General features: G+C 42.2%; 3 protein-coding genes and 1 pseudogene across 3 annotated transcripts in view; 2 read left to right on the forward strand and 2 right to left on the reverse strand.

Annotated features, from left to right (window-relative positions):
• Positions 1 to 1,065: 1,065 nt before the first annotated feature.
• On the forward strand, positions 1,066 to 28,399 carry LOC137258499 (RING finger protein 151-like). The gene is made up of 2 exons (XM_067796193.1): positions 1,066 to 1,277; positions 24,637 to 28,399. Exon 2 carries the CDS (start codon positions 24,688 to 24,690, stop codon positions 25,534 to 25,536), a length of 849 nt encoding a protein of 282 aa, XP_067652294.1. The 5' UTR covers positions 1,066 to 1,277; positions 24,637 to 24,687; the 3' UTR covers positions 25,537 to 28,399.
• Positions 28,400 to 31,374: 2,975 nt separating this feature from the next.
• On the reverse strand, positions 31,375 to 33,310 carry LOC137257574 (E3 ubiquitin-protein ligase TRIM33-like; annotated as a pseudogene).
• Positions 33,311 to 50,017: 16,707 nt separating this feature from the next.
• On the reverse strand, positions 50,018 to 54,916 carry LOC137258491 (protein wech-like). Its single transcript, XM_067796182.1, has 3 exons — positions 54,828 to 54,916; positions 52,665 to 52,956; positions 50,018 to 52,421 (listed from the first exon to the last, which is right to left on the reverse strand). The coding sequence occupies exons 2-3, from the start codon at positions 52,954 to 52,956 to the stop codon at positions 50,773 to 50,775; spliced, it is 1,941 nt and encodes a 646-aa protein (XP_067652283.1). The 5' UTR covers positions 54,828 to 54,916; the 3' UTR covers positions 50,018 to 50,772.
• A 12,773-nt stretch (positions 54,917 to 67,689) lies between these two features.
• Positions 67,690 to 72,089, forward strand: part of LOC137258490 (E3 ubiquitin-protein ligase TRIM56-like) — a 5,083-nt gene continuing 683 nt past the window's right edge. The window contains exons 1-3 of the mRNA XM_067796181.1: positions 67,690 to 67,783; positions 69,501 to 69,792; positions 70,040 to 72,089. The exon at positions 70,040 to 72,089 is cut by the window's right edge and continues 683 nt beyond it. Coding sequence (XP_067652282.1) covers positions 69,501 to 69,792; positions 70,040 to 71,688 — 1,941 coding nt within the window. The 5' untranslated portion in view covers positions 67,690 to 67,783 and the 3' untranslated portion in view covers positions 71,689 to 72,089. The remainder of the gene's footprint in view (positions 67,784 to 69,500; positions 69,793 to 70,039) is intronic.

The raw sequence follows: 72,089 nt of genomic DNA on the forward strand, positions 1-72,089 counted from the left end.
TTTACAGAAAGCAGTGCTTATGCACAAAAAATACAAATGAACAGAAATGCACATTTCGTCTAGAACGTTTTAATCCATTCAAAGAGATCTAATGAGAAAAATATAATTTAATGTAAAGATATTCCACTATTGGTAATTTTGTTTGTAGATTTGCAGTTGTAGAACTGAGTTACTGAGAGCTGAGAACTTAGGATGGAGTCGGTACTTTGTGGGTCAAGCATTCACATGTATTCAGGCAATATTGCCATGGCATATGTGTAAACGGGGCAAGGTGTTTAAACTCGTGACAGATAAAGGTAACATTTACACCTAATACATGCTAAAAGGGGGTCCTTGTTATCATGTAAGGTCAAATGAGAGTGCAAGGAATTACATGTATTTGTAATGAGTTATTGTACATAAAATTTGTAAAAATCACCTGGAAACTTGATTTTCTTTGTCTCGTGTCAATACTGGAGTCGCGTCGTGTTAATAATGAAACATTGTAATATATTTATGTGTATTAGGCTTTTTACGTGTGAGTAGATAACTACTGTTTTGGTTGTAAGATTATCATGTTCATCTGTACCGACAGATCCGCGATTTATACCAGAGTATTTTTCGACGTAAGTGTATTAATGAAATTCACAAACATGATTTAGATTATTTATGTGTCAGAATTCCTTAATCTCACTGCGCACGACAGATTGAATTATGCATGTACAGTATTATCGGCAATGTACAAGCTATTAATATGTCACCAGCTGTTCAGCGTTTGATATCGACAACCCTTGCCACTGCCAGGAGAGATAGCACGTTTTAAACACGTCCCTCTCATACACGCGGGTTAGAATATTGCATTTTGAACAGATCTTTAATAAAATAACTTCGATAACTTCACCCCACTTTATTGGATTTTTATCTGGCGTGTCATGGCTTTTAACACTGCAAGAAATAATCAAAAGAAGAGAGTTAAAATTGTCTTTCTCATGATGAGCTGGCTAACGCGGTGAAAAGTTACTTATCGATGTCAGTTACCTCCCTTAGTTCATCCCACTCCGGGCAGGCGCAATCCCGGTAGTATCGGTTTTATCGCGTGTGTGAGTCAGGCTACGTTCGCAACGAAGTCATTTCAACAATTACCCATTGATTTTCCCATGAGTCACTCGGTTTGAGAGGAGAAGCCTAAATCCGCTAGAGCAGTCGTGTTGCGTGTGTGTAGCGTTGACAGGGTTGACGTGGGACTACCTTACACCAGCCACAGACAATAACACAGAGCACTATGACGGGTAGAAAAGGTAGGCACTTTGACATTCACGCTCGTATACTGTGTACAGCGATATCGCGATGTGGGGTCTGGTATTGGGCTGTTTGTATTGATGCTAGCTAGTCTCGATGTATGAATCTGTAGAGAGATAACGGGTAACTACAAAGGAATGACAGTAGCGTTATTGGAACCTTTTGTCCTTTAGTTAAACGCTGCCGAGCTTTCCGTCATGGCAGTGTGCGTTGTATCAGCCTGTCAATGTTTATCTACATGAAATGCACTTGCTATATGCGTCTGGTTTCTGTTACGAATGTTGTGCTCCCACTCAGTTCTGCATTGCAATGTACAAGTATCTAACTGTCAAGAAATGTAAACAAACATATTAGACCAGCAATTATGTGAATGAGATTTGGGTGTATTCACATCTAACGATGTTAGTATTTCGGTATCATACGGAAACTCGAAACAATGTTTCAACAAAGATAACGGCTTTAATTTAATTTTTAATGAAAAATATTGACGACTATTAGAGTTAAATTTCTAAATTGGTTTCCGACATTCCGTTGGTATATTCAGAGGTTATATCATCCATGCATGAATGTAGTTAGAGTTTTGGCCTACATGGAAGGTTTGTCACGTTAGATTGTTGAGGTTATATATATACGGGCGGGCCCACAACGTCGCTTCCGCCGTTAGGCTCATCTTGTTGGTATCAAACAACAACGTTTACTCACTTCCGCGATGATCTGTATTGACAAGAGAGCCAATCAGATTACAGGCTGTGGGTGTAGGTGTCCTGTAGCAGGTTACGGCCGAGAATACAACACGACTTGGAAGAACTATGTACGCGCCGGCGTCACTCGCTCACTGAAACTGACAATGTCAATATAAAAGTGTCATGCTGCTTGCAGGCCAAGTGGTGACGTGTACAAAAACTAGTGCGAGTTTTAAGACTAATAGTAGGATTAGAATAAGAAATTCTTCTATACATCAGCAGTAAATAGGTTTGTGAGTGAATATGGTTTTATGCCGCCTTTAGTGTGCGTGAATATGGTTTTAAGTCGCCTTCAGCACTATTCCAGCATTACAGTATGGAAATCGAACCCGCGTCTTCGGCGAGACGAGCGAGCATTTTAACCACAATGCTACCACCCCACTCCGCCATGTTGTGAAGGGGAGACTCTAATGTGACAGTGTGAATGACTCGGTGCGTATCCACGTGTGTATTTGTTTTAAGAGCGTAACGTCAAAAGTAGTGCGATAACGCCCATTTGAACAGCATGCTACTTCTATGAAGGGTCTTACAATAAGTGAGTATGTTTTTACATCGCTTTTAGCAACATGTAAGATATATAACGACCGGGAACACCTAAAGTGGGGTTCAGACTTGAACCCCTGGAGATATACGGGACATGGACTTGACAAGCGAACGCTTTAACCACTTGTCTAGCAAACCACCCTTTTAACATATGCTGACCGTGAAAAGTAACGCATGAAATATGTGCGCGCGACGTGTGATTGGTGTCTATACGCTTAAACCCAAGCGAGTGGTCATTCCGATTTTGTTCTGTATTATTTCTGATTTTCCTTGCATTTCAAAACAGTACTAATACAATTTACTATTACTTAATAAAACATCATTTCGTTACATCAGCTGAAAGTTTCATATTACAATGACACATTCAGTTTTATAAAGACAACCTTAAAATGAACATTCGGTGAAGTGGACTTTTGTCAAAGTGGGCGTCACGTCGATGTTTGGAGTCTTAACCCAACAATTGTGTCTATGACATGTGTTGATAATACGCCAACGCACAGCCTTGGAGTTTATCAAATACATTCCATGAGACAGTATATCGCAGCATACGCCCATATTGCACCACTGCGTACCGCCTGCATTTAACGCGTCGGTCGAGTTACTCAACTGGGGCAATATCATGACGTCTTTGATACAACGGTGTGTTGACGTGGGTGTTGGTATCGTCTGACTATGGTTCCTTTACCGCATGAGAACAAGCCAAGACTGTGACGAAGATGTTTGGTAGCCGTTATAGATCGTATCGATGCGAAATTGCTGAACAGGACATACAAAACAATAACCGGCAGTATCCTAAGATGGAGATATAGATATGGTTTTCCTTGCCTATTATGATACTCAGCGGAGCATTTGGTGTACGCATGGTTGGAAGGATCAGGCCCTTATGACGAGCGGTATTTCATAGATATATTAGATATATTTGATATATTAGATATATTTGATCATATACGAATATATGATTATTGTCGACCATGGTTTTACATGAATATGTTGTCACGAGACACGGTTTTGTCATTATAAAGTTTCTGTCGTTACACTACAAGAAGTGCGTCACTGTTATCAGTTAACACTCCTCGCTTTCCGAAACTTGCAAGATGGCTCGTCTCGGACTGCGCTGAATTTTTCCACGACTTGAAAGTACTGTATTTTCTCTAAATACGGTCACAATAACACAATGTTGTGTATATTGTATATATATCGTGGCACATCTAGTATTAGTCAGACAAGAAGGCTTCCGGGTTTCCCAGAATGTCATACGAGGTTACTTGTTGATCGGAAGATACGTACTTGAGAGTATCCCAGGGTTTTCCAAGCGTCCACCCACCTCGACCATCTGACTGTATTGTCCGACTCTATGTACAGCTGTAACCCTGGGACGTTCACGTGATCAATACCAAAATACCCAATGGCGTGGGCCAGCGTTCAAAATTGAATTTTTGCTTCTGTTTCTGGTTTTCGTTTAGTTTTAATGTGATTGTAACCTCCTTGGCCATATGTGTGGGCGACTGTTTGTAGGGTATTGAGTATCGGAGACTAGGGAGAGTTCCGTCAGTGTAATGGTGGCTATATACGACTGGTATATGTCTGGATCAATAGACGTGTGTGTCCATCTGTCTGAAAAATACAAACCCAGTATATATCACTGTCTCCTGATTAATATTTATATTGTCGAGTGAGTGAGCGAGTGAGCGGATTTGCTTTGGAGTCAAGTTGGTTGAGGAAAGACATGTAGTTCTATGACGTCACCCACGTGTTAATCTATGAGCACAGACATAGGATCATGATCAGGGCGAATGTGGGATCCGAACCCAGAGACATTGAACATCGGCTTGCCTAGTGGACATGAAATATAGAATACGCTAAAACGTATACATCATCTTCTCTATGTCATAGGACCAATTGAATGAGGTTGTTACCGTTTGTATGTGACGATAGTGATGTAAGTATGTATCTGTTATCGCCTGTCTTATGAGAATAAAGAAGACATGCATTTCTGTTGTCTGCATGTGATATATACATGGGCGACAGATTAATGTCATTGCCTGTCTGTCGCCAGACATGTCTACATGCGTTAGCTGTTTGTGGTGTAGCTGAGTTCTGGCTATAGGCCACCTCTTGTTATCGCCAGTCTGTGATAAATCAAACGTCATTATACCTGTTTACGTGCGCTGTATCGCTAGCGTGAATGACTCATAGCTGCATGTGATAAGGGGGCATGTGTTTGTTATGATGTTTAAATGGTCAGATATGTCTGTAAGCAGGGACTGGTATCATGCAGGGACTCCTTGGTATTGACCTACCTCTGTGTGTGTTACATATGTGCTTTACGTCAGTCCAATTGGAGGTCCATATACTGCTGGTATTGACCTCTGTGTGTTACATATGTGCTTTACGTCAGCCCAACTGGAGGTCCATATACCACTGGTATTGACCTCTGTGTGTGTTACATTTGTGCTTTACGTCAGCCCAACTGGAGGTCCATATACCGCTGGTGTTGACCTCTGTGTGTGCCACATATTTTTCTCTACGTCATGATCAGTCCAACTGGAGGTCCATATACCGCTGGTGTTGACCTCTTTGTGCGCTACATATGTACTCTACGTCAGTCCAACTGGAGGTCCATATACCGCTGGTGTTGACCTCTGTGTGCGCTACATATGTACTCTACGTCAGTCCAACTGGGAGACGAGTCAGTATTTCGACTGATATCATCCATCTAGGATAGAACTCCCAAGGCACACGATACCTTCGGCATATTTATTTTCATGTCTGTCGTAATATTGACATATATATGTGCATGTTTTACATACACATCACGTCTGAGTGGAAACTGAATGTACTTTTCTCATGCCATGTGGACAACTGACGCATGCATAATGATTAATATCCTGGCTTTCAGAATGTAGCCGAAATAGAGCAATCCTTCAGAATATCAACATTCTGCATGATCAATATAATTACTGAGTGTTTGATTGATGGGAATGTTCACAATAACCAGTTGGAAGTCATAATGTTCGTCGTTGTTGTCCATTGAGCATGGCTTTGTCCTTTGCACATGGAACTAAACGTTCAGTTCATGCCACATTTAGAAATACTGACAATTCTCATAACACCGCTCGCCTATTTATAATCATTATTGGAAAATATCAATAGTTCCGATAATACCAGCAGGCCTAAATTGACAGATTTATTATGTAATAAATACATTATTACCCATAACACAGTGCCGCGATGGTCCCCGAGTCAGGCAAAGAAAATCTGTCTGTGCTGAACCTACACATAGCCCTGACAATAATAATGTCTTCAAGTCGCCTGTATCAGCGGATGTTCTCCTACTGGTCAGTGGAAGGATGTGAGTGAGCTCAGGCCGGACAATAGACAGACGTGGTCACGTTCGAACAGTGCTACATTCGAGTCGTGTACGATATGGTCACCTACAAACAATGTTACATTCTAGTCGTGTACGATATGATGACCTACAAACAATGTTACATTCTAGTGTAAGATATGATCACCTACAAACAATGTTACATTCTAGTAGTGTACAATATGGTCACCTACAAACAATGTTACATTCGAGTCGTGTACGATATGGTCACCTACAAACAATGTTACATTCTAGTCGTGTACGATATGGTCACCTACAAACAATGTTACATTGTGGTCGTGTACGATATGATGACCTACAAACAATGTTACATTCTAGTCGTGTACGATATGATGACCTACAAACAATGTTACATTCTAGTGTAAGATATGATCACCTACAAACAATGTTACATTCTAGTAGTTTACGATATGGTCACCTACAAACAATGTTACATTCTAGTCGTGTACGATATGATGACCTACAAACAATGTTACATTCTAGTGTAAGATATGATCACCTACAAACAATGTTACATTCTAGTCGTGTACGATATGGTCACCTACAAACTATGCTATATTCGCGTCGTCAGCGATGTGGTCACGTACAAACCATGCTACATAATTTAGCGCATAGTAGCATTTGTGTTTTTTACATCCAGTAAATAAAACTGACCATATTATTTAGAATGTAATGCTGCATCTTTTTTGACATGATGACAGAGTGTGACCACGAGTATTTTCGAAGGGGTGACATTTGTGCGGAATTGGGATTGGTGTGTCCAGCTTCCTGTAAACAGTTTAAAATGTCTGTAATGATGCGACAAACACAGGGATTAAGGGTTAGTATTCCCCAGCAGTCTACATGTCACTGTAGCGATCGCTTGTCATGGCGCGGGTCGCTGATATGGTTTGGCTGGTACAGACTCGATTATTTGTTGCCGACTGCATCTGGAGGGACTTTGGCACTACTAGTGATACTTTTCTCCTGGATGGCTGTAGTTCGGTGGTAGAAGTGCTCAGACCGAATTCCCATGTTCGATCACACATGGGTAGAATCTCTAAAACTAATACCTGCTGTGCCATGGCGGAACAAATGTCATGCTATGCCAAACCAAGGTTCTTTTCTATATCCTTTACTTTGTACGTATCCGCTAGTAATACAGTATGTTTTTTTTTACACAAATCTTAGTGTTCTGAAAAAGATACTTTGAAATATATTTCACAGCATCTCTTATCTTAAACCAAGATTGTTTGTTGGTGCTGGAAACACGAAGAATGCTTGCTCTTTGTGGTTGTGTTGTGTTATTTGCATGTCAAACCTTGGTCAAACGGCCTGCGTTTCGTCATATTGACACTACAAACAGTAGCACACTCGGGCTGTCAATATCATAATGGATTATAACAGCCTGTCAACTGGTCGGGGACACGTCAGCGAACAACAGGACTAGACTCAGTATTGAACACGATATGCCTACTTACAAATGTCAGTAATCTGTCAAACTCCCTCGCGTTAGGTCGTAAATACCAGACTGTGAACACTTCACACCTGATAGTTTCACTCTGAGTAGGATGTGGATTGTTGGCGGTCGACATTTAGACGGGCTTGCGTCCTAGTGCAAGCTATTATTATCGTTGGCATCTGCACAAATCAATTTATCTTTCTCGATTGAAAGAGCTCACATGTCGACTAAAATATCAATAACGTTGTTTCATTTTTCTGGAGTGTGGTAGTTAATACGAATGTGATTACCCATCTGTTATCAGTTTTGTAGCGACCATTTTCAGCTGCCAGACGACTGCTTGAAATATCTTTCTGTCAAGTAGCACAGAGTGGAATAAACAACTGTCTTGACTCAATCAAATTAGACAAAAAAGCCATGAAGTCGTTGAACGGCTCCTAAAGTCTTATTAGCATTTTAATGTTGTAAATTACTGTTGTTGTTGTCTGTGCTGTTTTTTCGTCGAGTGGCATTTAGAAGTTGATGTGAACAACGGGAGAAATTCTATGGATATGCAACGTCTTTAGTGTTGTTGTTTCCGATGTTGCTGCTGTTGTAGTTGTTATTGCAGTTGTTGTTGTTGTTGTTGTTGTTGTTGTTGAAGGGTAATTCGAGTTACTGCACCAGAAATAACGAAAGGAGGCAACTGCATCTGGTCCAACATCACGTTCAGAGCACTTACTGAACATTTTGGCAGAATTGTCAGTTGGTTGGGAATTACCTCTCGACTTTCACTCCTATTGTTTGGTGTTGGTGAATAAAGATCAATCCACACTTGCCAATGGGTTGTATACAGATGGTTGTATACAGATGGTTGTATACAGATGGTTGTATACAGATGGTTGTATACAGATGGTTGTATAAAATGAGTTGCATGCAATTTCGTGTTTACTATCCGAGAGGACCCAGGTAAGAACCGATCTTCAACAGCCCATGAGACATTCCTGGACATAGTTTACTTGGCTGAAGTGACCAGTCAGGACACGTGTATGTCGATTTCGCTAATCCGGCGTATGACTGGAACACTGCCCAGATCGGCATTAAAACCATCTCACTCACTCACTCAGCCACTCACTCACTCACTCACTCACCCAGTCACTCACTCACCCAGTCACCCACTCACTCACCCAGTCAGTCACTCACTCACTCACTCGCGCACAACTTCAAGTAATTGTTATTACACTCATGAAGATCCGGGTTAGTATTGATCTTCAGTAACCCATGCTTGTCATAATAGGTGACAAACGGGATCGGGTAGTCAGGTGGACACATGTCATCGAGTCCCACCTGCGTTGATCGATGCTCATGATGTTGATCACTGGATCCTCTGGTCCAGACAAGGTTATTTACAGATCGCCGTCATATATCTTGAATATTGCTGACTGCCGCGTTAAACAACAAACCAACCAACCGCTCACATCGTCATTAAACCTCACTCATTCAATCATCTGTTGAAAACGTAAGGATGAAGACAGGGAGAGACTGAAACATACCAGTTACATATAAAACCAGCATATGTGGTCGTGCGTCAGTGCGTTCGTGAGTGGGTGCGTGCCTACTTATACATTCCTGTGTCCTAGAAGTAGTTAAAACAGCTAAAGCCAATAATCTCTCAGTGACACTACAGATATCGAGCAGGTTGCCCTTTTTGATGACGACTGTCGACACTGCATGCATAACGATTTCTAAACAATACCCCTGTTCAGAACTGCACAACTCCCTTTCTCTGCCCGGACAATGTATTTCTACTGTACGAAAATGCGTCCTTTTGCAGTGGACAATGCGATTATTTAGCTTTCAATATTCAATCGCTGCCAGTTGCACAGTTCTCCTATCAGTCACGTGATATTCCAGCCATGTTGACGTCTCATGGCAGGAGCGGACGCGAGTCATTAATTCGTGTCAAATATGGGTTTGTTCTTTTAACGCTGAATATTCTGGCGTTTTAATTACCAAATGAATCACGCCTGTCCCTGAAAAGCCTTCACTGAAGTATTAATTCTCGACGTTTCCATTGTTACATTAGATATTTCAGACAAAAGCTTCTGGAGAACATGGCAGTGCTGTCTTATGTTCCGAGTGATTCTGGCAACCAACGTTAGTTGTATTATCCCTGTGCTGCTCTGTGCCCAATAAGAGCATCTGCCAGAGAAGACTATTTTACATCTGTACCGTGGCTACCTGTCCTTCCCCGCAACTCAAAACGGTGGTCAGTAGCACGAGCATGCAATCAGCAGTGAAGCATGATGGTATTAACACACAATGAAGTCAAATAAGTCGCCTTGTTGGTTCCTTATTTACTCGTTTTGACTCGTCACACCGGTGTTCAGGTTCTCTGAAAGGATACAATGTATTAAGCCCATTTCCCCAACTTCCGGCGAACCCATAGTCACCTATGAGTAACCATATGTCTTTACTGTTATAGCGTGTTGTTGGGCTCAAAACCATACGGTTGTCTAGTAGATTCTCAATTTGTTAACATAATAGTTCACAGGCGAATATTGATCTTAACGTTTGTAAGTTTTAGACGTGTCCCTTTGCAGAGTCAACAGGCACATCCGTATGTTGTTACAATTTGTTGTCCTGCGGACTTTGTATAATATTTGTTGAGTTGTAGAATCTTGATATGTGTTAAACCAGTTAGAGTATGTCACGACTGCTAATCTGGGTGGCCACCTGGTTTTACTCTCTCGGGTCTGCGCGGCCTTTTCCGACCTCATGGGTGATGTATGAGCCGATTGCCGACTTGGCGATGGTGAATAAGGAGCATTACGCTATCGCGGAGAACTTGTCTGCTACATTAGGTCCGATTAACGCTGACGTATGGTCCGTGATTCCAACACGCACGTATTTGTATCTGTTCTTGTCAATCTGTGTTTACATGCTCGTATAGATCAATACAACCCGACATGCCACACAGTAGCAAGCTCCGTTCACCCGGACACCACGGTCCCATTGGCACTCATCCAGATAAACGACTACTACCATCCCTTCTTAATGTACTTGAAGGGTATGAATGAAGTGAAAGATTTACAGTTCGACAGCAGGACAACACGTTATTTGGTGATTATTGTTTAACGCCCAACACATCGGTGGTTGGTGATCGCCTTAACGGTGGTCAGTGTTGTCTGGAACAGACAATACAGTGGTTGACATCATGAGCTTTGCTCCATGCAAGCAGGACACGGTGTGCTACTTGTGTGTCGCGACGGGAAGCCTGGCCACCCGACCCTTCCAGTAACATCTAACGATCTGCACGCGTTGCAGAGAGCATTGTTGTGCGACCGGCCTCCACCAATGTATGAGCTGACTGCTCGAGGTCTCCGCTTGATACTTCATACGCACATTCCTAACGTTGGTGATCCGGTGGCGGTCTGTCCTCATTAGCCTGGTCCGGACACGGTGGGCGTTGATAGTCGCCGTATATTCCCCAAACACACGTGTAACACAGCTCAGAGGTGTATGCATTAGTCATCACAAAAAGCGCATGTTCAGAACTGTGCATGCATTACAATGTGAGGAAGATTCACAAAGGGCTCTACTCAGATGGTAGATTAGTACTTGTACTACACAGATGGTAGATTAGTACTTGTACTACACAGATGGTAGATTAGTACTTGTACTACACAGATGGTAGATTTATACTTGTACTACACAGATGGTGGATTTGTACTACACAGATGGTAGATTTGTACTACACAGATGGTAGACTAGTACTTGTACTACACAGATGGTAGATTAGTACTTGTACTACACAGATGGTAGATTAGTACTTGTACTACACAGATGGTAGATTAGTACTTGTACTACACAGATGGTAGATTAGTACTTGTACTACATAGATGGTAGATGTACTACACAGATGGTAGATTTATACTTGTACTACACAGATGGTGGATTTGTACTTGTACTACACAGATGGTAGATTTGTACTACACAGATGGTAGACTAGTACTTGTACTACACAGATGGTAGATTAGTACTTGTACTACACAGATGGTAGACTAGTACTTGTACTACACAGATGGTAGATTAGTACTTGTTCTACACAGATGGTAGATTTGTACTTGTACTAAGCAGATGGTAGATTTGTACTTATAGTACACATATGGTAGATTAGTACTTGTAGACAGATTGTAGTGTTCAGATAACAGATTACTACTGGTTGGAGATAGATGATAGGTAGCACTGGTTGGAGACAGAATGTAGTGCTTGATGGTACAGTGCAGATGGTAGATTAATACTTGCTGTGTGTAGGTGGTAGATGAATACTGTTTGTATACAGATGGTAGGTTAGAACTTCTGCTGGTAGGCTGGTAGTTGTTGAAGACAGATGGTATATTAATATTTATTGTGCGCAGATGGTAGAATAGTACTGGCTGTACAATGAAGGTAGATAACTGCTGGTTGTGTACGGGTGGTAGATAGATAAAGGTTGAATACAGATGGTAGACTGGTAATAGTTGTGTTCAGATGGTAGGCTAGTTGCATACAAATGTTAGGCTTGTACTTGTACACAGATGGAAAACTGGTAATAGGTGTACACATATTATAGACTAGTTGCATACAGATGGTAGACTTGTACTTGTACACAGATAGTAGGCTTGTAATAGTTGTACACAGATGGTAGGCTGGTAATAGCTGCACACAGATGATAGATCAATACTGGTTGTACACAGATGGTTAACAGGGGCTTGGTGTATATTCACCAGGCTTGCTGTCTTCTCTGCGCTATCAGACCGATGCTTCATGCCCACCTCCTGCATGCTGAAGTCGATAGTAATCTCCACGGAGTCAACCAGTCTGAAGGGTTATCAAAAATAACAAAAATGTCATTGCGTGTGCTTCGGTAGTCGAAAGTCAATACCATTTCTATTAGGCTAGATGAATGGATGAAATAGCAGGGCTCCATCAACAGTTGACACATAAAAAACGTCGGTAGTGTTTACAAAGTACATATACACGTTTAGAGCAACCCATGCAGGGCAATCACAGTTGTGATGGTTACATTAGAACATCCGACATTACTGGGCATTACGTTTGTCGTCCTCCGTTTAAAACTAATTTTGTTTGGGAATTTTATCTGACACCTATTACAGTATGTAAATTGAGGTCAGGGCTAGCTGTAGGTAGGATGTACAGTATGTGATTGGTCTCTGACAACGGAAACTGTCACGACAGAAGGTCAACGATGTGTTGTTTGGAAATAACGCGAGGCAGCTTTCTCAATTTTGTGTTCGATACATTTTTATTTCTTCTGTTACAAAGTGCGAATATTTCGCTGAGAAGATTGTATATAAAGTCCGTCGATGATTTTGCTGGGGGGTATTTTCATTGTAAAGTGTTAATTTGATCCCTCAACAGATGAACTGTAAACAGATGCTAACAGTAAACTGTAAACCGTCGAATCTCGGGTGAGACTCAAACCAACAAAAGTACTAGAATCTGTACTCCACTGAGAAAGTGTGATCCCAAATATATTACATTTTTTATTTGACTGTGTATTCACAGTTACAATCTGTCACATTGTCACCTACACCCAGGTGTGTAACAATATAAACTGTAATTTGTTCTATATATAGATAGGTTATACCACGCTGTGGTCAAGCACTGGCAAGTTCTGTAAATGCATTACTATATTTCATTGTGTGTGATAACTTCAAATCCTATATTTGGGAGGAGTATTAACATGATCAGTAAACAACTAACAATTAATGTTTCAGCCCTGATTCTCGGCGATGTCTTTGTGTTGGGTGTTGGTGTAGTTGTGTAACTACACACGTGTATTTGATGTTGCTGTGTTTGGTCCTCCGTGAGGTCGTGATGACATACTTGTGATGGTAACACCCACGTCATGTTCTCCGACAGGTCCCCCTGACCTGCTACTGAGTCACAGCATTACTGGGTTAAGCTGAGCTCACCTGATTCGTGTTTAGCCGTTGTGTTACCTATCTACCAAGTATAATACTCACATTACCCTTGTCGGTGAATAACCTCGAGAGTTCCTGAATTAGCCCACCTTGTTACCGAAAAAGTGAATTAGTTGAGTGTTGACGGTGTGGTGATTCAACTGGTTGTTACTGACAACATCTTGTCACATGTTTAATTCAGCTGGTTACCCCTCACCCCGTTAGATGGATTTTCTTTAGCTCGCCTGGTACCAGCAGCATGGTTCTGTGAGGAGACGTGAGCTGTCGCACCTGGTTAGCACTGACTGAATGTGTAGCTCCTCAGCTGCGTTGCTTGTCATGAAAATGTTTTGAAGAGACCTCACCTGCTACGAAAACCTGTTTCACTTACTGTTCACAAAATGTTGATTAGTATATTGTCTAGGATGGAGACAATGAAAGAAGATGTATGTTACATTTTTTAACGAAACACGGCAGAATTTCTGCAATTTGTCGTTCAATATGGCGCAAACGAAATGTACATATAATATATGTTATCCACGTGGCGCCCTCATGTAGACGAAATGCCAACCACTTATACTGGCAGGCAGTCAATCATGGAACTATGTGATTAATACATAGTTACACAAATAGGTCAGACTACCAATACACACCAGCTGTGTATGTGATATCAAGGCTGCAGTAAGTGGTATTCCCCACAGGCGAGATACATTTCGTACATTACACTCTAATAACGACAATAATTATCATAATCGCATATGTAAAGTGTTATTTATCAGATGGTTCAGCTAATTCTGTGTGTTTGTAGATTAATACCCCAGTATCCCAGTATAACAATGATAAGTCCGTGCTGACGGTAACGATATGTGCTGGTGACGCTGATATGAAACAGACTGACCTTGTAAATCCATAATGCATTTATCTAATCAGAAAACCATTCTCCCGTACATAAAACAAAACTAATCATATGTATCCTCCCATGATACTGTAAGTGTCTGTATTTCCCGCCGGGGACATGTATTGTATTGGTTGTTTGAGTGAGGATCTGAATGAGATACTCGCATATACGAAGCTGCCCTTCGGGGACATATGTAGACGCTGTGTAATGTCTGTGGTAGCTTGTTGAGCCAGCCGGATAATTCGGATAAACACATCTCACATAGCGTTGGCGCAGCTGTGCATATGCGCTTGTAGAAGGTGGTGTAAACCGTGGCCTTGTGGAGCCTCTCACACCGGTCATCTACTCGAGAGGGAGACGTTGATTTATTGGTATGCATTGAAACCGGATTTTATTAATGTGGTGATGTTTTCATATCAGTAACGCATGTGTAGATTTGTGGTAGACACTGCTTTGGATCAGGGGTGCTGAAAAATATTACAATCGTGTTGCAACTGCGATTCGAACATCTAACTGCGGATCCTCTCAGGGCTTAGGACGGGGAAGGGGTGGAAGAGGGGGAGGGGGGAGGGGTTCAGGGGGGGGGGTAGGTGATTTGTTATGTTTCTTCAACAATGTCATTGCGGGACAGTGTCCAGTGCTATGGAGTATGACATATTCTTTTGAAAATCATGATTTGAAGTTCCTTGACAAATGTCTAGTCGTGGTGTTCCTGGAATTGGCTATCACTGCGGTCTGCCTTTCTGCATACAGCTACCGTTCCATGCAATATTATCCAAACCGACGTGAACCACAATTACTCACTCAGCATTTAGACAGCAATAACTTAACCCAACCGAAACGATGCGATTGCTTTGTTTCGGAGTATCAGCAGGGCAAGGTCGAAGAAGTACGTCTACTTTTATTCGTATTAAGTAGTGCCATTAATCTGAATGCGTGGTTACTAGAGCAACGGTTTGGGAACTTTTTTCAGACATAGCTGCCAATCTGTACCGTCCCTCAAGCATAGTGTTCTCCACTTCAAAGGTCCATCGCTGTCTTGGAGTCTCAAAGAACTTCCTCTTACGTTGAGCAGCGTCCCTGGCGGGCATGTAATCAAATACAAGCATGGGGAGACAACCGCGCCCGGGCACACAATCTTCAATGCAACATCACTCACATGCTCCGTTCAATAAAAACGTCCAGACCCCCATTCACTTTCTTTGATGCTCCCCCCTAGGCGTTACGGTAGTCCGGTCAGTCAGGGCAAGGCACTACACAAAGGTGAAGTCTACAAGTATGGGTTACAACACCGACGGTTGATGCGTTTACGCTTGCTGTGAATGTGGAGAGGCGGGTTGTAACAAATATATTAACAACAATTACCATTTCAACGTCAAGATACAGGAAGTATTTCTTATTGAAGTAATCCGTCAATGCTAGGGGAGGTCACTGAATATAAAGGAATATTGCATACCTCCACGGTCATTAGTATTCCAGGGCACCTCACTGCGGTATTCCTCCCAGCTGCCTTAGGTGTATGCAAGTACGTAGATTTGTACGTCAGGGCTTGTTCCACAAAACAGTCTAAATGCTGTGACTTCGTAAGTCTGTGTTAAAGTGTGCAGTGCCCCTATGATCGCTCTGTCAACCCTGTTTGGCCAGGGCTTGTAACCGAGTTTAGACCAGGCCGCCCAATGACTTCATCTTTCAGTTTAGAGTCAGTCGACATCATCCACTCAGGGCACCTTCTGACCATGAGATCTTTATCGAGTGTTTGGAGAGAGGGTATCCAGTTAACAGTCGTCTTAAAACTGTTGATTGTCATCATTGGCGGTAGGGCAACCTAGTGCTTAAAACTTTATCTCGTCACGTCACAGATCGATGTTCGACTCCCCACATGGGCACAATCAGTGTGTGAAGCGCATTTATGGTGTCCCCCCGCCGTGATGTCGCTGTAATATTGCTAAAAGCGGCTTAAAACTAAATTCACGCACGATTATCACCAACAATAAAGTTATAGGATAAACCCGAGAAGTGATTGTAACAGTTTAGCGATACATATCGCTGACCCAGTAATTGCACGCCTCAGGTGATAACAACAGGTTAGTCGGACATAACTAGACAAATTTGTAAAAATTTGGAATTACCAGTCTGTTCGTCACAAGCAGATAAAGAGCGGCAATAATTCTAAATAAATAAGCACTGTGTCCGCTTGTTTCCGGGTAATCAATAGCAACGCGGCTGGTCGCTTTCTTCTCATTTTCTTTCTTTGTCCCAGGAAATTACAAATGAATTATTCAGGGGTTAATGTTGTAGACGGGATTTTCATTATTTTCAGTGTCACTTACAGTGAGGAAAGTCTCACTATCCACGTAAGTTTCCATGGTCGCATAACTACAGTGAACATTTCACTGGTACGTGAAAGATGGCTGTGCTCTCACTATCCCATAACTATCCATGGTCATATAACTACAGTGAACATTTCACTGGTACGTGATAGATGGTTGTGCCCTCACTATCCCCATAACTATCCATGGTCATATACCTACATTGAACATTTCACTGGTGCGTGATAGATGGCAGTGCTCTCACTATCCCCATAACTATCCATGGTCATATACCTACATTGAACATTTCACTGGTAGTGATAGATGACTGTGCCATCACTGTCCATGTAACTATCCATGGCAATATACCTACAGTGAACATTTCACTGGTAGTGATAGATGACTGTGCCATCACTAGCCCCATAGCTATCCATGAGTGCATTTCTGTTGTGAATGTGGTAGTTGATAACTGACTTGGTGGAACTACCCATGACACGATCTTTAACACTATCTGTGACTGCCGATCAAAACAAGCAACACGCTGACAGTGCTGATAGTGCTGATAGTGGCTAATCGGGAAACAAACAGGAAGCTATTATTCAATGTGATCTACGATACGAGTATAATAGTTGCAGCGTTTCAAGCTTGTAACGTCCCGACATGTTTGGTCGTATCCAAGTCTCAAGTCCATACATGTACTTTGTTTTGTCCGCCTGTTTGTCCTGGTGTCAGAAGGGTTATCGTTACGTGTGCAGAGTTACGTCCCCTGTGGGCACCCCAATCTACGGGGCACGCCATGGTCTAAATGTAATATTGATCCAAGAGTTAATGTCGAAAAAGTCACTCACTCACTCCATCATCTGTGTGGCCTGATCACCACCTTCTTTAATCGTCCGTAATTAGAAGCCGCACGTGCACGATATACCCCATCCCTAATCGCTGTCGTGATCTTTGTTTGATACCTGCTCACGCCCAGATTTCACCAACACAGACTGACTAAACCTATCAACAAGGTCAAAGCCCTTCGCCTTTCGACTTAAATACGTTCCCAGACAGCAAACGACAGCAACTCGGGTGAAATATACTGAAACTAGATGTTTGGACGCATTAGAGAACATATTCACCACATCACGAGAGTGCAGATTGATGGCATCAAAGCGTCTCCATGGTGATATCTTCTGATGATACATATAAGAAGGCAGCTCTGTCAGTATTTTTCTAGTGACAAACGTGAATGGAATTGTGTAAATATAGTTTAATATTATCGTGTATAACTTTCAGTAAAGGGGGAAGGTGTGGAGGATAGGGAGGTTAGGGTTCTTGACGAATAAGACAGCTGTTATCCATCACCTGATTCAATGTATCCCAGTCTGGATTTTGAACATAACCAGGAGCCGCAGTACCAGATTAATTGTTTCATTCCGTGCTCCCTGTAATAATCTCGTTGGAAGAACCACAGAACCTAGAAATGCATTTAGTGATCGCGTGTTACTTCCGGTCACGTGATCTGTTCCTTGGCGTCAGCCAGCAATACCAGGGATGAACGTAATGGTTTAAATTGCTGTCGGTGTCACATGTCTCGTATAATGATTTTGTTGTCTGATATCTCACACATTCCTATAATTGATTATTTTACTGATATCCCGAAACGTTAAACGATTTCTCATAAAATCCTCATCTAGAAAATTGGCTTTAGGGAAGAGTTCCGAGACATCTTTTCCACCTTAACTGATGGTGTAGCAAGTTGAAGTGATTGACGTAGAATCCCTGCCGCGATGACTGTTATGGGAATTAATGTATATATCTCCTTTTGCGTGAAATCTTTTTTCCCATTTTATTCTCTGGTTCCATCCTTAAGATTTCCCTCGTGTGCTGTCATCGCGTCATATACATCCTCCATGTCGATGCAGTGGCTAAAGTCTCGCCGTCTCGACCACGTCTCGCGTTATCTCGCGTCAGCTGAGTACTTCATGTGCCGCCTTCTGCACCGCGTCCTTAGAGGAGATAACACCCGTTTTCTCTGTGCTGCAAGCCACTAGCCATTAACCATGCCATTTAGACGTCATGTCAAATGCATCCCACCCGTGAAGATCCGGGTTAGAATTGCTCTTCAGAAATCCATGCTTGCCATGAGAGACGACTAACGGGATCAGGTGGTCAGGCTCACTGACTTGGTCATCGTATCCCAGTTTCCGTGGCTCGATGCTCATGCTGTTAATCACTGGATTGTATGGTCCTAACTCCATCAGTTACAGACCGTCCTCACATAGACAGAATATGGGAATATACATACATAAGAAAAGAGGAGCGTCGCGTTTGTGTCGGGTTCCACTCCCCCAATGATCAGACCGCCGTATGCCGTTGCAGAGTTGGTATGCTCGTTCCGGTTTAGTGTGTGTGTGGTTCCACCACATTGTGTGTGTGTGTTTGCGCGCGCGCGTGTGTGTGTGTAAAAGAGAAAGAAAGAGAAAGAGACAGGGACTGTTATGACACATACTACCTAACAGAAGTTAAGAACTTATCCGACATTGCTGTATTTAATCTTTCATGGGTTTATTTAAGTTTAACATGCAGCTTACCTCAATCAACTATGTTTAACTGATGAACCGTAAGCATCGAAATGAAAGGTATTCTGACACGTTCCACGCTGTCTGTTGTTTCATACAGCGCTGTTCGACTGCCCATCCCTACCCAGCTCTGAGAACCCATTAATCTGTATGCATGTCTACTGCATTATACCTCCTTTGCAAGTTCGCCTACAAAGGCTGTTCTCGATCGCAGTCCGTTCGACCTGCCCTGAGTGGTGATCAACGTATTGTGTACCGTTTATGAAGCGTGAAGTTAACGAGGGTGGACAAAAGAACAGCGACGTTATCAAACTTCCAACGCTATACTGGTCTTACAACGTCCGATACGAGTTGATTGATGTGTCATGCTTATTATCCTAAGGTCTTTAACCCGAGGCCTTCTGTTTAAATTGTTGGATCAAACGAGTGGACTTGCCCGATCGGTCAAAGGGCTTTCATGTCGCTGGACAGATGTAACTGGGTTTCTGAGATATATGGAGGCACACATGCCCGCTCTGTTGACATTAGTGACCATTGACTCTGGTGTATTCCACGAATGCGACAGGTAAGAGTTCATCCTTTGTACCAGCTCACAGCTGCAGGCTTCGTTCGTGTACCCCAATATTTGGACTCCTCAGTGCCTATTCCAGGATAGGGCATAAGAAGCGTCTACTAACCACTTGTGTCAATGTTTGGTTGACGTAAATGTACGCTCGGCTGTTCGCGGCCTATTGCGTTTGTTGAAGTGTTTGTACTCCTGCCAAAGTTATGTACAAACTTGCAGCAGTCATCTTCATAGCCGCGGTAACGTATCCTAGTGGTGTACACACCCGGTATATGTCTCGGTTCGATTTCCTACATGATAATGGGATGTAAATGCCATTCCTGGTGTCTGTCGCTGTGACGTTGCTAGCGTATGGCTAAGGGTGGTCAAAACTCACTTTCCTACAAACTCTCTCATATGATTTGTAACAACACCGAACGTAAGTGTATATCATGCACAGAACTGACGTCACTTCCTGTTACGTTTTTCCTACTTCATACAATATGACCATGAGTGGAATAGAACTCGGTCCTGTGATCCGGACAAGTGAACGCGTTCACCTTCAAGCAGACTCGTCGCTATTATTCGCTATTAGTATGGCTCGTTGTGATAAATATCTTGAACCCATGAAGCTTGTGTCGTAAACAGGCCCAGGATAGTTATAATGATTACACCTAGATTTTAGTACCCTTGCCTGTACAGGTTGGACTTGTCGCATCCATCGTGTGGGTTTTGCATACAGCTGAAACGTATGTCTGCAGGTAGCGGGATTACGTAGCATTGACCTCTAATTACAAACAGTGTACGTGGGTCTCATTCGATGATCTGAATTAGATTGGACTTATGGAATATTGTGTATGTAGTCATCTGGATAAAAGCCATTGTGCAGCGCGTGTTTGACCGCCAACACTAATTGAAATAGGCTTTAAATGCAAAGTAAACAATCACCATCGGGAAAACACTCCTACCCTAATTGCTGTTCCGCAAAGAGGCATTGTAAATTAAGAACCTTATCTAAACAAAGCGACGACTGACAGGTGTACATAGCATGTTAATTACAGGTAGGTAACAGGTGGTACATTGAAACAATGGAACATCTGTGTTTGTGGATGAAGTAAAGACTCGTTACTGAAGTACTGACACTTATCCATTGTCAATCTCATCTGTAAACGCGTGATGACTACTTGTAACTAAGCGCTTTTGTCACCGTAATAGACATCATGATCTTGTCAGTGCAGCACTGTGTCATTAACACCCTGACTGATCAGTGCTGACTGTAGGCGGATTACTGTGCCCTGGCGTTGAGTTGTGGGATTTGTGCACGGCTTGAGCCAGTTACCGATAAGGTAGGGACGATTTCATGACAAGATAAATAGTTTTAGCATGACATGGAGCTATATTGTAAAAAAGTAACAAACAAACAATCAGGGATGTAACAATCGCCAGGCGGATTGTTTAATATATTTCTTACGAATCAATGTATCTTGTATTGAGATCTGAATGTGTGTCCAACGGTTTGAATAGACAAACACTGAGATGCCATTTTATAGAACGTCTCTGAAATCGTAATTGTATATGCTCTGTGTGGTATATACACCATTATACTGAACGTCTTGTAGATAACCCATTTGGAGACAGGGGTAGGTGTTTGCCTCCACAGTACGTTCATAGCACTACATTAAAACGGTCTTCCTACTGACGAGTCCTGCCGTATATACCAATGCACGGATGCATGTCTGATGTTTTGTGTTTGACCAGCTAGTACAACACATACACAATCACGAAAAATATGTGGATTACGGCATACAGTTTAAGACATGTATTCAGTAGCAGACTGTTTATATAGACGGAACGAGAAGAGCTTTGTCTTACACGGAAGCAATGTACATAGGGTAAACATCGATTTGCTATTGTTATGTGGTTTTGGTATTTAAAGATTGTGCGTTGGAAAGAGCAGGGATTGTACCTGGGATTGAGCACCACAACAGGGAAAATTATGTTTTCGACCAATTGCGGCGCCCTGTAATTGTATTGTCGTTCCTGTATTTCGATACCTGCTTGCCTGGGTGCGGTATTGTGTGACCCGTCGGTATTGTTAGTGTCACACGTGACGTTAGTTGACAGGTAGTCAGATACGTTTAGCTAGCATGCAGGTGCTTGGCGCTGATAACATCTCGTCTTGTCATTAGGACTCTTCCGACAGTAAAGGGGGTAGCTGTCTTGTAGACAGGGGTTTCGCTTATACCATATCAGTATATTGTTCCTCGGCGCTTTGCGTGATTCGGGACGCCGTTTCTCTTTCCCTTGTGCAGTAAGTACTATAATCCCTCTCACCATTCTTGGTACATTGTTTACATGAACATTTCAAGATGCTGTCGTGTTACTAGTTTAATGTATTTAGATTCAGTGGAATGAAGCACTGACTGTGTAACTGTTTAGTTTAACGGGACGTCCATATTTTGACCATGTAAGTGACAATTTGGTTGCATTGATCAATAATCAACTCTTGAATATGTAAATCTGTATTGAGCCCATCACTTTTGCTTGAGGTACCTTCAGTGGCTTCCTTGCAAGCATATGCAACATACATGGTTAATACCTATCGCGCCAAACACACGGGCTCTAATCCCCACGTGGGTACATAGTGTGAAGACAGTTTCTGATGTCCCTCGCCCTGGTGTTGCTGGAACATTGTTAAAACTCACCGACGAAGCAACATCCTATATATGTCCACCCTCGATTATCCATTGTATCACGTCCATATGTAAATGGATAATCAGTTGCCAAGGCGTCTAAGCGCCACAGTTGCTTGGCACGGCAGTAACTTTTTATTGTATGTTCGAATCCTGGTTCGGTTATGTTTCTCAGTTGTCAGAACCATATCCGTCGTCACTCACTCACTCACTCACTCACTCACTCACTCACTCACTCACTCACTCACTCACTCACTCACTCACTCACTCACTCACTCACTCACTCACTCACTTGAGGATCGTTTTTCCCATTGCCCGAAACACAATTAAAAACTCACCCATTGTAGCAGACAAATAACATGTTTTAATGAAACCACGTTTTGACTGAAAGTAGAACGGATAACACGAGCAAGTCAATGAAATACTGACAATATAGAAACAATTTCATCACAATTTTCATTGACGGGGGGACAATAATAATTGTTTACTTGAAACAGGACCCACTATTGTTCAAACAAAATGAGTATTTCTGCTGACGGAAATCAATATGAAAGACACCGTCTCGTCTGTGAATAAGCGTGGACTTATATGGAGTTAATTAAGGACTGTGTACTGTCGGCTTTCATCTGCGATCAAAGCAAGCCAGAGCAGGGGATGGACTTATGTACAGTAAGGCGAGGCCAGGTTTAATGTGTACGGCACATGTGAACAAAATTTATAAGCTACACGTAATTCCCGCTAGTGCCCCGGGGGTCACACTGCAACCTCACCCCAGGCGAAACGTCATACAGGTAGCGTTTGTTCGTTGATACAGCTTAGACAGGGATCAGTGTGATTCAGGTAGGTGGTGACGGTTTAGCAGAGTAACTAATACTGTCTTCAACGAATGACCTTGTGTATTAAAGTTTATATGTATATGACTACAAGACACTTGAATATTGGGTCGGTCTCCACAGACTGATTCTCTATGCTACTATTTATACTGGGTGAGTTTCTCTAGACTGAAATGTATTGTTAACATATTGCCGTTTAGAATATATAGTTATGACTGTGGTATATCGTACTGCTAGCTAGATATATGCCTAGTCAGTGTGCAGGTGCTCGCTGCTGAGGCCATCAACTGTACAACGGGAATGTTACATGATACACCAAGAGTCTGGCAGCCTTGGGGGGAGCGGAGCGATCGTGGTTGTAAAGTGTCCAGTGTGGGGAGATTGACCATTTGACCACAATGTTGCATACGATGATGTTTTAGAACCCAGCAGGCAACTGACAAGAAGAAGGGGCCATATATGGTAGTGTCAGTCTCGTTCTGATTTAGACTGCCTGTATATCTGACCCCTGTCACATGCTTCCTGCAGCTGACTACATCCCAAGTGCGTTTCGTATTCTAGGTAGAACAGAATAGATCAGAAACAAGTATGGACATGAGTGAACATCTGTAGTAAAATGGTTGCATGCGTCACGTGTAATACCTATGCTATCACTGACCGCGTATAACGTGCTCCTGCAGAACCTACACACTGCCTTTTCGCAATCAAATGCTACGTAAACACACCCCAGTCGTTGGTGTTTAAAATAGAAAACGACGTTTCTCATTCATTCTCTTATGTTGGTATGGCGGTGACAGGAACAGTTGGTCAAACTCCAAACAGCACTCCTGGTCGAGTGACCCACCGTGCGTAATTAGGTAACAAATAGCTCGTAATCTGCCATCGTTGTAATGCGGAGGCCTCGTGTACTAAGTATCGATTGATATGACAAGAATACCTAGGCCAGGTTAGATAACACTTCCATACGTCTGGATTCAGCACACTGCTCCAACTGAGTGCATGAGATATAAGCCGCTTTAGCGAGGGCAAGGGGGTTGTAGATCAGACCACGCAATGGCCTACTGGAGTGACGTTAAGCCTCGTCAGATAGATCACCGACCGATAGCAAGTCGCATGTTTTGTTTTTTTTCTGACATCGGGGGTTAATGTACAAGTTGTTGCAAAGAATGGTGTGTTTTTGTTGTCCATTTGCATGTGAGCACCATCTTGTTAATTATAAATAACTACAAATAGCCAACTGAGTTAGACGTAAGCCACAAATGCACCAAATGGGATTGTTATTGGCGAATCGCTTATTTAGCAGCACTATCTGAACAAATTGCATCCTGACTTTGTCTCAAGTTACCAAGCTCGCATTCGCGCATTCAAAAATAACTGCTGATTCATTTTGCTTTTAGACTGTAATGAATTTAATGGCCAATACATTTGATTATGAAACATCTTTTTTCCAGACTTCGCAGTAGGAGTCGCCGCTTCAGCCGCGGTGTGTGGAGCTGCGGACAATGGGCTATGATGTGGACCGCTTCATAGGTAAAGTGAACGAAGGCCTGCTTTGCTCTGTGTGTCGTGACGTTCTAGAAGACCCTCAGCAAGCACCTTGTGAACACGCTTTTTGTCGCAAGTGCATTCTGGGCTGGCTCGAGAACGAAGCTTCCTGCCCAGAAGACCGCCATCCATTACGTCCGTCAAACCTACGCCCCTTGTTCCGGTACATGAAAAACGACCTTGTTAGGTTGCGCATCCGTTGTAAAAATTTCCGTAAAGGGTGTGAACACATCAGCAATCTGGAGACTGTAAGCAAGCACGAGGAGGTATGTCCTCAAAAGCCAGTGCCATGCCCAAACAAAGGGTGCACGTGCACCGCCACCCCTGCCGAGCTGGAGCACCACGTGCCGAAGTGCGAGTTCGGCATCAGAGAGTGCACAAAGGGCTGTGGTCTTACCGTGAGCTCGCTGGATGAGCGTGAACACAACTGTATTGCCGAACTCCGATCAAATATCCAGCTGTTGCGGTCGGAGATGATCTGTCGCCTTGACGACCAGAAGAAAGAAATGGAACTACGACTGGACATGCAAAGATGTCACATGGTGGCGAGGGAGGCGGCACTGCAGGCCAACATAGACGAGCTGAAGGAAGACATCAACAAGATCAACCAGAAGGTTAAAATTCTCTTGGAGCTTGAGCTGAAACGGAGACACGATCTGGAAAAGATGCACACGGAACGACGCGAGCTGCTTGAGGTGTTGCGGGACATTCAGGCACAACATGACGAGTCTCAGCAGACGACAACACCAACAACCTGCCGGCATTGTAGTAACAGTAACAAGGGTGGCAAGGTCACGACCTTGTAGGCTTGCAAACAGGGGAGATAACTCCAGCGACCAGAGAATGTTTCTCTTGCTGCTTGGCCAATCAAGGCAGCATATGGAAGCTTTCCGATGTAGTGCTTGAACAAAAGATACCTCAATGCCTATTGGACGCGACTGATTTGAACGAGTGTTATTGATACTGGCGTGCACAGAGCCAGCTGTAATGCTTTCATCGATACTTGAATTTGCACCCGTGAATTCCACAAGGATTAAGTCCGGAAGATCTAATGGGATATATTTTCCTACTGCGCTTGTGTTTGCTGAAGATATCAGCTGACCCTGTAACAACATTCACTTCACAATATCGATAACATGCTGGCACAGTGAACGCAATGCCCACGTCTTCAAGTGATGCAACAGCGTCGACTCTGGTGCCTCCAGCATTACCAACGTCCAGTTCATGTGAGTGTTCCACATCACGTCATGAAATGTGACGTCTTAAGTGCTATGATATACCACTGAAGTGTGGACAGAGCCTGGTGTCAAACATCATAGGAGATACCCACAAAGTCAGCTAAGCACGGCCTTACGACCCTTATATGCTGATTTGGTACTCCGGACTGATACCAGTGTGGAATAAGAGTGAAATTTCTGATTATCATGGTATTGCTTTATGCATCCGAAGGTCCTAACACTGGTCGTTCGTGAAGGCGGGCCTAGATTGAGACGCAACATCGACGACGCTTTTGAAAAACGTTAAGATGGTTACTGATATATCTGAAAGGATGTCACTGTAAGGATTGTTGTGTGAATCATTACATGGACCTCGTGTTAAGACTCGGAAACATTCCACAAACGAAGGCCGCTACAAAATATTTAGTGACCAGTCATGGTGTTTAGTTGACGCTGTGTAAATGATTTAGCTGACAATGTCCTTGCTACACAATGTGCATTTTTGTAGTCTTCCTGGACACCAGTTTATGTCTTTTTGTAAGATGGTTTGGCATCATAAATTCATCATCAGTTAATGCAACCTTTGGATTTCCGACACGTTTACTTGACCACATGAAGACGACAGCAAAACCAAACTAATCCATGGGAGCAGGGATATCCTTGCCCTGGTTCGACTCCCCACGTGGGTAGTAGACGTGAAACCCCTTTCTGGTGTAGCCGCCATGATGCTGCTAAACGCGACATAAAACTACACATGCACATTCTTGGTTTCTTTGACTGTACACTCTAGGGAATTACAGAACCCAAACTGGCTTACAGATCGTAACAGTTTGTTCATGCACATATTACTGCTTAAATGCACAGAATGTCATCACGGAACCACGTTATATTATGTTAACACAACGCATGCGTCACCGGAAGCCAGATCCTACGATTTTAGATACAAAAAGCATACAGTGTTGTATCCTTATATCGAATAATGGACATAAGTTAATACGTTTTATAGCGTGTGATTTGTCTACGTAATTTGTCCGATGGCTTTTCTAGTCTTGTTTTCAGTCATGTATTTGGTATTGATCGCCTGTCTTCTGAACCACATGTCGACTTGGGTGCTGGTTATCTCCGCCATTGTGACACGTGATGCCCCCGTAAAACGGCTTGCATAATATTTAGGACCACCAATTCTTCCCATTAACTCTCTCCAATGAATTGTGGTTGAAGTAACATAATACTATGGCTGTGAAGGTATTATGACAATCATGTTGGTGTTCAGACTTCCCCGACAACTAGAGGGAGACAACTCCTGACAGAACACGTCCCGATGTACTCGTGACGATGAGGGAGGTTGTCTCCTAACCAGTGGTTCAACCCGATGGTGTTATCGTGTACCAAAGACAGGACTGTCAACAACTGAGCTTCAGAAAGGGAATATTTTGAACTGACGGGACTCCCCTGGTTGTCTGAACGCCACAATTTCATTCTCCCTGTCCACGAGTACCTCAGGAATATGGTGAAAATTTTATGTGGAATATATGTGCAAATACCTCCCCAAAAGTTCTTCTCTGCAAGAAATTGCCTTGACTTTTGATGCGAATTATCATTTCTTCAGGACCCGCAGAGGTCATTACTGTCAGTAACATCCTGCCTACACTGTGTCAATGTCTTAACAGTGGAACCTCGTGGAGATGGAATTATGTAACATTGTTAACAATCTGTATAGGACATGAACCAGGGACAACGATTTATAAATCCGGACATTTATTATTCCGAACGATTTGAATGGGGATGTTATTGTCCTGATTAGCGAGGTTTCACTGTTAGTAAGGATCATAGTCTCGAAGCGTCATTAATGGTGTGAACCATTTGCCAGTTTATTTATACATCAACGTCAACGCACTTTGAAGGAAACGTCCCGTTTGGGGGCGTAATGATCTATTACTACGTCTAGAGGGAAATTATTCACCTAAAACCTCTTCGAGTCCACGACCCAGAGTGACAACTATGAGTCAAGCATCCTCGACACTCAAGGATATTATATTGGACATACATCTAGTAAATATATCTTATCGTTGGAGCATTATAGCCCTGATTGTCGAGGATGGTGCGCAGTGTTTTACTACCCTATACTAAATCGTTGGTGAAACAGCCTTACTAATTTAAACATTCGCTGTATATTTCGCTCATATTCATGTTTCTGTTCATGACCAGAACGTTTTGACATATATCGTACAATAATGGGGAACTGTTTCGTGAATACATAACCAATTACGGGCATGGGTGCCATATGAATTGTAGATGTTTAACATGCGGCGAAATCTATATTTTAGCAGCAGACACTATCAGAAAGAGTTTATGCAAGACAGCAGCATTTTGTATCATACGATGGATGCATCTTGTACATACGACTGTCTCAGTCTTGGAATTATAGTATTCAATACAACAGTTGATATGATATGCACCGTTGTTTGTTGTTTTTCTCCAACACTTGACCCAGCAACTATGTCAGTTGTCGGATGTGGGTTTTAGACAGTGTGCCACTCACTCTCTGCTGTCACTGCCGTTGACCACATGATAAACAACGGGGACAACAAAGCGGACGTTGGGAAGTATATAAGAACACGGACTGCAATATACCCATGAACATCAACAACAGTGTCAACGACATGTGCAGCATTACGTGGTGTAATGAGATGTCCTGTCAAATACGGTTGTTGTAGAGAGAGCCCATTCAGATACAATCTCCCCACTCATTCACACCACACTGAGGGAGGTGGGGTAGCCTAGTGGTTAAAGCGTACGCTCGTCACGCCGAAGGTCTGGGTTCGATTCTCCTAATGGGTAATATGTGTGTGGCCCATTTCTGGTGTCCCGCATCGTGTTATATGACTGGAATATTTCTAAAGACGCCGTCAAAGCAAACTCACCCACTCAAATCACACCGACTGAATCGAACGGTCTTTATCAGTGCCGAGTGCCCAACGACGGTACCAACTAGAAGCATCTTTTAACCCGGAAAGACGCGACCTTGGAACCTTCCACCCTATCTGGGCAGACACTGTCCAGTCGACCACGGAAGGCCCCGGATGTTCGGGGTACCTAGCGAACGATTTTACAACAAGGCTACTTCACCGCCCAGGTCCCCAAAAGAACTCTGTGAAACACCAACAAACAAGAATGCAATACGATAAAATTAACAATTGTATTCTAAAATTAACTGACTTTTCAAACTGACACAAATCACGACACTGTTATTGCAGTGGTCAAGGGTCAAGGGTCAAGTGTCTAAACATCTAGATTGAATATCCAAAGTAAGAATGATTTCCACACAGTTGCCGGTCATCTTGCAACTAGAGAGCCCAGAGGTTAAAGTGTCCGCAGCTGGTTTATGCTGAAGAAACGGGTTCGACTCTCCACAAGGTTACAATGCGTGAAATCCATTTCTATTGTCCCCGACGTGATATTCCCTGAATATTGTTAAAACAACAACCATAGTCAATCACTTTGGTAAATTGTTGGTTTTTGAGTTTCTTTATTTTTAATCTGGAGCCATTAAATGAGCAGATTACTCGGCGTAATTGTATGAAATATTTAAGGGTTACAGTTAAAAATTTGCTGTGACAAAAGGTGTAAGAAAACCCCTCAGAACCAGCAAAATATAACACAGACAACAAAATATTCAATATTTTATAATGGGCAGCAAACAAAAAAAGTAATGGGTCACAAATATAATGTGAACTCACCAAAGTCTTGGTTTGAGGGTGAAAAAAGAATGATCCATGAATGTACCTCACAAATCATAAATGGAATCATTTGGCAAAGAAGTTTTAGAAGATATGCCTTTCAACATAAAGGAGTTACTGCAGAAAAATACCAGGAAATTCATCCTCCCACCTTTCTGTATACCTGAACTCTCTGTCAAAACAGTGACAATTGGATCAGCACCATCTTTGGCCCCCATAAGATCATTACCGATCAATAAATCGACACCCAAAAGTGGGAAAGAGTCAAGAACTTTCGCCTCACCTGAAATCAGATCTGAAGTCAAATTCACAAAATGGAGAGGAGCAGAAGAATTGCCACCTATACCCTGAAGCAAAACATCTGAGTTAGCTGAAGTCTCCTCAGAAAAAGGCAACATATCCTTCCAAATCAGAGACTAAAGAGCTCCAGTATCCCACAAGATAATAACGGGCTATTGTGTAGAAGTATCTCCCATTAGTGACACAGAAACCTTAGAAGCAAAGAGCAAAAACTCCTTCTGATCTACAGAATCTGGGGACTTACCCTCACAAACTAAACTCTCCTCAAAACCACTTGGAAATAATATATAATGTCAACTAACCAAGGTCTTGGTTTGAGAGTGAGAAACAGTTATACTGAATGTAACACGGTGAGCGGTCAGGTAGAGGTTATATAGGGCAAGCGCTGACGGAGAGACAGTTTGATGTTAGCCGAATGATGTACTCCAGTTAGTCCGCGTGTGACCGTGTCGTCAACACGACAACCAGCCTTTAACTACAAAGTCACCAATTCTTGAATATTCGAGCACATGTGCCGCCATGGCCATTAACGTAGAATTTTCTCGTAGTCTCCTGGAAGTATGCACAACTAATCAAAACACATACTCAAAGGGAGGTAACTCTAAAGTGCTGCCAAAGTACGAAAAACACTGAACATTTATGATACGAAATATGACCAATAATAATTAGCACTCAAAAGGTTAAACACTGTGACCCAAATAACAACTATCACTTAATCAATATTACAATTTACAGAAAATACACTATCGTAAGACAAGGTCACATGAAGGCAGTCTTAACATTCCGACTGTGGATGTTCGATCAACTGTAACCTATCGTTGTTGAGAAGGTGTGTGGCCTATGTGTTTATTGATATACTGGTGTTGTGTTGTGCTGTGTCGAGTTCTGTTGTCTGTGTTGATTTGTGCTGATTGGTCCTTGATTTCCCTAGAGCTACCTCTACTTTCTCTATGGCACAGTGCATGGGAGTAGTGACCATTATTACTTCCACCCCCTACCCCATACCCCATACCCCATACCCCATAACCCATACCGCCTACCCCCTAGCCCCTAGCCCCAAGCCCCAAGCCCCAAGCCCCACGTCCCAAGCCCCAACCCAAACACAGTTTCAAAAATGCTTTCTTTTTAAGCATTTTACATCTGGAAACAGCAGCCGTCGCTTTCAGTTTCAACAAAATAAGTAAATGAAAGTGTGTCAGGTCGATCATTTCATTTTCTGGTCTGAATACCTGAGTTACTTTGGATTCTTTTATGACAATATGGACAAGTAGAAACACCTTGCTGTAGACAGACAAGAGGTCACACCGACAACAGTATCATCTTCTGGCTGTATGTCTCTACCAGATGTCCTGACATTTAGCAGCAGTTCATCAATGTTTCTCTATTTTCACGAGAACGTCTTTATAACACCCTTTGCAAGACAAACACGTAGCCACCCTCTCTCATCGATACACATTCCATATGGATTCTGAATACCGTCCTTGGATGTCAGCAGATATTGTACAAACTGTCCTGACTCAGTCAGCTGGATGACTCTGAGTAGTCTGAGGTCTGTAATGAGGATGTCACCTGTACCTGTAACATCCTGAGGACACTTGACTGCCGTGTCTCCTGTAGGGCTGTAGTGACACACAGTGACAGCTACCTGATGGTGCGTCAACTTAGTAGTACCACAAGGACACCCATCAAACAGGAGCTTACTGTGGCCTGGTTGATTGTTGCTGGTGTAGAAGGACTTTACATTCCTGTTGTAGATGTCCGTGACGACAACCGTGTCTGCACCATCCACCACCATCGCTGTTACTCCATGAAGCCGTGCTGTATATATCATCCGCTACTCTGACGTCAGTGGTGTCTTGTAACACAGGAGTAGACTTCAGGTCCACCACAATCTCATACAGGACCTCTATCTCGCCCAGCTGTAGATCGTCCAGTGCTGTACTCAGCTTCTCTGTGTCCTGTCGGAATGTGACACTGGCTATTCTTCCTCTCTGCTTCAGGTCAACGTCTCCAACAGCCTCCACATCACCGGACTCACATCCCTCATACATCTTATACACATCCATGTCACACACAGATTGTAGAGCCTGGTCTATCAACTCCGTCTGTTGTTGGTACATCAGTACTGACATTTCAGCTGATTTTATGTCTGCTTTCATTTGTCCGATGTATTTGTTTGACATCACTTTCAGTTCACGTGGAAGTCCCTGTTCCTTGAGTTTAATCTGTTCTATCACCTTCACAGTTTCAGAGTTAATAAGAGATTCCATTTCTTTCAGTCGAAATGTTTCGCCTTCCAGTCTACATTTCTTTGTCTCGATCTCTTTGGTGAGTGTTTCCTTTCTCTGTAACAAATTGCCAGTCACCCGCGTCAGAGCTGCTTTCATTGCCTGCATCTCTGATTCCAAGCTGACCACAAAGACACATTGCCTGTGGTATATGGCACAACAGGTCTGACAAACTGGTTTCCCGCAATCTTTACACAACAACTTAACACGTTCATCCTTGTGTTCTTGACACATGACCATCCTCCTTCGTTTGACCTTGACCTCTCCAGAGAGGTCAGTGACATCGTGATGACGAGTTGATGAGATGCGGTTGTGAACTCTGACGCATCTCCTACACATCGCCTCATCACACACATAGCACCAAACTGACGCAGGGGTTGTCTCCCCTTCCTCTTTACAATAGCTGCAGCAGGTTGTATCTGAAAGATGAGATTGCACGTTTATATGTGTTTAACGTCCAGTGCACAGATGTACTGGTTCCAGATTGTGCACAGTAACTGAACACAAATAATATTTGCTATGTTCGCTGCCAACCATTGATCTCATTGTGTTGACACATTGACTGTGGTAGAGGGTCCAACAGGCATAACAAAGATGAGGTTGTACGTTCGCAGCTGTTTATCGTTCATTACCCGAACACCAAAAATATGTGCAGACACAGACACATATGAATATCTCACATGCTAATTTAAAAATAAAAAAATAAACCATTCTTCTGAGTCATTGCAGGATACTGGTGTCTACCTTTAGGTCCCGAACCAAACGAGTCCAAGAGTCCCTGGATCAGAAAGATAGGCTTGATGTCATCTGCCCACTCCTCCAAGGGTCTGTCAGGGTCGGACACTTTCGTCATCTTGCTGCAGAATGGACAGAGGAGGGACTTGGCACTGATGGCTTCTGATCTGGTTTAGGTGTAGTTGACGATGCATTTCCGACAGAAGGTGTGATTACACACAAGTGTACGGGATTACTGAAGACGCCGGAGTAGATGACACAGGTTAAGTAATGTTCCGTCAGCTTCTGAGAGGTAGCCATCTGAAAGATAATATGAAGCATTTATTCTTTAATTCCTACAAGGATTCGCCATGCAGAGTTGTCTCCCTAAGACGTGCCAGTAACCTGTATTTCTGGTTTCGTCATAGCAATAACCATTCAGGTGGGTTTCCGCTGTTTGGAAAACAAAGAAACAAACAAAACGATCGATACTTCAGTCAACCAGTCAGTCAACCAGTCAGTCAACCAGTCAATCCATTAAGCCTACTAATCACAAACGATTTTCCTACTTATCATTATACGTTCTAACAAGACATTGTAAATTCCTGCATTCCATTTTTTTTGTCATCAGTATCGAAACTAAGTAGGAAAAGTGGTTCCTCGTGATCATCGAAAATATAGATATGTAACAGGCTTTTGGTTTAGGTAAATTCTGATAGATAAAAGTCTGTATCAAAAGTTACATCCTCGAGACCTCTTCAAGATTGACCCACGGGTCACGGTGACACGCTGTGAAGCAATACACCGAATCTGACCGCCAAATCCACTTCGTCAGCTCTGCGTATCCGATATTCACGAAATGACTTGCTGAGATTACTTTGAAACACGAAGCAATCACAGAGTTGAATCTTGCAGAACATTTAAAGACATGCTGTGACCATAATCGTACGCTAGATAACTTTGTTCACACCATGCACCTCACCACTGATTCGTGTAAAAATCTTGAATACAGTATTTTGGCCAACCTGGATGGCTACAGCTATCAACGTGAAGGCGATAGCGTTGTGTCAATATCATAACGAAAATAGGGTATATCTAACTTCCGCGTTGGGAAGAGGTGTGAAATTGTAGATTTGTGGCCCTGTAATTCCATCAGAGTGGTAGGTTTTCACACCCAAGTATATCATGGGAATATACACATATGTATGAAATTTTCATTGACGTACACGTCCTGTTCCAACCTGAACACTGAACCTGGCGCTTGTATGACCCAGTTGAATAACGAACGTACAAGCATTGAAAATATTGGACATGGGATACGTCATGTATCGAACAGGGATGAGAATGGAAATTTTCATTTACAGCTGAAAACTACTCGGGGGTCTGGGGGTCACCGGCCCCCAGCCAGGTCCAGGGCGGAGCCTGGTCGGGGGCCCAGCGGGGCAAAGCCCCCCGGAAGCTCCTGGGATTCTGGCATTTTACACACTAAATATGGCTTCTAAAATCAATATTAACACTGTATATATATTTAGACGTTTCAGAAAAATGACCCTGGGGATGTGAAAAAACGCGGATTTCCGCGGATCCGCGGAAATTTCTCATCCCTGATCGAACCCAACATTTCACTGAAATCAATATACATCCTTCAGAGGGACGAAATATGTCTCCAAGTTTCCTAGCAGACAACGCCTACCTTCTCAGGTCGGTCGTAAACAGCGGTGTACTGGGGAACTGTACCACGTGTTTAAAACATCTCCCCAATTCATATAGTTGCCTAACTTTCGAAAATGGAGGTTATCTGATGTATGTAGGGTGGCGGGGTACTGCGGGGTAGTATGCAATGCCTGTTGTTATAATCGATATGTATAATGGAGATGTTTTCCTACTGTGGGTGGGTGGAGAAGGTGGAGAGTGGAATTCCCACGGGCCGTGTTTAGGCAACGCGTAGGCACCATTGCTAAAGTTCATAGGTGCAGCGTCCTAAGATATCAGTATAGGAAATAAACATTTTGGGGAAAGCACAGTACATGAAGGTACTCTTTACAGATCTACTTAACTTTCAATGGTAAAACACTAGAGAATAGATTCCTTTGATTCTTAAAGGAAAAGGTATTTGATTGGATAAATGTTAAAACAGTGTTTACAGAAAGTATCGCCCAAAGTGCGTGTTTCCTGTCCTTGCAGAGTGATTTAAATCTTACACATTGTTGCCCAACGTCACACAGTAATAGTCTGGAAACACACTCATAAACTTCACACACGCATAATCCACCCATGTCATTTGTCAAAGAGTATTCAGATACATTTAGACAGGTTAAAACATGGGTTGTGTATTAAACCCGCGTTTGTTTAGTCTCATCATTAATGTTTTACCTCTCGAAAGTGAATCAGTTTGTGAATCATGTCGCACTTATCGCAGACATAAAGTTTGGGCTTCAAACACTCATCAACTGTCTTGTAACCTATTGTGAAAAGTTATTGTTATTAAGAGTGGTGGATTACCCTCTAAACATGAAAAGTGATATAATAAAGGTTGTAAACTGCAGTGTTTTACACACTATAAATATTTAGGCGTTGTGTTTTCATATATAATTATTTAGGTGCTGACGCATCTACATCATTGCGACTCTGGGATTCCAGGCCACAAAGCAAGGCATTCTGCCTCGCCTAGGTGATCAGCAAATCTGTCGACTGAGAAAACTGTGACACCAGTTTCCCTTAATTCTGAGTGCGTGAGTGTTTTAGACTTTTTAGAACATAGTACACTTTTGCCAACTTAATGTTGCTAGAAAGCCCGACTTTTGAACACGGATGCTGGAGAAATCGAGAATTTAGGATTTGAACCAACGAACAGAATTCTGGATCACCCGAATAACACCTCCATCACTCATCAGCGTCTCTAACTCTGTGAAAGGTGAACAACATATTTGTTTAATTTGGTTTCAAGAAGACTGCACTGTTTTAGTAAGTAAATGTAATTTAACAATTGTTGTAAATGTCAGCAAAGACAGACAGCCTGCCGTCCCGATCCTGTTAGTCTCCTCTTCCGACAGGCACGAGAACAGGCAAGAACAGAGTCACCGTAAACAGCCAACACAATAGAATGCCAAGCAACTCAATACTGAAGGACTTCTTTATAGCAGCAGACACCTTTGGTCTTGATACTGACGGATATTTATCACATTTGAGAATCTGCAAGAACACAAAGCAATGACGTCATCACCACGCAACAGTAAATGTAAATATGTAATATCAGTGGAATACATTCCAAGAGTGTAATGGACAATCCAGAGGTAAACATCATGTCACCGACTTACTATCTGTTTGTTGTTTAACGCCACACACAGCAATATAGCGGCTGTCTGTAAATAATTGAGTCTGGTGCAGACAATGCAGTGATCAACAGCATCGATCTACGCAAGTGGGGTACGAATTGGGATGCATATGTCAACCAAGTCGGCGAGCAGCACCACCCGATTCCGTTAGTCGCTAGGCATGGTAACTTAACAGCAGCCTGGATCTTTATAGGTCAAGCTATATATGTCAAGTTGATCTGTAAATATAAATTGCCTAGATAGAACAGTCCAGTGACTGAAATACTGAGCATCGATCTAAGCAGATATCATACGGTGACATGCAGGAGTCGCACCGTAACATACGATCACTTTGGTTCCTCTTAAAACCACATTATTGAGGAGGATTTCTATCGTATGACAACACAGTTGTAAATAATAGAGACACGCCTCCAGTAAGTCTCACAGCCCAGAGTTCCTATATAAGACCCATTCTATATTCATCTCACTGCTGTGAATAGTCTATCGCTGTACATGACCCTTTTACGTGGTTTTCGTGGTCATAGCAACGCAGCTGATAGTTCCAGGAATAATTTCACAACTATCTCTAGACGTCTCTCTTCGTCCTCAGCTATACTGACATCACTGTCACATACCAAAGTAACCACAACAGAAGAATAGTTTGTTTTGCAAAACTTTATTCCTCCCCTTAAGATATAAGTAACCCCAATACCTATACTAAACTAATTCTACAGGTGCAAATACAACTAACTAATCTAATTACCTAACCTAGCTACATATACAGTTCTGTCTACCACTTATATTGCTAAAGTTCTAATAATACTACTACTACTACTAACTACACTAAAATCCTAATACCCTCACTAATATAGATAATGATTACATATAATCCCAATCAGAAACTAAACAATTGAACTAAATAACAATAAAGGAATTTGCCAATCAGAGAGAACACTTTCTCTTTACAATGTAATCAGAATGTCAGTGCACTTTGGTTCCACTTGGTGACGTCATGGTATTTGTGTGGTATCCCTCACACCCAGGCGATGGTTTCCCTCACGGAGTTTAAGGGGCCTGTGTAATGGTTGATGGCTGTGCCATCCACATCTCACATTACTAGGAGATACATGCTCCTTGTACAACAGGGAAGACTCTTGTCTGTCTCCTTACAGGCGGAGATAATACCCCTCTCCTTACTTTAGGGATAACCGGCCAGTTCCGGGACACTACAATACAATATAAGTAACTACAGTTACTCAGTAAGACATGTGTCAATGTCTTATACTTTATGCATGTACTTTACTCCGATTTACATATTTGAAAGTGGAACAGTTTTTGTGGAACGATAACATTCAAATTTTGAATGGCTTTGTGGCTATATAGTGTTACAATATGCACATATATCTAGAAATACTACATCAGTAAAACAATTTCTTGCTACATCTACTCAATCAATAAATACAAAAGTAATAATGATAATAAAAACTTACGCCAGCCAGCGTGAGATGCAATCCCATACAAAAGTTGAACCCATACAGGTGAACACAGTGGTGATTCTGGCTGACTGTGCAGATTACTACCCTTCCTCACTATTTATATTGACCTCCCATACCCAAGCTACTCAACACCTCTCTATTGTTTACAAATTAACACCCCAGCTCTCTGGCCATACCTGGTCACGCTTCCCTGAACATAACCCTGTTCCCATAGTATTACCGAACATAATCTAACAACAACTCCCAACAATATATAACACACTCTAACAATACCATACTACATCTATTTACAGTACCATAAACTAATTATATAAACGAAATCATCTGTGATCTTGACATCACTCCCCTCTTCAAGTAATTGTACACAAGTACAATTATATATTACACTCAAGATCACATTTAAGTTTGTTTTAATGCATAAATATCATAAAACACAATTGTCTAAATGTACAATAGCACAGTAATACATAAGAAATAACTGCTGACAAATAATCTGGATATGCAGAGAGTACATTATTTACACACTACCATACACATAGTATGACTAGGGTGAACACCGGCTCAAGAGATCAGCCCCAACATTCTCACTTCCTTTGATTGCACGAATTAGAAATCTGTAGGGTTGCAAAGTCAGGGCCCACCTCATCACTCGTCCATTGGTCATTTTTGCCTTGGTCATCCATATTAAGGGCTGATGGTCAGTCTCCAAAATAAATTCTCTCCCATACAGATATCTTTCTAACTTCTGTATTGCCCACACAATAGCCAAACACTCTTTTTCTATTGTAGAATACGCTCTCTCACGATCTACTAACTTCCGACTCACAAACAATATTGGAAATCGCTCACCTTCCTGTTCTTGTAGCAGTACAGCTCCGATTCCAACGTCAGAAGCGTCTGTTCTTACCAAGAATGGTTTCTTCAAGTCGGGTAGTTTCAAGATAGGAAAACTTGACATATGGGTTCTTAACGTAGTGAAAGCTAATTCCTGGCTTTCTGTCCATATTACCTTGTTTGGCTTTCCTTTCTTTGTGAGATCAGTTAGCGGAACTGCTATGGCTGCATAGTTTGGGATAAATTTCCGGTAGTACCCGGTCAGTCCCAACAACGCTCTCACTTGTTTCTTGGTTTGAGGTCGCTCCACATTTAGGATCTTTTCTACATTCTTACCTTCTGGTCGAATTAGACCACTACCCACCTTGTGCCCTAAAAAGTCCAGATGTTTATATCCCACTTTTACCTTTGAAGGTCGAGCTGTAAGATGGAATTGTCTTAACCTCGTAAATATTGCTCTCAGACTTACCATGTGGTGTGACCAGTTCTCAGTTCCTTCTATGATGTCGTCTATGAAGTTGTCTGTATTTGGTATGTTGTGCAATACTTGTCTCATCAGTCGGGAAAATACTGCAGGTGCATTAACTACTCCAAATGGCATCACCTTCCATTGGTATAATCCATCAGGAGTTATAAATGCTGTCAGTTCTTTGCTACTCTCTTCCATTGGAATCTGCCAATATGCTTTGCTTACATCAATTTTGGTAAGATATTTACAGTTCCGTAACCGTGCAAAGATGGAATCAGCTAATGGAATTGGTTCGGCATCAAATACGGTCACCTGATTCAGTTTGCGAAAATCGGTACAAAATCTGTAAGTCGAGTCAGGCTTCTTCACAAGTACAATGGGGGATGCATATGGTGACTGAGAAGGTTCTATCACCCCCATGTCTAACATTAGCTGTATCTCCTTAGCTACAACATCTCTCATATGATGAGGAAGTGGATAGGGCTTGGATCGTATAGGCTCATTACATGTCAGCTTGATCTTATATTCCATACAATCTACCTTCCCTGGTAAATCACTCAGTACATCTTTGAATTCACTTATGAGCTCCTTCACCTCATTTTGTTGCTCCTCTGTCAAATCTTCAGAAATGTCTACATCCTGATACGTTTCCTTAGAAACTAAAGAAGGTGAAGCTATGTCTAACATACTCACCTCTTCAGCCTTGACATCCACCAGACCAGCACTGACATGCACAAGTTGAGCTATGCTGACGTCACATACAGCTGTGTCCTTGACCTCCTCTCTCTCAATGTACCTTTTCAGTAGATTGGCATGATAGGTTTTAATCTTGTTACCAACCTGTATTCTGTAATTGCCAATGCCAAAGGTATCCAGTATTTCATATGGCCCTTTCCACTGCAGCAACAGTTTGTTTGAATCAGTGGGCAACAGAATTAATACTTTATCACCAACCTTCATTTTTCTTGGCTTGGACTTCACATCAAAGAACTTTTTGTATTTACATGCTTTCTTTTGAAGTTCTTGCTGTGCTACGTGAATAGTCTCCTCAAGACGGTTTTGAAGATCTAGCACATACTCATATGTGGTTCTTACCTCTGGATTTGGTATATCTCTTGTCCAGATTTCCCTCAGAATCTGTACTGGTCCTCTCACAGTGCGTCCATATAAGAGTTCAAATGGGGCAAAACCCAAACTCTCTTGAGGTACCTCTCGGTAAGCAAATAACAAAGCAGGTACATACCTGTCCCAGTCATTTGGTCGTTCTGCACACATCCGTTTCAGCATCGTCTTCAAGGTTCCATTGAACTTCTCCACTAGGCCATTGCACATTAGATGATAAGGGGAAGTAGTAAGCTGATGTATGGACAATAGTCTACTTACCTCCTTCATCACGCCTGACGTGAACTGGGCTCCCATGTCTGTTAATATCTCCTTGGGGATACCAACCCTACTGAATATCTCGAACAGAGCTTCGGCAACATATTCCGTCTCTACTCTGGGTAAAGCTACTGCTTCTGGGTATCGTGTTGCATAATCAACCACCGTCAGTATATACCTATTACCCTTGTCTGTGACAGGATACAATGGACCAATCAAATCAACAGCTACCCTCTCAAATGGCACTTCAATTAATGGCATTTGTCCCAGTGGTATTTTCCTTACCTTTCCCTTCGGCATGGTACGTTGACAAATATCACAAGACTGAACATGTCTTCTGACATCACCAATTACTCCTGGCCAATAAAACTGTGAGATTACCCTATCTAGAGTCTTCTTGATTCCAAGATGTCCACCCATCAGTGCTTCATGACATACCTTCATTACCTGTGTGCGCAATCCAACCGGTACTACTGCCTGTACAACTTGTTTACCATTGTCCATTTTATTGGAAGTATGCTTCCTATACAGCATATCATTCTCCACAAAGTAAGAGGAAGTACTATGTCGGGTCTCCCTAATCTTACCTTCTTCCACTAATTTTCTTATTTTGTTCAGACTTGAATCCTGATGTTGTAGGGATACGAACTCACCTCGACTCAGTGTCAACCCAACAGGTTCCAATGTCTTCAAGGGTTCCATGCCTACTTGGCGTACTCTTCTCTGGCTCCTTGTCTCTACAGCACCTACTGTTTTAATGTCCTGCTTATCCCACATCAAGTCTGGATCTCCTGGCTCTCTAACTCCGGGAATATTGCCTAATATTAAGTCACAGATTGGTGTGTCCATACATGCTGCTCTCACCATACCCGTGTAAAAGGGCGTATTTACAGTAATCCATGCTACCGGAAGTGTCAAGATTCTGCTATCTGCTAATTTACAAGATTGTGTTTCTGAAGTCAAACATGCATCTTTTACCATTGACCTCCTCACTATTACACCGTTACATCCCGTGTCTCTAAGCACATCTACTGGAGTGTCGTTTACCTTTCCCTGATAAAATGGCATGCGGTGATCTTTGGTAAGCACACTCCCTGAGGCTACATCTGCTTTAGTAACCTCCTCTGAAGTTGCTGCATCACCATCTAGAACTTCATGTATGCAGGGCTCTACTTTTGTGTTATCTGGATGTATTAGAGACATGTTTGTGTTGTCTTCACTCACCTGGATACTTGCCACTTTAAACTTGGGTTTCTTGCACTGTGCTGCCAAATGCCCAGTTTGATTGCAGTTGTAACATGTCCTTTCCTTAATAGGAACAAATTGTTTGGAACAAGTACCATGTTTACCTGATGCGCTACCCTCGACTATTTTCCCTTTGGAAACCTGCTTGTCAGTTTGACCTGGAATAACTGGTCTATTGTATCTTCCATGACTCGTACCTCTAGCTTCTATAAATTGCTCTGCTAGTCTAGCCATTTCCATCGCGTCTTTTGGCTTTCTCTCTCTCAAGAATATACCCAGATCCCTTCCAGTCACATTCAAAATCTGTTCACGCAGCAGCAAATCTCTCACACCTTCGAACGTCTTTTGTGTACCACTTAGTTCAATCCATCTGTTGAAATAGTTCTCAATTCTAACTACAAATTGTGTGAAAATCTCACCTGTTTCAGTTTTAGCAGTCCTAAATTTCTGATGGAATCCATCCTCAGTCATTTCATAGCGTTTAAGTAATGCAGTTTTAACTGCATTGTAATTTTCAGCCTCAAAGGCATTTAACCGGGAGTATACTTCTAAAGCCTTACCTTTCAGCAGAGTACACAGGTAAGCTGCCCAATGGGACGGGTCCCAGCCTTGCGCTGTAGCTACACGTTCAAACCTTTGCAGATATGCATCAATATTGTCATTGTGGTCGTCAAATGGAGGCATTTTAGGCATCTTGGGAATGGCTGCCGATCTATTCTCTCCTACCTGCCCTTCTTGATTTCCTGCCGCACCCTTTTCTAACTTGGCTAGTTCTATTCTTTCATTTGACTGTATTTTACACTTTTCTTTCTCCAATTCTAATCGTTCTCTCTCTCGTTCCCATTCTAACCTTTCTTTCTCCTTTCTTTCCTCCAGTTCTAACTTTTTAATCTCCCGCTCCCTAGCTCTTTCCTCCCGTTCGAGCCTGTCCTTTTCTTTCTCATTCTCCAACTCCATTTGCTCTTTCACAAACACTCTCAAATCATCTTTCTCATACCCTAAACTCTGACCCAGTTTGATAAGTTTGTCAATGTCCATAATTGTCTGTATGAGGGCAAAGCAGGGTACACAAAAAGTCAAACTGTCTGGAATAAATAGGGATCCTACCAAGAATAAAACCGGAGGTGATTTCCCATATATCCCAATGTTCAAAATGTTCACGACGAACCAATGGCCTTAACTGACCAATAACCACAATACACCCTCCACCCTTGAATTCCAAATCATACACTCAAGGACGCAGAAGTGGTGCCGTATGTTCTAACCCTTCTTTATGGACACAAAGATTCTGCAGCGATATACAATCAACAACGCTACATCAAATGCGCTACAGAACACAACTAGGGTTCCCTTTGATAGTGACAAATAATCTAATTATCCCACCGCTGCCACCAAAATGTCACATACCAAAGTAACCACAACAGAAGAATAGTTTGTTTTGCAAAACTTTATTCCTCCCCTTAAGATATAAGTAACCCCAATACCTATACTAAACTAATTCTACAGGTGCAAATACAACTAACTAATCTAATTACCTAACCTAGCTACATATACAGTTCTGTCTACCACTTATATTGCTAAAGTTCTAATAATACTACTACTACTACTAACTACACTAAAATCCTAATACCCTCACTAATATAGATAATGATTACATATAATCCCAATCAGAAACTAAACAATTGAACTAAATAACAATAAAGGAATTTGCCAATCAGAGAGAACACTTTCTCTTTACAATGTAATCAGAATGTCAGTGCACTTTGGTTCCACTTGGTGACGTCATGGTATTTGTGTGGTATCCCTCACACCCAGGCGATGGTTTCCCTCACGGAGTTTAAGGGGCCTGTGTAATGGTTGATGGCTGTGCCATCCACATCTCACATTACTAGGAGATACATGCTCCTTGTACAACAGGGAAGACTCTTGTCTGTCTCCTTACAGGCGGAGATAATACCCCTCTCCTTACTTTAGGGATAACCGGCCAGTTCCGGGACACTACAATACAATATAAGTAACTACAGTTACTCAGTAAGACATGTGTCAATGTCTTATACTTTATGCATGTACTTTACTCCGATTTACATATTTGAAAGTGGAACAGTTTTTGTGGAACGATAACATTCAAATTTTGAATGGCTTTGTGGCTATATAGTGTTACAATATGCACATATATCTAGAAATACTACATCAGTAAAACAATTTCTTGCTACATCTACTCAATCAATAAATACAAAAGTAATAATGATAATAAAAACTTACGCCAGCCAGCGTGAGATGCAATCCCATACAAAAGTTGAACCCATACAGGTGAACACAGTGGTGATTCTGGCTGACTGTGCAGATTACTACCCTTCCTCACTATTTATATTGACCTCCCATACCCAAGCTACTCAACACCTCTCTATTGTTTACAAATTAACACCCCAGCTCTCTGGCCATACCTGGTCACGCTTCCCTGAACATAACCCTGTTCCCATAGTATTACCGAACATAATCTAACAACAACTCCCAACAATATATAACACACTCTAACAATACCATACTACATCTATTTACAGTACCATAAACTAATTATATAAACGAAATCATCTGTGATCTTGACAATCACTTACAAAGGTCAGACGTTAAAAATATTTAATACTAGTACGGATGCCAACGGGCCTGGATGTGGTGATGACAAATCGGATGATAACCGGTATTCGAACCTCTGATCAATGTATTAGCATCCGTTTTCCCATCATGATAACGTGTCTCGCTATCAGACTTCATCAGACACGTAAATATTTGAGGGTGTAAGGTCGGAAGACATGTTTAGTGATTTCAGATCAAGGTAACAGGAGATCGGACTGTAAAACATGACAGAAGGAATATTGAAGGTCAGGACTATCGACCATCTTCACCACCGCCATCATCTGATGAGAATGGACCCACGTCTATAGTTACACGGCAGTTACCCTTCGTTTCTGTCCACTGTTTACTTTTACAGTTGTGAGATTTTGTTAATGTCTCCTCAGTAGAGTTTCAGTTTTCTGATCCCTTTCTGTGTCCCGGAGCCATTGCAGCCTTCTTAGACGACAATTCCAATACCGAGATTGTACACATGGACACCGACTTGTGGGACTGAGTATTACAGGTATCCAGACAGGCAGTTCCATGGTGTCATGTTTAAGGTATGAGACGAGTGCAGCGTAAGTCCCAGATTATATATCAAGGTAATGGCGTCTTATGTCGACGCACCTGCTGATGTATGCTCAAGGCATTATTATCCCAGTTATCCCCAACTACCTGTGGTGAGCTGGAAGGTTAACAGGCTTTTCATTCACAACTTGGTGAACAGAAGTAGCTTTTACACAAACAAACTTTCTTAAGGTGAGATCACATACATGTGTGTGCTTCGTTGTGTGGTAGGACTCAAGTCCTCGAAACGCTCAACAAGGACCTTCAATGACCAACGTTGCTTAACTTGTTACCAGGACCCATACTGTCCAAACCCAGGCAAACACAGTACGTTCGCGGATCCTTCGCCGAAATCAATATTTGGTAAATCCGTGAGCTGCAGTATCTCACACTGAGTGGACGAAATATGCTGAAAATCGACAGTAATGAAATTAGATGCGAAATTAGTCTGGTCTCAATCACCGGTTGTCCTTGGAAACAAGCGGAACGTGAACTCGGATGATGCGGATACAACCCACGTGCATCCCATCTCACACGTCATCAGTTAACTCTGCAAGCTAAGCTGTACTAGCTTCAGATATATGAACACTGCACAACGTTTTGTGCCGAGGGTTGGTTTGGAATCTCGACGAGAAACTGTGAATTCTGGGAGTTTTGGATCCATTAATAACTTGATAGACTGCTCGATGACATCAAAAACATGATGACGATTTCAGAGTGAATGACCGCCCTAAAATTAAAAAAAAATGTACAATGTTAGTGACCACTGTCCCTCCTCCCCCATGTCATGTACAAAATCAATGACTGTTTTACCTGACAAAACTCATGCGTGAATGAGAACATCCGGTTGAGTTGTTCCTGCATTATTGACTTCCTTTAGCACAACACGCGCCGATAAATAGCCCGCAAACCAAACGGGAATCTACTTATTAGGAGAGATTGAGCCCCGAGTTGAAGGGTAATTGATTTGATTTGCCCAGTTTGAGGACTGTTCTGCGCTGTAAGGAGCAGGCTGCAGAACGGTGTGCTTTGAAGTTTTCCTTAAATTAGATTTCCGCCAAGCTGTAGGAAGGATAAGTCGGCTGCTTGATGTCGTCTGCTGCGGGAGTTGCCCCGATTGGAACAAATTAATTGCGACATGAAACTGACAAGTGATGCCAACACATAGCACAGATGGAAGGAGGTGGCCGTTACTCCCATCACGTAATCGCTGTTTTTCTTCCCCTTCTCAGAGATTTTATCTCCGTGTAGCTGACATGCACAGAGCTGGTAGTTCCAGGGCGTTGACACGACCTCGCTGGAATGTTTCTACACCGGAGGATAGAGAGGAGCTTCTTCTTTCTTCTCGAGAGTTCTCGAGAGTTCCTACAAAACAACCAAATCAGAAACTTCTTTACGCATTTAAATGAATCATGAAGGAAGACGACTGCTGTCGAACACAATCGACGTGTCCTCCGACATATCTACGTTTACATCGGAAGAAAACTACGAACCTCTCCTTTGTGAAATTATCATTTAGTTTCGTTTCGTTTCGTTTGCATGGACACGTATCCTTCCTATCGATCGATATCGATCGATACAAACTTCTGTCCCTTAGCGCGATGCAAGGATCCGCTGGCAGAATTTAGGTTTTTGTCTGGAGGCTTGTTGGTTTCATCATGGTGGCAAACTTCTGCGGGTGTTTTTGAACTTACAGCTGACGCTTCGTTTCATATGGTAGGTGCTGACCTTCACCCACTTATCATCAACACCCGAACCTGCTATAATATTTTTTTACCAGTGAAAATCCGGGTTATAATTGGTCCTTAGTAACCTATGCATGTAGAAACATGTGACTAATGGGACTGGGTTGTCGGGCTCACTGACTTGGTTTGCACATGTCATCGTATTCCAACTGCGTGGGTCGAGTAGCTGGAATATTGCGGAATGTGGCGTAAAGCAAAACTTACTCACCCACACACACACGCACTCAATGATTATTTTGATGTAGGTAATGGCAAATGACTGCACCCAATCATTTCGGTTAAACGAGCAAAGTCAACAAACGAAACCTGAATCACCTCAGCTAGTATTGGGACGTCTCCATGTTGGAACTTGCTTGTCAAGTTTGCCCATCTTAAAAGGTTGTTATCTACTAGTCGTGAAAGATAGTAAATTTATATCTTAAAATCGACCATCGCGATGTAGGTACTCTATGCCGATGGATAGGAGATACATGTATCGCTGCTCAATTGCTGACTGCAGTAGACTGTGAGAAGAAAGAACTCAGTGACCATAAAGAATATTGACTAGTGGCTTAATAGAAAACATTTACTTTTAATGCAGTGAAAGTAATTATACGCTATGCCTCACTGAAAAATATCCACGGTATAAAAACTCTATCCCTAATATGACTTCGTGTATATCATTTACTGAGGAATGGTCCCTTCAGACGGTATATTCTAGCTGAGTTCTGGACAGCTAACTATGAGGCTAATCGGTAACTCGGTTCATCAATGACGCTATCGACAAGGGGGCACTCAGCTACTCTGTAAACACCACCAGATCCCCGGGGTTCATGGCGGTCACGTGAATCATACCCAAACATTGATCATGTTACGTCCGTGATTGTCTTGCTGTTGGGTGTGGTCAAAAGAAATGTCGTCCATTGAGGTAATGGAAGGACACACGTGTTAGAAACATACAACACTTAAAACTGCACATGCAAGTCTTCGAATATACATGATAGGGAATTACAGAACCCAAAGTGGCTGAAGATCTTAACAGTTGTTCATTCACATAGTACTTAGTACTGCTTAGACCATCTTGCAGAATGTCATTATGGAAACGTAACACTGCGCATGCGTCATTTCTGTGTTTGTAATGGCTGTCTTTATTTCAGGGTGTTATGTAAGAAAATTAATAGAACATTGATTCTAGGTTTTGTGTATGTTCACTCTGAGAAATCTTCCATTTATTTAGAAACAGATGAGAGTGGTATTGATCGCTGTGGTGACCTTGATAATGATATGCCAGTGTTCATTAATAGTGGCGACTTTTATGCACGAACAGGTGAGCTTGATGCCTTTATAGGTGGCGATTCTTCAAATTACCTCCCCCTACCCAACTATTGTACGCCTAACACCTTTAGTTTACCCAGGACGTCCCACGATAGTGACACACACAATTGAAGTGGACGGTAAAATTGCTAAACACTTGGAATATTCCGCAAAACACGGAGACTGTAAAGAGCTTTGGGACACTGTGAAACGAGTGATGAACTGTAGACGCTCGTCATGTCTTGTAAATGCGCAAACGCTATATAAATACGTCAAAGATTTGTTAACCCCTGTGCATGCCGATGTGAACGACTCATTTGATGAACTTGTCTTGGAATATATGACAAACCATTATTGTGAATTTAATGAAATTGTCCTTGGAGCTCAAGCTGGCTGTCGTCCAGGATATGGAACAGTTGAAATATCTTCACCCTTCAAGCTTTATGTTCCAAATAACTTTGTTAAATGGGGGTCGTTTCTACTGCACATTTATTGATTTCAAAAAAGCGTTTGGTCTGGTAGATACGGGCAGACTGCTTTACTCGCTTTTAATTCACGGATGCCATGGTAAAATATATGATGCTCTGGTTAATATGTATGCTTCAGTCAAAGCATGTGTAAAAGTTGACAACGGGAAAACTGACGCCTATTTCACGAGTTCTGGAGTACGGCAAGCATGTAGGCTAACTCCTCTTTTGTTTACTATTTTCATCAATGAAGTAGCCACTGAAATCTACCAGACCTGCAAACACGAAATCTTTGTTTCTCGGGACATCGAGGTTATTAAGATGCGGTACGTTTATTTGCTGCTGATGTCAACATGTTTTCGCACACGGTTATTGGTTTGCAAACAACTAGACGTATTATACCAGTATTGCAAGTCTTGGGAACTGTCTGTCAATATGAATAAATCAAGCATGATCGTTTTTCGTAATGGTGGAATTATACGCAAGGATGAGGAGTGGTTCTATGTGGGCGAACAACTGCGGCGCACAACACACTACAAATATATTGGTCTACTATTCTCATCTAGGCTAAAGTGGTCAGCTGCATGTAACAATTTGGCATCACAGGCATCGAAAGCATTAAGGCCAGTGTACCAGCTATTTAAAAGTAATCGTGCAATGCCGTTATCCACAGCAATGAATATCTTCGACTGCAAAAGGTTACCAATCCACCTGTATGGCTCCGAGATATGGGGAACAATCTACAATGAAGAAATTTGAGAAGGTCTATACTTCATACCTGAAACGATTCCTATCCGTTGGGAAATTTGCATCAAACAAAGCAATGCTGAGTGAAACAGGTCGCCGCAGTGTATTTGTGTAATATTGAGTAATCAAAAACTGTTTGAAACTGTTGCAAACGGACAGCTTTAGATACATTTAGATGTGGCGATAACACCTTTAGATGATAATGGAAGATATAGCTGGGTTACGGAGGTCAGATCTCTGCTCTTTTCAGCGGGTTTTGTATGGACTTGGTTGTCACAACAAGTTGGTGATGAAAAGCTATTCATCAGCTCATTCAATAAAAGGTTACAGGATATCTTCATCCAGGATTGGCATTGATCTATTTCTGCCTCAAGTTTTCTGTCGTTATACTTGGGATTTAAAACTGATTTTAGCACAGAAAGATATATTACTTGTCTTCAATACAAGTCTTACGTACGTGAATTCTGTAAATTTAGAATAACATTGAACAATCTGAAGGTAAATGCATACAGGAAAGAGAAACGACATTGCGACTATAACATCTGCATTGAATATTGCATGGATCTCTACATCGAAGATGAAGTCCACATGCTATTTACCTGTCCACTTCGAACGAACCATGGTTAGCCTCTGTTAAGCCAAACAAACGTATCTTAATCAAACTTATTTGTTCACAAAATCTACAATCAAATTTCTATCACTATATTTAAAGCATGTATTTGAAGCACGCCGTTCTTAATTATTAGTTGTGTTTCTTCCTATCAAATCCATGTGGCAAACTGATATGGTGTGGTGTAATTGTACCCTAGGTCACATGGCCTGCAGTACTGAATAAACCAGTCTGAGTATGAGACTGAATCAAGTCTTCTTTTTTATCAATGCCGAGCACACCCGAGGGTGCCAACTAGAACCATCTTTTAACTTAATAAGACGCGACCTTCGAATCTCCCACTCTGTCTGGGTAGACACACTGTCCAGTCAACCACGGAAGGACCCATGACGTAAGCGGGATGGAGACCACGCCATGTTTTGTGTAGGAAGGTGACAGACTGGTTTACACATTGTGTGATCAATGGTTCAATGTATTCAAGCCATGCGACAGATTGATTGATGAAGATTGATAAAAATTCCGACTGCATGTGTTTGGATTTGCATCTGTTATGAAACCCGTGGATGTTCAGCTGTAACCTATCGTCGTTGAGAAGGCCTTGATTTCCCCTAGAGCTATCTACTATCTCCATCGCACAGTGTGTGGAAGTAGTGGCCATTACTATATATACTTCCAGCCTCCAACCCCTAATCCCCAACTGTTTCAAAAGGATTATATATCTTGAACGTTTTTCTTTCTTTTTAAGCATTTTACATCTGCACACGGCAGCCGTCGCTTTCAGTTTCAACAAACATCAGTACTGCACATGTGATAACTTGACCGTCTTGGTCTGAATACCTGACACCGTGGCATGACAGTTACTTTCGACTGTTTTGTAACAACATGGACAACTAGATACACCCTGTTGTAGACACAAGAGGACACACCCACAACACTATCATCTTCTGTCCATATGTCTCTAGAAGAATGCCCCGACATGCATCAGCGGCTCATCAGCGTTTCTCTATTTACACGAGAACGTCTGTATGACACCCTTATGAAGACAAATACGGAGCCTCCCTCTCTCATCCATACAAATTCCATACGTATTCTGAATACCGTCCTTGGATGTCAGCAGATTTTGTACAAACTGTCCTGAGTCAGTCAGATGGATGACTCGGTGTAGTTTGAAGTCTGTAACCAGGATGTCACCTGTGCTGGTACTTGTGATACCACGAGGACACTCCAGTGCCGTGTCTCCTGTAGGTGTGTAGTTGAACATCATATCTCCCTCGGGGGTCAGACACACGATACACTTGGTTCCGCCGTCAGACACCAGGATGTCACCTGTTCTCGTGGTACTGAGGAAGTCGGGGCACTGTAAGATGTTGTTACCTTTGTGGAGTGGACTGATGGACCTCAGCACGTTTCCTGCCATATCCAGGATATCAACACAGGGAGGCGACCGGGAACCAGCTGCTAGTGTTGATGGAGTCAGGGACGTTATACCTAAATACTGTTTGCTGGTTCTCATGGTTGTCAGTAACTCCAGGTCTAGTTTAACTTTTAGTGTTATTATCTGTTTGGAGTATATCAGAGTGACAGCTACCTGGTCGTTTGTCAATTTAGTAATACCCCAAGGACCTCCATCAAGCAGGATCTTACTGTGGTGTCGCTGATTGTTGCTAGAGTAGAAGGACTTCACACTACTGTTGTACATGTCTGTGACGACAACCGTGTCTGCACCATCCACCACCACCACTGTCACTCCAGTAGGTACTGCTGTGTATTTATCGCCCGCTACTCTGACGTCAGTGGTGTCTTGTAACACAGGGGGAGACTTCAGGTCCGGTACACTCTCATACAGGACCTCTATCTCGCCCAGCTGTAGATCATCCAGTGCTGTACTCAGCTTCTCTGTGTCCTGTCGGAATGTGACACTGGCTATTCTTCCCCTCTCCTTCAGGTCAACGTCTCTGACAGCCTCCACATCACCGGACTCACATCCCTCATACATCTCATACACATCCATGTCACACTTAGATTGTAGAGCCTGGTCTATCAACTCCGTCTGTTGTTGATACATCTGTACTGACATTTCAGCTGATTTTATGTCTGCTTTCATTTGTCCGATGCATTTGTCTGACATCTCTTTCAGTTCATGTAAAAGTCTCCGTTCCTTGAGTTTAATCTGTTCTATCACCTTGACAGTTTCAGAGTTAATAAGAGATTCCATTTCTTTCAGTCGAAATGTTTCGGCTTCCAGTCTACATTTCTTTGTCTCGATCTCTTGGGTGAGTTTTCCCTTTCTCTGTGACAAATTGCCAGTCGCCCGCGTCAGTGCTGCTTTCATTGCCTGCATTTCTGATTCCAAACTGACCACAGAGACACATTGCCTGTGGTAGATGGCACAACAGGCATAACAAACTGCTTTCCCGCAATCTTTACACAACAACTTAACACGTTCATCCTTGTGTTCCTTACACATGACCATCCGCCTTCGTTTGACCTTGACCTCCCCAGAGAGGTCAGTGACATCGTGATGACGAGTTGATGGCATGCGGTTGTGAACTCTGACGCATCTAACACACATCGCCTCATCACACACATAGCACCAAACTGACGCAGGGGTTGTCTCCCCTTCCTCTTTACAATAGCTACAGCAGGTTGTATCTGAAAGTTGAGGTTGTACGTTCAAAGGTGTTTAACGTCCAGTGCACAGGTGTACTGATTTCAGATTGTACAAAATACCTAAAGACATATAACATTTGTTATCCTGTCCCTAGCAACTGATATCTTTGTGATGGTTGGAGCTATAGACACATATTTATATCGTGCTAATGGTAAAATATGGTGTATGGTAAAATAAAATATACTTCTGAGTCATTGTATGATAGCCGTTTAACACACGTGTACCTTTAGATCCCGGACCAAACGAGTCCAAGAGGCCCTGGATCAGAAAGATAGGCTTGATGTCATCCGCCCACTCCTCCACGGGTCTGTCAGGGTTGGACACTTTCGTCATCTTGCTGCAGAATGGACAGAGGAGGGACTTGGCACAGATGGCTTCTGGTCTGGTTTTGGTGTAGTTGACGATACATTTCCGACAGAAGGTGTGATTACACACAAGTGTACAGGGATTACTGAAGACGCCAGAGCAGATGACACAGGTTAAGTAATGTTCAGTCAGCTTCTGAGAGGTAGCCATCTGAAAGACAATATGAGGCAACTGTTTACAGTTGGTTTGGGTCAAAAGTGCACCGATGAATTGCAATGTCACTGGTAAACTAATACGCATAACATACTTAATGAAACGCTATTCGTAATCAAACCAACCAACATCATACCAACTCTGTGAGATTCTTGCAGAATTTTTGTCCGAATAATATAAAAGTTGTTTTGCACATGTTCCTGAAAATATTGACACAGTTCACGGCTTTTTACGAGGGAGGAGTGCAGAAAAAGGCACAGTCAGATGTTCGAAAAAGTTTATTTGACTCATTAACCGGTGCTGTGTTGTCTCCATGCTTTCTCGCACACCTAGCTGTCCCTTTCTCGACACTCCTTCCTCGTAACAAATAGTGAACTGTGTCAATATTTTAGTGATAAACTGGGTGTTTTCTATTTTATCGACAAATGTTCTTCAGAAACTTCCCAGAGTTGGTATGATGTTCTGATATATGATTAGTGTTTCATTGAAAATGTTACGTTTATTAGTTCTCGAGCTAAAATGCAACTCATCTGTCCGCTTTTGAGCCAAACAGATTATAAGTCTTTGAAGGATTCGCCATACACAGTTGCCTCCCTTAGACGTGGCAGTAACCTACGATTCTGGTTTTGTCATAGCCATATTGGTGGGTTTTGCTGTTTGGAAAACAAACAGACAAAACGATCGATACTTCAATCAACCGGTCTATCAACCAGCCAATCAACCAGTCAACCATCCAGCCAATCCACTAGGCCAACTAACAATGAACCATTTTCCTACTTACCATGATACCTTCTACCAAGACATCGTAAATTCCTGCACTCCATTAGTTTTGTCATCACTGTCGAAACTAAGTACGAAAATTGGTAATAATCGAAAATATAGATATATAGCAAGCTTTTGGTTTAGCTTAATCCTGATAGCAAAAGTCTCTATCAAAAGCTACATCCTCGAGACCTCTTCAAGATTGACTCAGGGGTCACGGTAACAGGTCAAGCAATACACTGAATCTGACCACCCAATCCACTTCGTCACCTCTACGTATCCAGTATTCACGAACGGACTTGCTGAGATTACGTTGAAACACGAAGCTATCACAGAGTTGAATCTTGCAGAATATTCAAAACAAAGCTGTGACGACAATCATACGCTTCTTTGGCATTGTATATTCTGAAATCTGCTAACTGTCTTTGATTTGGAGGTTTCGAAAGTAGATTCCAGGTAATTCCACTCCACGTCGACATTACATGCTCCAACCAGGTACCAGGGTTTAACAACATTACATTACATCGATGTCAGGTCACGTGACGACGGGCCTGTAAGTGTGTCACAAAGCAACGTTGTTCACCTCATGCACGTCACTGATTTGTGTAAAAGTCTTTAACGTTGTTCCAGTATTTTGATCAATCTGGATGGCTACAGAGAGCGCCGTGAAGGTGATAACGTTGTATCATTATCATAACGAAAGTAGGATATATCTATATATATATATATTCCGTGTTGAATAGAGGGTTTAGTTTAAGCTTCATGGCCCTTTAATTCCAACAGAGTCTTAGGTTTTCCAATTTAAGTATTTCATGGGAATATATGCATTTCTATGACATTTATATTAACACACAAATATCCTGTTCCAACCTGAACAGTGAACCTGGCGCTTGTATGACCCAGTTCAATAACGAAAGTACAAGCACACAAAATACTTGACATTGTATAATCTATAAACAGGGAATTTCTCGTTGTAAACGCGTGTATAGTACGTGGCTATTCGTCAGATACGCCATGCATAGAACTCAAAGGTATACACTGAAATCAATATACATCCTTCATAGGGACGAAATATGTCTCCGAGTTTCCTAGCAGACAACGCCTACCTTCTCAGGTCAGTCGTAAACAGCGGTGTACAGGGAAACTGTGCCCAGAGTGTAAAACATCTCCTCTATTCATATAGTTGCCTCCCTTTGGAATGGAGGTTATGTGATATATGTAGGGTCGCGGTTTACTGAGGGTAGTATGCAATGCCTGTTGTTATAATCGATATGTATAATGGAGATGTTGTGCTACTGTGGGTGGGTAGAGAAGGTGGAGAAGGGAACTTTCACGGACCGAGTTTAGGCAGCGCGCAGGCACCATTGCTAAAGTTCATAGGTGCACCATCCTACGATATCAGTATAGGAAATAAACATTTTGGGGAAAGCACAGTACATGAAGGTACTCTTTACAGATCTACTTAACCTTCAAATGTAAAACGCTAGAGAATTACCAGTCTCCATTATCCCACGAACAGATTCCATTGGTTCTTAAAGGAAAAGGTATTTGATTGGATAAATGTAAACTCGGTGATGACAGAAAGTTTCGCCCAAAATACGTGTGTCCTGTCCTAACACAGTGGTTTAAATCTTACACACTGTTGCCCAACGTCACACTGTAGTCCAGAAACACACCCATGAAATTCAAAGGCGCATAAACCACTCATGCCTTTTGTCAAAGAGTATTCAGATACATTTTGATATGTTAAAACAGGGATGTGTATTAAGCCCGCGTTTATTTAGTCTCTTCATGTTTTACCTCTCGAAAGTGAATCAGTTTGTGAATCATGTCGCACTTATCTCAGACATAAAGTTTGGACTTAAAAACGCATCAACTGCCTTGAAACCTGGTGTGAAAAGTTATTGTTATTAAGAGTGGTGGATTACCCTCTTAGTATGAAAAGTGGGACTATAAAGGTTGTAAACTGCAATGTCTTACACACTATAAATATAGTTAGGTGTTGTTTTTTCATACATAAATATTCAGGTGCTGACGCACCTACATCGGGGCGACTCTGGGATTCCAGCCCACAAAGCAAAGCATTCTGCCATGCCTAGAGGATGAAACTATGAACACCGATTCTGTCGACTGAGACCACTGTGACACCAGTTTTCATCAATTCTGAATGAGTGGGTGTTGGTGGAAAGTCCGACGTTTTGAACACGGGTGTTGGAGAAATCGAGAATCTAGGATTTGAACCAACGAACAGAATTCTGGATCGCTCGAAGAACACATCCATGCTAAGCCTCATGTCACTGTATGCGATTTTGTCATCACTCATCAGCGTCTCTAAATCTCTCAAAAGGTGATCAACATATGTGTTTTCAAAAAGACTGCCCTGTTTTAGTCAGTAAATGTCGTTTACCAAATGTCGTAAATGTCAACAAAGACAGACAGCTTGCCGTCCCGATCCTGTTAGTCTCCTCTTCCGACAGACACGAGAACAGGCAAGAACAGAGTCACCGTAAGCAGCCAACACAATAGAATGCCAAGCAGCTCCATATGGGAGGACTTCTTTATAGCAGCAGACACCTTTGGTCTTGATACTGACGGATATTTATCACATGGGAGAATCTGAAAGAACACAAAGCAATGACGTCATGACCACGCAACAGTAAATGTAAATATGTAATATCAGTGGAATACATTCCAAGAGTGTAATGGACAATCCAGAGGTAAACATTATGTCACTGACTTACTATCTGTTTGTTGTTTAACGCCACACACAGCAATATAGCGGCTGTCTGTAAATAATTGAGTCTGGTGCAGACAATGCAGTGATCAACATCATCGATCTACGCAAATAGGGTACAAATTGGGATGCATATGTCAACCAAGTCGGCGAGCAGCACCACCCGATTTCGTTAGTCGCCAGGCATGGTAACGTGAGACCAACCCGCTTCTTTATCAAGCTATGTTAAGTGTAAATATATGTCATGTGTATGTATATATATGTAAACTGAAGTACAAAAGTAAGTACACACCACTAAAATGTCGTATGTTTTCAAAATGGTTCCCCAAATTGTCTTGAAGTTGTAGTAGTATTGTAACGAACGTAATCAATGATAACACGGCGCCAAAACGTAACTATAGCATTCTGGGTTTTTTTCCATTTGCACGTGTAATTTGTGCAGAAAGGGTATGAAAAGCGGTGTATTCTACCGTTCATTAAACTTGTGAGGAAAAGCACACAAGAGAAGTGCCACGTCTTACAGCAGCGGAGCGAGAGAGAGTCTCAAACAGTGAGATTGCAAGAACTCTTGGCTGCACCAGGCAAACCATTATCCGACTCTTTCGTCGTTTCAACCATACTGGCCAGACATCCCACCGTCCAAGAAGTGGAAGACAGAGAGTAACAACCCCTGCGGAAGACCGACATCTGAGCACTCTACATCTGCGCAACAGATACCTCACCATGACGTCATCAGCAGCGACAGCGCTAGGTCACTTCGTCAGCAGGAACACATAAGACGACTTCGGGCTGCTGGTACCCGGGCATATCGTCCATTCCATGGGATGGCCTTGTCTTTTCTTTTATACCCCCTACGGACGCAAATGTAAACAAAAGTGCTTCAAATTGGAACAAATCTCTGAATCATTTCCGAACACGTTTGAAAATGACCCAGCAATAACATTAAACAGTTGAATCTTATTTATGTTTGTTCTGATTTCATTTATGGACAAATTAGTAGGGTGTGTACTTTCTTTTGTACTTCAGTTTATGTACATATTCTACGGTGACATGCAGGAGTCACACTGTAACACACGATCCTTCTGGTTCCTCTTACAGTTACATTATTGAGAGTGATTTCTACCGTTTGACAACACAGTCGTAAATAATACAGACACGCCCCGAATAAGTCTCACAGCCCAGAATTACTATATACGACCCATTCTGTGTTCATCGCACTGCTCTGAATAGTCTATCGCTATACATGCCACTTTTACGTGGTTTTCGTGGTCATCGCAACGCAGCTGCAAGTTCCTGGAATAATTTCACAACTATCTCTAGACGTCTCTCTTCGTCCTAAGCTATACTGGCATCACTTACAAAGGTCAGACGTTAAAAATGTTTAATACTAGTATGGATGCCAACGAGCCTCGATATGGTGATGACAAATCGGATGATAACCGGTATTCGAACCTCTGATCAATGTATTCCCATCCGTTTTACCATCGTGGTAACGTGTCTCGCTATCAGACTTCATCAGACAAGTAAATATTTGAGGGTGTAAGGTCGGCAGACATGTTTAGTGATCTCAGATCAAGGTCACTGGAGATCGGACTGTAAAACATGACAGAAGGAATGTTGAAGGTCACGACCATCTGCCATCTTCATCCCTGCCTTCATCTGATGACACTGGGCCCATGTCTAGAGTTACACGGCAGTTACCCTTCGTTTCTGTCCACTGTTTACTTTTACAGTTGTGAGATTTTGTCAGTGTCTGCCCAGCAGAGTTTCAGTTTTCTGATCCCTTTCTGTGTCCCAGAGCCATTTCAGCCTTCTTAGATGACAATTCCAATACCGAGATTGTACACATGGACACTGACTTTTGGGACTGAGTGTTACAGGTATCGAGACAGGCAGTTCCAGGGTGTCATTTCTGTCTGACAGCTAAACAGTCTCTGGCCAATTCTTCCTTCGTTGAAAACAATATTTGGTAAATCCGTGAGCTGCAATATCTGACACTGGGTGGTCGAAATATGCTGACAATCGACAGTTATGAAATTAGATGCGAAATTAGTCTGGTCTCAATCACCGGTTGTCCTTGGAAACAAGCGGAACGTGAACTCGGATGATGCGGATACAACCCACGTGCATCACATCTCATACGTCATCAGTTAACACTGCACGCTAAGCTGTACTAGCTACTGATATGTTAACACTGCACCACGTTTTGTGCCGAGGGTTGGTTTGGAATCTCGACGAGAAACTGAATTCTGGTGGTATTGATGCATTAATAACTTGATAGATTGCTCGATGACATCAAAAACACGATGATGATTTCAGTGTGAATGTCCCCCTGAAATTAATGTACAAAGTGCCATTTCATCTGCGTTATCTGATTTTTGTTTTAATTTGTCTTTTTTCAGTTGTTCTAAGTGAATCTAAAAAGATTTTATATTCATCACATTTTACACCCCTGCGCACATGACACAACCAGTCCGTCGTGACTCAAATGAAAGCCAAGTTTATGATATCCGGTGCTTTCAGCTTCCGGTTTTACCTGACAAAACTATAGCTGTTAACGGGACGAGTGTATTGGCGCTGTTATACTACAACAGCTCGGTGTTTCACTGAAATAACCGTTATCATCACAGAATGAACCCATTCACTTAAAACCGCTTCGAAAACATGACCGGTCCTGACAAACAATGAGACGAGCATATTCGACGCACAGGGATGTCTTACTTACTACATGTTATCGGATGAACGTTACACCCTGATTGCCGAGGATGGTAAGCATGCCTGCTATTTGAATTCGAGATTAGGCGACGAAATCTATTTTAGCAGCAGACACCACCAGAAAGAGTTAATGCAACATTTTGTATCATTCAATGGATACATTCTTTACATACGACTGTCTCAATCTTGGAATTATATTATTCAATACAACAGTTTATGTAAAAACAAGTGTTTGATGTAGTTCTTGTTTTCCAACATTTGATCCACCAATTATCTCAGTTGTCTTCTGTGGGTTTTAGACAGTGTATCACTCACTCTGCTGTCACAGCCGCTGACCACATCGTGAACAACGCGGACAACATAATAACATGGACACTAACAACAAATGTACATTGTCCATCTTGTATTTGACATATTTATTCATAAGAACTGCAGGAATAAGCCGTATTTTGGTAGTATCCATTTGTGCCTCAAATTAATGAAACTGCATCTGAAGAGATGTGAAGAGACATCTTTGAAAGTCGGGATCATGTTTAAATTACATGTAAGTGAGATGTTAGAAGTTGGTAGGGTAATACTAGACACTTGTTATGGATATGCAACTTCTTTGTTGTTGCACCACCTAGTGGAAACCATCATCAAGTCAACTCTCCAACATCAAGAGAGAACTACACCCAAGCAGAACCATCTCCCATCCTTATCAACATTCCATATGCTGGATCCATCAGCCATCAAATCAGCAGACTACTGAAGAAAACTGTCAGAATTGACTCCACATTCTCACCCGACAGAACCCCCCAAACGCTGTTACAGGCCAATGGTAAAGACAGCTGTAGCATCACTCCAAACCCAACAGCATGTGTTTACAAACTACAAAGCAACTATGGCGACACTTACATTGGAGAGACTGGCACACCTATTGCTACCAGGATCAAAGAACACCAAGCGTCTGTCAACAAATCAGACTTAAAATCAGCTCTTTTGGAGCACCTAGTTAAGAATCCTGATCACACCATAAACTGACAACACACAGAAATCCTAGCCGTCAACATAAACAACTGGGGCAGAAGGAAATTAATGGAAGCCCTCGACAGAAAAAGGACAAAACCAGAGCTGACTAGGTACCAGGGTGTGTTCCTTCCTAATGCATGAAGCATCAACTGACTCCATCAAACAACAGTGAGCGTCTAAACATACTACGCATTAACTATTACTGCACATCCTAATTTCCCATCATTGCATACTTCACTGGTTTAATGTATGGTCATCTGCTCCATGTAAACACCTTGTACAGACATTATGTACACCCCCTACCCTCCCTCGCTAATCTTTTGTAAGAACACTCTGTGGCTTCATGTACATACTATACACACCTTTGTAAAAACACTGTGGTTCCCTGTGCATACCCTATACATATATACCTCTGTAATTATTCACCGTCATTCACCCGATGAAGGGGCAAGTATTAGCCCAGAAACGTCGTGCTTAAATAATAAAGAAGTTGCATATCCATAACGAGTGCCTAGTATTACATTTAAGTGTTTCCTATTTCACGCCCTATACGATCAACTAGGTATCAGTTCTATTAGTATAACTTCACTCATCTGTATCTTTCTGTTTGCCCCTAGTATTGCTCGAATTTTCCAAACTACCATTTTAAGTGTTTGTTTTAGTTGTTAACCACAAAAGTGCAAATAATGTTCCCCTGAAATTACGTAGGCTTACATTACACCATAGATTAAATAGAACCCAGGACATGTGCATGGTGTATTACATGTCTAGGCGCACCAAGTTTTGGGGGACTTTCCCATGATATATTACTGGAAAATTTCTAAAGATCCTCTCATCTAGGAATGTTGCAGGTGAAATTATAGCAGAAAACGTTCAGGGTGATGCATCCACTGTCACACTGGCGGACCGCGCTAAACAGCCTAACGGTATACAGAGTGTTCTTACAAAAGATTAGCGAGGGAGGGTAGGGGGTGTACATAATGTCTGTACAAGGTGTTTACATGGAGCAGATGACCATACATTAAACCAGTGAAGTATGCAATGATGGGAAATTAGGATGTGCAGTAACAGTTAATGCGTAGTATGTTTAGACGCTCACTGTTGTTTGATGAAGTCAGTTGACGCTTCATGCCTTAGGAAGGAACACACACTGGTCCCTATTCAGCTCAGGTTTTGATACGTTTCCATAATGACATTCTGAGTACTCAGTACTATGTGAAACAACAAACTGTTAAGATCTTCAGCCACTTTGGGTTCTGTAATTCCCTATCATGTGTAGTCGAAGACTTGCATGTGCAGTTTTAAGTGTTGTATGTTTCTAACACGTGTGTCCTTCCATTACGTCAATGGACGACATTTCTTTTGACCACACCCAACAGCAAGACAATCACGGACGTAACATGATCAATGTTTGGGTATGATTCACGTGACCGCCATGAACCCCGGGGATCTGGTGGTGTTTACAGAGTAGCTGAGTGCCCCCTAGTCGATAGCGTCATTGATGAACCGAGTTACCGATTAGCCTCATAGATAGCTGTCCGGAACTCAGCTAGAATATGCCGTTTGAAGGGAACATTCCTCAGTAAATGATATGCATGAAGTCATATTAGGGTTAAAGTTTTTATACCGTGGATATTTGTCTGTGAGGCATAGCGTATAATTACTTTCACTGCATTAAAAGTAAATGTTTTCTATTAAGTCACTAGTCAATATTCTTTATGGTCACTGAGTTCTTTCTTCTCACAGTCTACTGCAGTCAGCAATTGAGCAGTGATAAATGTGTCTCCTATCCATCGGCATAGAGTACCTACATCGCGATGGTCGATTTTAATCTAGTAGATAACAACCTTTTAAGATGGACAAAGATGACGACAGACTGTTGTGTGATAGTCATGCAAACAAGTGAAACTTTACAAGCAAGTTCCAACATGAAGACTTCCCAATACTAGCTGAGGTGATTCAGGTTTCGTTTGTTTGACAGACTTTGCTCGTTTAACCGAAATGATTGGGTGCAGCCATTTGCCATTACCTACATCAAAATAATCATTGAGTGAGTGTGTGTGTGAGTGAGTAAGTTTTGTCTTACGCCACATTCCAGCTATTCCAGCTACTCGACCCACGCAGTTGGAATACGATGGCATCTGTAAACCAAGTCAGTGAGCCCGACAACCCAGTCCCATTAGTCACATGTTTCTACAAGCATGGGTTACTAAGGACCAATTATAACCCGGATTTTCACTGGTAAAAAATTATCATAGCAGGTTCGGGTGGGAGTCCATGGTGTTGATGATAAGTGGGTGAAGGTCAGCACTAACAAGAGCGTCAGCTGTAAGTTCAAAATACCCGCAGACGTTTGCCACCATGATGAAACCAACAAGCCTCCAGACAAAAACCTAAATTCTGCCAATATGTCGGAGGACACGTCGATTGTGTTCGACAGCAGTCGTCTTCCTTCATCATTTCTCTGAGTTTCAACTTTTATTTAAAAGCGTAAAGAAGTTTCTGATTTGGTTGTTTTGTAGGAACTCTTGAGAACTCTCGAGAAGAAAGAAGAAGCTCCCTTCTAACCTCCGGTGTAGAAACATTCCAGCGAGGTCGTGTCAACGCCCTGGAACTACCAGCGCTGCGCACGTCAGCTACATGGAGATAAACCCTCTGAGAAGGGGAAGAAAAACAGCGATTACGTGATGGGAGTAACGGCCATCTCATTCCACCAGTGCTATGTGTTGGCATCACTTGTCAGGTTCATGTCGCAATTAATTTGTTCCAATCGGAGCAACTCACACAGCAGACGACATCAAGCATCCGACTTATCCTTCCTACAGCTAATTTAAGGAAAACTTCAAAGCACATCGTTCTGCAACCTGCTCCTTACAGTGCAGAACAGTCCTCAAACTGGGCAAATCAGATCAATTACCCTTCAACTCGGGGCTCAATCTCTCCTAATAATTAGATTCCCGTTTGGTTTGCGGGCTATTTATCGGCGTGTGGTGAGCAAATGCAACTCTTGTCTGTATGCTAAAGGAAGTCAATAATGCAGGAACAAGTAAACCGGATATACTCATACCCGCATGAGCATATGATGATAGCTACAAAGAGCAAGGTTAAGCCAAATACTATCAAATAAGTCTTTAGTTTGCGATCGACCCGCTAAATGTAAGGAGGACTGAATGGCCTGGTATTATGACCAAAACTATCACGTGTAGGGGATCTTTTGAAGAGAAACATTTGAAGTGTATTGTATTAGTATAGAGTAGACTGCAGCGAGACGACCACGGTCCAAGTTTGTGCTGGTACGTTTTTTGTGAACTATCACATATCACAGTCCAACATGATGCTACATTTTTCTAATAATTTCTACCCTGTTTCTGGCAGACATTCAGTGTCTTGTCTAGGACATGCTGACATTATCTTGTGAGGCTAGCTTCCCTTCGTAGCCAGTCATGTGATCTCTGTGATGATAACGGTTATTTCAGTGAAACACCGAGCTGTTGTAGTATAACAGCGCCAATACACTCGTCCCGTTAACAGCTATAGTTTTGTCAGGTAAAACCGGAAGCTGAAGGCACCGGATATCATAAACTTGGCTTTCATTTGAGTCACGACGGACTGGTTGTGTCATGTGCGCAGGGGTGTAAAATGTGATGAATATAAAATCTTTTTAGATTCACTTAGAACAACTGAAAAAAGACAAATTAAAACAAAAATCAGATGACGCAGATGAAATGGCACTTTGTACATTAATTTCAGGGGGACATTCACACTGAAATCATCATCGTGTTTTTGATGTCATCGAGCAATCTATCAAGTTATTAATGCATCAATACCACCAGAATTCAGTTTCTCGTCGAGATTCCAAACCAACCCTCGGCACAAAACGTGGTGCAGTGTTAACATATCAGTAGCTAGTACAGCTTAGCGTGCAGAGTTAACTGATGACGTATGAGATGTGATGCACGTGGGTTGTATCCGCATCATCCGAGTTCACGTTCCGCTTGTTTCCAAGGACAACCGGTGATTGAGACCAGACTAATTTCGCATCTAATTTCATAACTGTCGATTGTCAGCATATTTCGACCACCCAGTGTCAGATATTGCAGCTCACGGATTTACCAAATATTCTTTTCAACGAAGGATCCGCGAACGTACTGTGTTTGCCTGGATTTGGACAGTATGGGTCCAGGTAACAAGTTAAGCAACGTTGGTCACTGAGAGTTCTTGGAGGTGACCATATTGGGCAGCTTGACTGAGCGTTTCGAGGACTTCAGTCCTACCACACAACGAAGCACATACATGTATGTGATCTCACCTTTAGAAAGTTTGTTTTTGTAAAAGCTATCTCTGTTCACCAAGCTGTGAATGAAAAGCCTGTTAACCTTCCAGCTCACCGCAGGTAGTTTGGGATGGCTGGGGTAATAATGTCTTAACGCCGTGAGCATACATCAGCAGGTGCGTGGACATTACCTTGATATGTATCATTATCCACATAACCTAGGACTTGCGCTGCACTCGTCTCATAACTGCATGTACCTTACATAAAGACGTACATTCTACGACAAATTTAAATCGAATTTCTATATCAGAATAGTCCATCCTTATAAATATTTTGCTCAACTTAAAATGAATTGGCCAGAGACTGTTTAGCTGTCAGACAGAAATGACACCCTGGAACTGCCTGTCTCGATACTTGTAACACTCAGTCCCAAAAGTCAGTGTCCATGTGTACAATCTCGGTATTGGAATTGTCATCTAAGAAGGCTGAAATGGCTCTGGGACACAGAAAGGGATCAGAAAACTGAAACTCTGCTGGGCAGACACTGACAAAATCTCACAACTGTAAAAGTAAACAGTGGACAGAAACGAAGGGTAACTGCCGTGTAACTCTAGACATGGGCCCAGTGTCATCAGATGAAGGCAGGGATGAAGATGGCAGATGGTCGTGACCTTCAACATTCCTTCTGTCATGTTTTACAGTCCGATCTCCAGTGACCTTGATCTGAGATCACTAAACATGTCTGCCGACCTTACACCCTCAAATATTTACTTGTCTGATGAAGTCTGATAGCGAGACACGTTACCACGATGGTAAAACGGATGGGAATACATTGATCAGAGGTTCGAATCCCGGTTATCATCCGATTTGTCATCACCATATCGAGGCTCGTTGGCATCCATACTAGTATTAAACATTTTTAACGTCTGACCTTTGTAAGTGATGCCAGTATAGCTTAGGACGAAGAGAGACGTCTAGAGATAGTTGTGAAATTATTCCAGGAACTTGCAGCTGCGTTGCGATGACCACGAAAACCACGTAAAAGTGGCATGTATAGCGATAGACTATTCAGAGCAGTGCGATGAACACAGAATGGGTCGTATATAGTAATTCTGGGCTGTGAGACTTATTCGGGGCGTGTCTGTATTATTTACGACTGTGTTGTCAAACGGTAGAAATCACTCTCAATAATGTAACTGTAAGAGGAACCAGAAGGATCGTGTGTTACAGTGTGACTCCTGCATGTCACCGTAGAATATGTACATAAACTGAAGTACAAAAGAAAGTACACACCCTACTAATTTGTCCATAAATGAAATCAGAACAAACATAAATAAGATTCAACTGTTTAATGTTATTGCTGGGTCATTTTCAAACGTGTTCGGAAATGATTCAGAGATTTGTTCCAATTTGAAGCACTTTTGTTTACATTTGCGTCCATCGGGGGTATAAAAGAAAAGACAAGGCCATCCCACGGAATGGACGATATGCCCGGATACCAGCAGCCCGAAGTCGTCTCATCACTGTGTTCCTGCTGACGAAGTGACCTAGCGCTGTCGCTGCTGATGACATCATGGTGAGGTATCTGTTGCGCAGATGTAGAATGCGCAGGTGTCGGTATTCAGCAGGGGTTGTTACTCTCGGTCTTCCACTTCTTGGACGGTCAGATGTCTGGCCAGTATGGTTGAAGCGACAAAAGAGTCGGATAATGGTTTGCCTGGTGCAGCCTAGAGTTCTTGCAATCTCACTGTTTGAGACACCCACTTGCGACATCCCGACGGCTCTCTCTCGCTCCGCTGCTGTAAGACGTGGTATTTCTCTTGTGTCCTTTTCCTCACAAGTGTAATGAACGGTAGAATACACCGCTTTTCATACCCTTTCTGCACAAATTACACGTGCAAATGGAAAAAAACCCAGAATGCTATAGTTACGTTTTGGCGCCGTGTTATCATTGATTACGTTCGTTACAATACTACTACAACTTCAAGACTGAAACAATTTGGGGAACCATTTTGAAAACATACGACATTTTAGTGGTGTGTACTTACTTTTGTACTTCAGTTTACATATATATACATACACATGACATATATTTACACTTAACATAGCTTGACCTATAAAGAAGCGGGTTGGTCTTAAGTTACCATGCCTAGCGACTAACGGAATCGGGTGGTGCTGCTCGCCGACTTGGTTGACATATGCATCCCAATTTGTACCCTATTTGCGTAGATCGATGCTGTTGATCACTGCATTGTCTGCACCAGACTCAATTATTTACAGACAGCCGCTATATTGCTGTGTGTGGCGTTAAACAACAAACAGATAGTAAGTCAGTGACATAATGTTTACCTCTGGTTTGTCCTTTGCTTTGTGGGCTGGAATCCCAGAGTCGTCCCGATGTAGAGCACCTGAATATTTATGTATGAAAACACAACACCTAAATACTTTTAGTGTGTAAGACATTGCAGTTTACAACCTTTATAGTCCCACTTTTCATACTAAGAGGGTAATCCACCACTCTTAATAACAATAACTTTTCACACTAGGTTTCAAGGCAGTTGATGCGTTTTAAAGTCCAAACTTTATGTCTGAGATAAGTGCGACATGATTCACAAATTGACTCACTTTCAAAAGTTAAAACATGAAGAGACTCAACAAACGCTGGCTTAATACACATCCCTGTTTTAACATATCTAAATTTATCTGAATACTCTTTGACAAAAGGCATGAGTGGTTTATGCGCCTTTGAATTTCATGGGTGTGTTTCTGAACTACAGTGTGACGCTGGGCAACAGTGTGTAAGATTTAAACCACTGTGTTAGGACAGGACACACGTATTTTGGGCGAAACTTTCTGTCATCACTGAGTTTACATTTATCCAATCAAATACCTTTTCCTTTAAGAACCAATGGAATCTGTTCGTGGGATAATCGAGACTGGTAATTCTCTAGCGTTTCACATTTGAAGGTTAAGTAGATCTGTAAAGACTACCTTCATGTACTGTGCTTTCCTAAAAATGTATATTTCCTTTACTGATATCGTAGGAAGCTGCACCTATAAACTTTAGCAATGGTGCCTGCGCGCTGCCTAAACTCGGCCCGTGAAAGTTCCCTTCTCCACCTTCTCTACCCACCCACAGCAGCACAACATCTCCATTACACATATCGATTATAACAACAGGCATTGCATACTACCCCGCAGTAAACCGCCACCCTACATACATCACATAACCTCCATTCCAAAGGGAGGCAACTATATGATTAGAGGAGATGTTTTACACTCGGGGTACAGTTCCCCAGTACACCGCTGTTTACGACTGACCTGAGAAGGTAGGTGTTGTCTGCTAGGAAACTCAGAGACATATTTCTTCCCTCTGAAGGATGTATATTGATTTCAGTGTATACTTTTGAGTTCTAAGCATGACGTATCTGACGAGTAGTCACATAATATACACGCGTTTACAACGAGAAATTCCCCGTTTATAGATTATACAATGCCAAGTATTTTGTGTGCTTGTACTTTCGTTATTGAACTGGGTCATACAAGCGCCAGGTTCACTGTTCAGGTTGGAACAGGATATTTGTGTGTTAATATAAATGTCATAGAAATGTATATATTCCCATGAAATACTTAAATTTGAAAACCTAAGACTCTGTTGGAATTAAAGGGCCATGAAGCTTAAACTAAACCCTCTATTCAACACGGAATATATATATACTTTCGTTATGGTAATCATACAACGTTATCACCTTCACGGCGCTCTCTGTAGCCATCCAGATTGATAAAAAAACTCGGACAATGTTAAATACTTTTACACAAATCAGTGACGTGCATGAGGTGAACAATGTTGCTTTGTGACACACTTACAGGCCCGTCGTCACGTGACCTGAGGTGGATGTAATGTAATGTTGTTAAACCCTGGTACCTGGTTGGGGCATGTAATATCGACGTGGAGTGGAATTTTCGGCAATCTACTTTCGAAACCTCCAAATCAAACACAGTTAGCAGATTTCAGAATATACAATGCAAAAAAAAAATACTCATGAATTCGAACATTAAAAAATATCAGATCAAAATGCGAGCATTCCGTTTACATGGGGTTTGCTATCAGAATTAACCTAAACCAAAAGCTTGCTATATATCTATATTTTCGATTATTACCAATTTTTGTACTTAGTTTCGACAGTGATGACAAAACAAATGCAATGCAGGAATTTAGAATGTCTTGGTAGAACGTATCATGGTAAGTAGGAAAATGGTTCATTGTTAGTTGGCCTAGTGGATTGGCTGGATGACTGACTGGTTGATTGGCTGGTTGATAGACCAGTTGATTGAAGTATCGATCGTTTTGTCTGTTTGTTTTCCAAACAGCAAAGCCCACCAATATGGCTATGACAAAAAAAGAATTGTAGGTTGCTGCCACATCTAAGGGAGGCAACTGTGTATGGCGAATCCTTCAAAGACTTATAATCTGTTTGGCTCAAAAGCGGACTGATGAGTTGCATTTTAGCTCGAGAACTAATAAACGTAACATTTTCAATGAAGCACTAATCATATATCAGAACATCATACCAACTCTGGGAAGTTTTTTTAAGAACATTTGTCGATAAAATAAAAAAAACCCAGTTTATCACTAAAATATTGACACAGTTCACTATTTGTTACGAGAGAGGAGTGTCGAGAAAGGGACAGCCAGGTGTGCGAGAAAGCATGGAGACAACACAGCATCGGTTAATGAATCAAACAAACTTTTTCGGCACTTTTGTTCTTCTCGAAAATCTGGTTGTGCCTTTTTCTGCACTCCTCCCTCGTAAAACGCCGTGAACTGTCTCAATATTTTCATGAACATTTGCAAAACAACTTTTATATTATTCGGACAAAAATTCTGCAAGAATCTCATAGAGTTGGTATGATGTTGGTTGGTTTGATTACGAATAGGGTTTCATTAAGTATGTTATGCTTATTAGTTTACCAGTGACACTGCAATTCATCGGTACACTTTTGACCCAAACCGACTGTAAACAGTTGCCTCATATTGTCTTTCAGATGGCTACCTCTCAGAAGCTGACGGAACATTACTTAACCTGTGTCATCTGCAACGGCGTCTTCAGTAATCCCTGTACACTTGTGTGTAATCACACCTTCTGTCGGAAATGTATCGTCAACTACACCAAAACCAGACCAGAAGCCATCTGTGCCAAGTCCCTCCTCTGTCCATTCTGCAGCAAGATGACGAAAGTGTCCAACCCTGACAGACCCGTGGAGGAGTGGGCGGATGACATTAAACCTATCTTTCTGATCCAGGGACTCTTGGACTCGTTTGGTCCGGGATCTAAAGGTAGACACTTGTTAAATACCTCCGTATCATACAATGACTCAGAAGTATATTTTATTTTACCATACGCCATATTTTACCATTAGCACGATATAAATATGTGTCTACAACTCCAACCATCACAAAGATATCAGTTGCTAGGGACAGGATAACAAATCTTACATGTCTTTAGGTATTTTGCACAATCTGAAATCGGTCAACCTGTGCACTGAATGTTATACACCTTTGAACGTACAACCTCAACTTTCAGATACAACCTGCTGTAGCTATTGTAAAGAGGAAGGGGAGACAACTCCTGCGTCAGTTTGGTGCTATGTGTGTGATGAAGCGATGTGTGTTAGATGCGTCAGAGTTCACAACCGCATGCCATCAACTCGTCATCACGATGTCACTGACCTCTCTGGGGAGGTCAAGGTCAAACGAAGGCGGATGGTCATGTGTAAGGAACACAAGGATGAAAGTGTTAAGTTGTTGTGTAAAGACTGTGGGAAAGCAGTCTGTTATGCCTGTTGTACCATCTACCACAGGCAATGTGTCTCTGTGGTTAGCTTGGAATCAGAGACACAGGCAATGAAAGCAGCACTGACGCGGGTGACTGGTAATTTGTCACATAGAAAGGAAACACTCACCAAAGAGATCGAGACAAAGAAATGTAGACTGGAAGACGAAACATTTCGATTAAAAGAAATGGAATCTCTTATTAACTCTGAAACTGTCAAGGTGATAGCACAGATTAAACTCAAGAAACGGAGACTTCTATATGAACTGAAAGTGATCTCAGACAAATACATAGGACAAATGAAAGCAGACATAAAATCAGCTGAAATGTCAGTACAGATGTATCAACAACAGACGGAGTTGATAGACCAGGCTCTACAATCTAAGTGTGACATGGATGTGTATGAGATGTATCAGGGATGTGAGTCCGGTGATGTGGAGGCTGTCGGAGACGCTGACCTGAAGCAGAGAGAACGAATAGCCAGTGTCACATTCCAACAGGACACAGAGAAGCTGAGTGAAGCACTGGACGATCTACAGCTGTGCGAGATAGAAGTCTTGTATGAGAGTGTGTTGGACTTGAGGGCTACTCCTGTGTTACAAAACACCACTGACGTCAGAGTAGCGGGCGATACAGGAATAGCGCTGCCTCATGAAGTGACAGTGGTGGTGGTGAATGGAGTAGACACGGTTGTCATCACCGACATCTACAACAGGAGTGTGAAGTCCTTCTACACCAGCAACAATCAGCGACGCTACAGTAAGATCCTGCTTGGTGGACTTCCCTGTGGTATTACGAAGTTGACACACGACCAGGTAGCTATCTCTTTGACAAACACCAAACAGATTGTAACAGTAGAAGTCAAACCAGACCTGGAGTTACTGACAACCATGAGAACCAGCAAACAGTATTTTGGTATAACGTCCCTGACTCCATCAACACTAGCAGCTGGTTCCCAGTCTCCTCCCTCTGTTGATATCCTAGACATGACAGGAAACGTGCTGAAGTCTATCAGTCCGCTCCACAAAGGTAACAACATCTTTGAGTATCCCGACTTCCTCAGTACCACTAGAACAGGTGACATCCTGGTGTCCGACTGGGGAACCAAGCGTGTCGTATGTCTGACCCCGGAGGGAGATGTGATGTTCAACTTCAGTACTCCTGAAGACCCAGCACTGGAGTGTCCTCAAGGTATCACAAGTACCGGCACAGGTGACATCCTGGTTACAGACCTGAGACTACACCGAGTCATCCAGCTGACTGAGTCAGGACAGTTTGTACAAAATCTGCTTGGATCCAAGGACGGTATTCAGAATCCACATGGAATTTGTATCGATGAGAGAGGGTGGCTCCGTGTTTGTCTTGAAAAGGGTGTCATACAAACGTTCTCGTGGAGTTAGAGAAACACCGATGAGCTGCTGCTACATGCCAAGAAGGTGTCTACAACAAGGTGTATCGGGTTGTCTGTATTGTATATCACAAAACATTTCAAAGTAACTCGTGTCAGGGTTTCAGACCAGACAATCACGTGATCGTCCTGTCACATGTTCATTTACTGATTTTGTTGAAACTGAAAGCGATGTTTGCTGTTTTCAGATGTAAAGTGCTTAAAAAGAAAGAAAGACGTTTAAGATGTGTAATCCTTTTAAAATTGTGTAGGGTTAGTGTAACAACCCCTAGTGTATAGTGCACAATCCCATGCACTTAGAAGAACAGCACGAAGATGTTGGTGACATGAATACCTGCAAACACCTAGTTGTGGGTACAGCAACATACAGTAAACCTGTACACCACATTGTGA

This window comes from Haliotis asinina, chromosome 12 (genome assembly GCF_037392515.1).
Source record: "Haliotis asinina isolate JCU_RB_2024 chromosome 12, JCU_Hal_asi_v2, whole genome shotgun sequence".
NCBI lineage: Eukaryota > Metazoa > Mollusca > Gastropoda > Lepetellida > Haliotidae > Haliotis > Haliotis asinina.

Excerpts from the sequence above, each read along its gene's own strand:
- LOC137258499 (XM_067796193.1), top strand. The coding sequence starts at position 24,688 with ATGGGCTATGATGTGGACCGCTTCATAGGTAAAGTGAACGAAGGCCTG.
- LOC137258491 (XM_067796182.1), bottom strand. The coding sequence starts at position 52,956 with ATGGCTACCTCTCAGAAGCTGACTGAACATTACTTAACCTGTGTCATC. Across the intron at positions 52,422-52,664 it reads GTTTGGTCCGGGATCTAAAG|ATACAACCTGCTGTAGCTAT; the intron begins GTACACGTGTGT and ends CTCAACTTTCAG.